The sequence below is a fragment of the Gastrolobium bilobum genome, unplaced genomic scaffold, assembly GCF_033153095.1.
Source record: "Gastrolobium bilobum isolate Gb01-03AN ecotype WA unplaced genomic scaffold, APGP_CSIRO_Gbil_v1 utg2351, whole genome shotgun sequence".
Lineage (NCBI taxonomy): Eukaryota > Viridiplantae > Streptophyta > Magnoliopsida > Fabales > Fabaceae > Gastrolobium > Gastrolobium bilobum.
The window spans coordinates 104657-176745 of NW_026897581.1; the positions used below are offsets into that span (position 1 = coordinate 104657).

Genomic DNA, 72089 nt, shown 5'->3' on the forward strand with positions numbered 1-72089 from the left:
GAAGATCATAGAAGTCACCAAATGTAAAATAGAAGAAATTATATCATTTGAAAAGGAGACTTAAGTCCCTTTTTGGGAGCTTTAAATCCCAAATTGCACATAAAGAGTAAAACGCTCGGTAGGAGCGCGCTTAAGCCCCCCTTTTAGGGAGCTTAAGCGCACAAAATGCACGGAAAGACCAAAAATCTTCAATAGGAGAGCGCTTAAGCCCCTTGTATGAAGCTTAAGCGTGCTACCATGCAAAATTCATCTGCAAAGAGAGGGCTTACGATCCAACTTAGGCCCATTTAATTGTTTCCACTTAGAGTACTAATTCTTCAAATATTTAAGGACAAATAGTATATGGATTGATAACTTTTAGAGAGCTGAAGCAGGGGAGAAGCATAGTTCATGTTCTTGAGAGTCGAAAACAAGTTAGAATCAAGTTTGCACTAGGAACCTTCAAGATTCACCACACTATCAATAGAGTTTGGGGGAGATTTCTTATTTTCTTTCGCTCTTGATTCTATTATGTTAGGCTAAGTTTTTATTTGTAGTTAGGGTTAGATGGAACCCAATTGATCTTTCATGTTTTGAAAGGATTCTTGATGTTATTCTTCCTTTTTATTTTGAATATAGTTATCTTTTCTTAATGCTTTCTATGAATTTGAATCTTGTATATTGATCTTAGGTAAGTGTATGGCAATAGGAATGTTGGTGCATGATCCATACATGATAACTTTATCATAGAGTTTTATGCAATCATATGATTCTTGAACGCAAGGCTTATTTTCTTGAGGAATATCTGGGAAACTAGGATTCTTGCAATATTATAAAAATTTAAGGTGTCAAGAAATTGAATCTTAATTAAATTAATAGAATCAGTTGGTTTTACATTAAGGACGATTAATCTTAAGGAGTGAATTCAAAACATAAAGGAGAAATTAGAGGAAGTAGAAACCCTAACTATGTTTCTTTTATGTCAAGTAATCCAAAGTTTTACGTTCTTGTTCATGTTTTAATTAGTTTTAATATTCTGACTCCAAACCAAATTAAATTCCACCATTGATTTTGATTGTCCAACTTAAACAGAAGTAGTGAAATAGTGCTTGAAATTATAATCCTCGTGAAAACGATCATGTACTCGTTACACTTTATTACTTATACGACCAGAGCACTAGCCGAATCCGCAACAATATTATATAAAATTAAAATATATTTGCTGATCACTGATTCCACTACACTTAGACCAATTAAATAGAGCCTTTATCAATTCAATGATTAGTCCGGTTTTAAAATCATTATTTAAAACAAACATCCCAAAATATATGCACCTATACACAATATTACACAAACTAAAAAAAGTAAATCTCAGTGCAAAGGCTCCCCAATAGATTATACATGACCTTACTCCGCATTTTTGCTAAGTGGTTTTCCATACTCAAGGGACAACCATCCTGCTCCAACGTTCGCCCTCTCAATATTACACAAAATCAGAACATAAACGAAACCAACAAAAGATGCCTACGTCGATGGTAAGCTTAACTTTGGAATACAATGGTCCTTAAGGCCGCACAACTATCAACTTCGATTGCCGCTTAGCCTCTCTGCAACATAGAAACCATTAGGTGAAAGGTGTGGTGCCTTGCAGAAGTGGCATTTTTTATGTACAGTTCTATACATGGTCTTCATATCCTTTTAAAAGTAAATTTTTATTCAGCTAACGAGAAAGACGATTCTCATGCAAATGAGTCGAAGCAGCGGTATGATACGGTGTCGACGAAACATTATGGAACAGCGCCTGCACCGGCACCATACTGTGAAACTGCATAGGCATGACATTATGTGACCTCAGATCAGTTGGCTCCTGTCACAAGCATATGCAGACATTAAAAATTTAAAACCATAGCACACTCGAGCTTTCACTGTACTTCATGAGTCATGACAATTTATAAAATGATCTCATCAAGAATACAAATATTGAATGTTAGCCAAAACATGAAAACAGATATTAGCACATATAAAATGGATGGGCAGATGCACGATTACAAACACCAATCAGGTCCTTCTATACAAGACATGCAGGAATTAAAATCTAGCATATTCTATTATCTAATGGGTCAAAAATCTAAACTCCTGCTCTTCTTTTTTTTCCCTTCTGAATCCAAAGTCTCAATATGCATTTGTCATTGTTTATATAAGCGTGAAACACTCAGATCTAACACCGACTTATCCTACAGGTCAAGACGGAAAGTAGGGAATTATAACACTCCAATCAACATAACATGCTAGCATAGCCAAATGCTCAATCAAACCAACTTCTACTACAGCGTTATTCACCATCAAATGTTGTATTGCATAGTTCAAAGCTCTAAAATAATCAAAACAGTGTAACAAGATGCAACAAACTTGCAGGCCTCACACTACTCTCTCCCCCATGAGTGTCATGTATTAAGTATAGCTTAGAAACAGAGCACTTTGGTTGGAGCAGAACCACACATATCTTTAAGGGGACCACCTTGCCCCTAAATTTGCTTTTGGCTGGTGTTTTACTCGGCTTCTCTCCCATGCTAAGCTAATGGTTGTTTCAAGGGGATGTTGCCAACTTATTTGATATGCAAAAGAAATGGCTCCCCTACTGCAATCCTAGCATTCTTGTTTCCTTAGTTTTTTTTTTTTTTTACTTCAATTTTTTCATTCCTTGAGGATGTCTTATCCTGTTCTGTGCATTTTCCAAAAATAAGTGTAGCCAACAGTGCAATCTCAGAAAACAAGTATTTTTATGGAATTTTGATGAATTAGCAGAATGGTATTCATGGAAAAAAAAAAAAAAATTAAAACAAATTATAACTTGAGACTTCTGATGGCAATGCAATAGTAAAAGTTAGGGCATAGCATACCATTTGTTGAAAACCATCTTTCCCAGTCACTGCTTCAAGCTGAGGTACCTATAACATAAAGAAAGCAAACTTGTAGACAGTTTGAAAGAAAATGAACACAAGGAGGGAAATCATTAATCACCAAAATAACTGACCTTTCCTTTATTTCCTTCACTATTTTCTGCACTTCCTAGACTCCTACCAGCCGCAACAGTCCTCCCAGCCTTATTACCAGTATTCATTTTTGGATCAGGGACCTTACTGTTAGATGTAATAATAGATTGATACTCTTGTTCAACATTGCAAACAACATGGGTAGCTAAGGCATCAGGCCTTGTACCATTCTCAACAGAGTTGTTCAAATTTGCACATTGCTGTAGAGCTTCACTTATGGCACCTAAAGCAATATAGTAACTTTCTTGTGACAAAGAACCTTCTTCACCCAATATTATGGCTCGTCTACATAAATCATTGAATCGCCGAATCTTGGATTGAACCTCTTCCAATTTTTCACCAATAGGATGCCTGCTCATAGCAGCATTTGTCCATCTTTGCAATATATACTTTGGTGGGATGCTGAAAACACCTGACATTTGTAAAACAACAATAGCATGTCTACAGAGATAACCTTTATATTCAAACAAGTGACATGAACAATATATATCTGAGTTTGATGTGTTCCATTCTACCATGTAGTTTTGATTATTTTCAAAGTCCTTCACACTATAAGTGGTAGTCATGCCATCATTTTCTTTCTTCAGATGGCAAGCAGCTGCACCCAAAACCTCAATCTGGAACTTTTTATAAATCTCATGTGTGTAAACTAATAACATTTGTTTTTCAAAAGGGGAAGGAGACTTCAATTCAGGTGTTTCATGCCAAGCATCAAAATTTGCTTTGGCTTCCTCTTCATGCCTATCTTCAAGAATCACTCTGTACCGTTCTATAAATTCTCTCAATGAAGTATCAACTTGGACATAGTTGTCAAACAAAGAATTTAAACTTTCTGAGCGTGAACTAGTAGACAGGCCAGCAAAAGAAATATCTCTCATAAAAATTGGCACCCAACACGTACGGTCATCATACAAGGATTGGACCCACTCAACATCTCTAAGGTTAAACCTGTCAACTAACTTCGACCATCTCTTTTCAAATTGCTCCTCTGTCCATGATTTATATATACATTTGTTAAATTTTTCCATAAAGCTATCATGCCATGTGCTTAAAAATTCAAGCTGTTTGGGAATCTTTTCCAAAACATGCCACAAACAAAAGCAATGACGTGTTCCAGGAAGAACAGCGGCAACAGCTGCTTTAATAGCCTCATTTTGGTCACTGAGAATCACTTGTGGAACTCGTTCTCCCATTGCTATTAACCATGTTTGCAGTAACCAGGCAAAAGTATATATGGTCTCATCAGCAATCAATGCACAACCAAGCAATATTGGTTGAATATGATGGTTTACCCCAATGAAAAGTACCAATGGTATTTTATACTTGCTGGTAAAATATGTTGTGTCAAAAGAAACAACATCAGAAAAGTAAGGAAAATCTTCCAAGCCTTTAGCATCAACCCAGAACACATTTCTCAGTCGATGCTCTTCATTCAAATCAACTGCATAGAAGAATTTTGGATTCTCTTCTTGCATGCGCATGAAGAGTTCAAGAAGCAATTGGGCATGCCCTGCTTCTAAAACCAAACTTCGCCCTTTATCATGTTGATGTTTCATAAAGTTCTCTAAACAATCAACATTCTGATATGCACTAAATAGTTTAGAAACTGCAGTTGAGTTCTTCCGCCTGCGCATCCTAACATCATTACTTAGTGGATCAGAACTCCTGTGGCTCCGAAAAAAATGAGCTTGAGCAGGTAAAAGCTCATGATTATGCTCCTTCACAAAGCTGTAGACATACCACTTACCATCCTGTCTTCTCTTCACATGCATGCTTGCCTTGCAACCAATTTTTGGAGAAGGGCGTGGATTAATTGCATCATCAGATTGCTGCTTATTACCATATCTTATACATGAAAATTTGGCATCAATAAATTCCTTTGATGCCCTAGACCGACGACTGCTCAACTTAGCAGTACCGAACCCTGCAGACTTGGCATATTCTTTGTAAAATGCATATGCAGCTTCATGAGATTCAAATTCCAGATCATTATGAGGCTCCAAAATCGTGCTACCCAAGACAACAGAAGAATCCATGATTGTTGTGGCAACATTCATTTCAAATCCACTTCACTTCCAAAACAATTGTTTCACATGTCCAAAGATACCACCTATTTGACAGATACAAAGGTTTGTCTCAGTAATCCTGTAAAGATGGTTCCTGAATGAAGGGACAATGCTTCATTGAGAAATTACACCAGGAGCAAAACAAATGATCTTTCAGATATAATCATACAATTTTTTGTAAAGAGATAAACGGCTCAACATTTCAAGAAAACGATCAATACAAGTTGGAAAAACTGGACCAAAAACTAAGCATTTCCATACTACCATTTAACTATATATTTATGAATAATTCTCTTTATCAGTCTACTTTAGCGGAATCTGACTAAAAAAAATATCTACTTTCCCATCCACTCTACGTTTCAAACACACTGTTCCTTATTTTAAATGAGCAGAATGGCTATCATGTAATTCACATTAAATTCATGAATAAGTAGCCTTCTGCATTGTAAAACTTAAAAATGAGAATGGAAACACTGATATTCTAAATTGGAAAAAATTAATGCGTATTGAAAAAAAAAATTATCTATCTGAACAGCACCCACAACAAAACATAGCTTAAGCAGAACTTAAAATTATAATAATTTATGGAGGATTTAACACCGGACAGTGCAAATAAGAAGAATCAAAAGCAAAATAAAACCACAAAATACAAAGATCAAGTCAAATTTAGAGGAAGCAGTGGTGACCTCACTCTTGGTTGAACCCTTTTCCTCCCCTATTTGCCTCTGATGTGAGAAACCTGTTGCCATACGCTCGAATCAAAACCCTAACCAGGTATTTGAGTAACCACCTCTTCTCATTTCTTTTCAATTTGGGCTTCGGAGAGTAAATTGGGGTTTATCTGTAGGTGAATATGCTCTGCATTTGGAATATAAATTTATAAACGCAATAGACAGTAAACTCTGCAAAAATGAGATTTTTCCTTACATATTACGCTTTTTCGTCTCTAAAATCATAATGCTCCTCTTTCTTTTATGGGTTTGTTTTTTCTAATGTTACTTTAGATAACTTTATCTAATGTTCATCAAAACGACGTCGTTTTGGGACGGATATCATGGTATTTTTGTAATTTTAATTTATTTCAGGGTTATAATAGTCTTTATCACTCTAATTTTTTAATTTTTCAACTCCAAAACAACGTCGTTTCGATGAACATTAGATAAAGTTATCTAAAGTAACATCGGAAACTTTTTTCCCTTCTTTTATACGTTACAAATAAATTTATTTTTTCTTTATATTCTTAATCAAATTTTTGTAGATAAAATTCTATAAATATTCGTTGTATATAGAATTTAAGTAATCCATATATATATATATATACATATATATATATATATATACATATATATATATATACTAATTATCTCTGTATATTAACTTGGAATATATTATCCAATAGTTATTGGTCTAGTTATAACATAGTTAAATCCCAAAATTTGACTTGTCTAAAGATAATGCATTTTAATCTTGCAAAGTAAGGAGAATGGAGAGGCATAAACTCAAAACATGACGAACAAAAAAAAAATTTAGAATATACTGTTTTAAAAATGTTTAACCTATTTGTCTAGCCTCCTTTAAGACCAGACAATTTAAATATTTTTTAACATATACTTTGTAAATTTTATCTATATTAATTATACATATTTTTCTTATCAAATAAAATACTTTTTCTCTTAAATATTTTATAAATAATATTTTCAAAATTCCATATAAACTTAAAAAATTTCGTATAATCGAACGAAATGTTAAGAGAATAATTATATTTATATTCTTAAAAAGTGTGATGTTTTAAACCACAAAAAGTGGGTACGGCCCGTTTGGGCTAGCCCTTCATTGTAACAGTGGGTGCAGTAAGCTTCGCAACAACCGGAGAAAGGCGGGTTTGATCCCTGCACCAAGCAATCCCTTGGAAGCTCAGCTGCCAACTGAGCTACCCTTGGAGGTTAACTACTGTTAATTTTAAATTAATCCAACGATAACCAATCAAGTGGTAAGAGTGGTAAGTCCAAAATGGTGGTAAATATAATCGCACCTTTAAATTAAAACTTACTTTTGTGAGTATTTAATATTTTTAGTATATTTTCATTTAAATGACCACATGTGTCTTTTTATTTTATTTAAAAAAAATTACATTTAATTTTCTTAATAATATATATATTATTATTATTTTTAATTTTTTTCTTTTAATCTATAATTGGTTATACTGAAAAGAAATTGTAATATATACACTAATTTTAAATATATTTCTATTAATTTTTCAATTTAAATTTTCTAAATTTAACTTAAATATAAAATTACTCGACTAATATATACACTTCTTATTTTATATAATATTCGTACATTTTTTTTTGGTAAGCTAATATTCGTACACTTAACCAACAAATAAATGTATTGGCAATTAAAATTTTAACCAATTTCTTACGTAAAATTATTTATAAGAATGATTAAAATATATGAAAAAGAACATCAAGACAAAATAATCGAATTGGATTAATTGAATAATCGATAAATAAATAGATAATATAAAAGAAATATTCAACACAAAACAATAACAAAATTAATGAAAGAAAAATAGCAAGAACTAAACCAGCAGTCATGGACCTGTTTGAAATCTGTTCCGGAAAATAGTTTTTGAATTTTCAGAAAAAATAAAAAAAATTGTTTGATAAGACGTGTTTTGATAAAAAATAAAAAATAAAAACTATAATTATTTTTTTATTTTTAGAATGAAATTTAAAGAACATGCATATCTGAATTATTTTTATTTTGTGTTTTAACTTTTAAATTTCAAAAAATAAAAATAAAAAACACATACTTCAAAACTATTTTACAAAATAAAAAATCACAAAAAAAAATCAAATATACTCATATTTCTAATTTATTCTCTGAAAAAGCAAAGCTATACTTGTCATTTATAAAGCACCGACACTTCAAAATTCCTGACGTGTCGTGTCTGACACTTCCCGACACTCTAATATTCGTTGCAAAGTGTAACACCTCGTATATATCCGGTAATGTTATCATACTATCGTATTAAGCAGCGCTTAATTAAAAATGCAGAATATCTTTTTCTTTTCAATTATGATGTCATTATCATTACCAACTTGCTTATTAATCAATTAATAAAACATCGCCTGTATATAGTTGCAATAAAACCACTAATTGAAATACCTCATAACATAGATAATAAGAGTGTGTCTCTAGAAATCACGGGACTACCACAAGTAGGCCGGACCAACTAGCAGGTTATACAACTCCAATCCAAAAGTACTAACATAAAGTGTCATGGACAATCCCCATGCTCACTCAAATAAGACAACAAAGCCCAACATCAGTCTCAACATAAACAACATAATCTCAAAGCGGGAAACATAAACAGCATCTAATATAGTCATTCTAGCATAAAAGTAGTGACAACATAATCAGCTAAGCTCCGGCCTTCTGCCGCCCGAGGCATCAGCCCCATACTACCTGATCCTGAAATAAGCATTCTCCAAACGTGGGGTAAGATCTCTAAACTAGAAATCTCAGTAAGACAGTGAGTCCTCAAGGATCTTCCACCCCAAGCTCACTTACATGTGCAATATAAGTTCAAAAGCAGTTTATCATCATCAGTTCTAAAATAGTGCAATGCAGCAGATAATCATGTCATGTGTGTCAATTCTATTCTACTGGCCAGAGAAATGCAGGATTTATATACGCCAAATATCCACACATAGTGCAAGACGCCACTTGCATCCACCCCGGATCACCGTCTTGTATAACGCCACATACTCAGGCTTACCGTCAAGATGGAACAACACATGCATATTAAAAGCCATCACACATAAAGCTTAACAGTATTTCAAATATCCAAAGCATGTAACACAACATGCATATAACCATACCCCCATGGGACATGGTGGAACCACAACATGGCTAAACCGAGGACACAAAAGCTTACCTTGCAAGCTAACTATCCAATGCCAAGAGTCCACACAAGTTCAAGGCCCACAAACAGCACAATCACAATCTGCCTATGCCATAATTAATCATCAATAATCATAGCTCAGATTACACTAAGTGATTAAGTCTTTCTTACTCATTTTAACTCATTACATGTTGTTTCTGCAGGAAGTATTCGAATACTCCACGAGTAGTATTCGAATACTCCCACTCTCCAGAAAGTATTCGATTACTTTCACTTAAGTATTCGAAAACTCGCCAATATCTGAATACTTAACCCCCCAGTATCCGAATACCTCAGTATCCGAATACTAAACTTTACTGTATTCGAATACTTTCCAGTATTCGAATACTTCTTCAAAGGTAACCGAATACTTTTCTTCCCAGAAAAGTGTCTCAATACTCCAGCAAGAGTATTCGACTACCTGATGAACAAGTATTCGAATACTACACGAAAAGTATTCGAATACTTCTTCAACAGAATGCAGAAATTCGAGCCAACTTCTGCATAATCTCAAATTTAAGGGTCCAAACGCGATTGGGAGTCTAATGACTCCCTAAACAGATATAACCCAACATGTTATGAACTCAGAAACACATTCTTTTACTCAAATGGTTAAAGTTCCTCTTTTTAATAGATTAAACAAGCTTTAGGCCTCAAAATGACACTTAGGTGATCATGGCTCACCTCAAGAGCTCAAAACTTCAAAAATGAAGCAGAAAGGAAGCCTCCAATGCAACTCCAAGGTTCTGACTTCACAAGGCTACGAAAATACACTTCAAGCTAGTCCTTTTGTGCCAAAAGGTGGCTTCTTGAAGCTCAAGAAGCCAAGAGCAAGCCCCACTCACACAAACTCAGACTATACAGCCCCAAACACTCTCAACCAACAGCAACCATATCCTCAGAAATGATTCACAACTCACCACCAAGGTTACCCCACACACACCCAAGTGTTTAAGTGGCAAAAACAAGGAGAAAGGTGACACCTTTGGCTCACAAGAGGAAGGGAGATGAAGGTGGAAATGGGAGGCACAAGGCTAAAGAGAAATCAGAAAACTCACGTAGGCAGCCTCCAATATGGCCTAGGGTTTAGTGTCATTAAGCATATATAGGCGGTTAAGTCACTAACACACAATATTAGCTTTAATTGCTACGCTTAGCATTTTAATCCCAAACTTTGGATTCTTAACCTACTCAATTTTACAAGAATTTTCATATTTTTATTATATTTTTCTGAGCACTTTTCCGGTACGCGCTTTTCATAGCCAGTACCAGTTTCCGGCACCAGTTCTCATCATTTGGACTCGAAACTCGTTTTACAAGTCCTACATATTATTCTAGTAATTATCATGCACTTACTGTAACTTTCCGGGATACTTTTTTGGTATGCATTTATACCGACTAGCGGAACCGGTATCTGCACTTTTCTTCCGAAAAGCGACTTTCAGCATTCTTACTCACTAATTATAATTATTAAAGCCTTATAATAATTATTAGGGTCAATTATGGAATCATTTTCTAATTTTGCATAATTAATTAATTAAATTCCTAAATTAGCGGTGCGGGTTCTTACATAAAGACTCAAAAAAGGTTCAAAGTACGTTGCGTTGCATTTTGAGTTCCAACTATTAGATTCGTTGGATTACGATTACTATTATATTGAGTTTAATATAAATATTTGAGATATCTTATCTTTCTTTGCAAAATTGATGGGTATTATAAGTTTAACTTTATTTTTTTGTTAAATTATTGAATATTAAATATACTATATACTACATAAATTAAAAATATTGTATAATATCAAAACGTGTCCTAACGTGTCAGAATTTAACATTTTTTAAAATTAACGTGTCAGAGTGTCGTGTCGTATCCCATATCCTGTATCGATGTCGGTGCAACATAGCTTGTCATTTCAATTAGCTAACCTATTTTGAGGGAATGAGCTCCAAAAAACAGTTTTTTATGGGCGGTTAAAATGGGTTTGGACGGTTGGACCCAAAACAGGAAACAAAAGAATTTGAAGGAAATGGACATAGCCATTTTCTTTTTTTTATGATTCTTAGTTTTTTTTTTCCTTTTTCTCTTTTCCTTCGACTTAATTTCCTTTACTTATATTTCACTAATTATCATAAGAAAACCAATTCAAAATTCGGCAATGGAATTTGAGATGCGAATTCACCTCTATTTAAAAAAAAAATTATGCTTACCTTCCTTTTTATTTTAAAATATATAATGTTACTTTTTTTGTTTTAAATGTATTTAAAAAAACTCATGCATTGCAAGATATACTCATTAGTACTTAATAAAAGTGAGTATACTTTGAAAGTTTGAATGGTACAATTTTTTAAAACAAAAATGAGAAAATATTAAAAAAATGTTTAAACTAAAAGATAGAATACATTTAAGATTTAAAAAAGTATATATACATAATCAGATCTAAATCACGAATAATAAAATGATTAGGCGATAAGAGAGAGAGAGAGAGTGTGAGTTCTTTAAGATTGTCGGGCGGGTCCATGAGGAGTCTGTAGCAAGGGACCACCACCAACACGCTAATGCTACACCGGCGCTAACAAGTGGGTCTGGCATCATGTTATAACCCAAAATCTTAAGACATTGGATTCATGGATTTTTTTACTTATATGCACTTCACCTAGTTTATTATTAACCAGTGTGGGACTCATCACACTTGAATAACTAAACAATCTCCCCCTCAAGTGTGGAAACCACCATTGGTGTGCTCTCCTCAACCGAGTACCCAGGCCCAGAGTATTCTACCCGCCTCTTAGCCAAACACCTAACTAGCCCGAGCCCAACTCGACTTTGATACCAGTGTCAGGTGGGTTCAGGAGAAGTCTGTGGCGGGGGATCACTATGTATGGGCTAAGCTAGATCTTATCAAGTGGGTCTGATATAACATTTTAACCTAAAACCTTAAGGCATTGAGTTTATAAGTCCATCCACTTCACTTAAGCCATTACTGTTGTGCAATTTCGCAATCAATTATATTAATCACACAAATATGCAAGTGCATGTATCAACAAGTAATAAAGTGGATGTGTGAGTCGAGATATCGTTCCCACAGAGATTAAGTAAAGTTACAGCTCTAAGTGAAGCAATTAAGGTAACAATAATGATTTGTGATTGGCTAATGACTAATTTAACAATTAATAAATAAAATAACTAACACTAATGATTAACTAAGAGAATGCAGTAACAAAATAAGTTTTCCAAGTATTCAAAGGTAGATTGGGACCAATTTCCCCATTATTGCAGTTTAACCAGAATGCAATCACAATGCTACAGCAATCATCCATTCAGTAATCAGAACATTAATGCATGCAAGGGCTCTCACCAACAATACATGTATACTAATTTCCATATCTCTATGGCCAACATAGTTATGAATCATAGTTCAGGTTCTATGTGATTTTGTGGTGTGAATGATCTTTCTACGCACAAGTAACCCATTTTACTTAGTCAAACCACAATGTTTAATAACTTTCAAGATTTACCTATATCTCTATAGCCCAAATCCTAAGTACCTTGCAACTCTCTCTCTCGATGAATCAACAAGATTAGATACAATTTAACACTTTATTAAACAACTGAAAGGAAAATCATGCAACAAAGTTTAGGCAAACTGATTACATCACAATAAGGGTACTATATCACCCAATCCTAACAATTTAGCTCATACTTTGGTGGAAAGAAACAACAAAAAGAATATAAGATTCCATAGATCTAAGATAAGAAAAATAGGGATGTTGTTGTAGCACTGCTCTCACAGCAACTGTGAGCTCCACCACCATCAACCTTGCCTCAGCCGCCGGAATAGTGCAGAAAGTCACTGGGTTCAATGATTTCTCTATTGAGCCCTAGCTTCTTCCATTGATTCGCTGGATCTCTCTCAATGAACCCTCAAATTTCCTTTAAGTGTTTCCCCCACTTTCTCTCTCTAACAGCACTCAATTCTGCCTTCAAATGCGTGTGTAAAACCTTCCCAGCCTATTTGATGTGTGTAGGCTTCCTCTTTTTATAGACTCTGATGCTTTGGGCTTCAATCGGTTCTTCATATCCGTTGCAAATCTCCTTCGAATTTGCCTTGTGATTGATTGAAGACATGGCTCTGTTTGTTGTAATGCTGAACCAAGGACAGAGTATAATATTGCTGCATATCTTTTCCAAATCTTTCCAAATATATAATTCATATTTGAATTGGATTTATGAACATTGATTTGTTGGAGGTTGGATTATGATTCCTTGAAGATTCATGAGTGCGTATTCAGATCAGGATCTCTGTATGTGCGTTCAGAAGCTTCCTCCACTAATTTGGGCTTGGATCCATAGCTTGCTGGTGATGATGTCAATCACATGCACTCTGACCTCATCTACACTACCACAACACTTATTTTCGATGCTATAGCACTGTCCTGCAATAAAATAGCAAATGCAATAAATGGTTCCAACACTCAAATTATCTTCAAATATCCACACTTAACATATTTCTCATGAAAATATACAATTCATGCATTAATCATATAAAACCAATAGAATTATGTATATTCATGGCACCAAAACATCACAAATAAGCCTAAAAATAACTCTCCATTAAAGAGTTATCACACTCAAACTCAAGATGTTGCTCGTCCTCGAGCAACAAAACACTTCGCAGGCTTAACTAACATCAAATCAGTAACTTCTGTATCAAAGACTATTAATGAGACTTGAGATTATCCATATTCCAGAAGCATTGCTACAACACAGTTGCAGTTGATTGTTGATCTTCAACCATTATCCTTACTTCAACTTTAGTATTCCTTGTTGGCTTCATCTTCTCAAGGCTTCATAGCTTTTGGACGGATCAGTGTGTGTGTGCTAGGAACTTCCTTTTCAGATTGATCCACCTTGGAGCTTCAAACTAAGAGTCCTAAGGCCTAGTTGCTTGACTCATGCTTTACCAGACTTGAATCCATACCCATGTGTACATGACTTGAAAGAACGAGTGTCCACCTTGTATTTTTAGCTTTGCCTTCCTCTTTTGTCTTGTGCTTTTGCAATTATTCTATTTTTGTTGGTTTTCACCTCTTTTATTTTTCTTTTTACTTTTCTTTTTGACTTCATTTTTCTGAGGAACAAATTTTTGTGCATTGACACTTTGTTGCTTGGCTTCTTTCACCCTTATAGCCTTCAAATCTTTCTCATGTGGTAGGATTCAAACCATCAAATTGTTGAATCCTAAGCCCTCTTCCGCAATTTACTCCTTGGTTTTTCTTGCCTCCTTATGATCCCTTGTGCTTAGATGATCCATCAGTTGGCCCTTCACCTTAATTGGTTTCTGCTTTCAAGTCCTACTTTGGTATCCATTTAGACTTTGGCCTAAGATCACTGACTTTCATTTTTACATACTACTGTAGCAACCTTGTAACAATACAGATTATAACAGAATAAGCAGGGCTACAACAATACTTCGTCAATGCTATGATAAGCCCTTTAGCATTCTCAACTCAGCATCAGTACTGAGTTTCTTTCTTAAGTCCTTTATTTTTCTCTCATGTTTTGCCTAACTTCTTTTATTAGAATAAAACTAAGACTTAACAGAATATTAAAACTTAAACTGAAAATAACTCCTAACAACATGCAATTTTCTACTAAGTTCTTTTTCATTCAACACGTGGACAGATATACAAAAGAAAAGAAAAGAAAAAGAAAAAGAAAACATAGAGCAAAACAACCTTTCACAAATCAAATTTTTAAATCAGAAGGGATCCATCAGTATCCTTCTCTTCTTCTTGCTCTCATTCTTCTTTTTCATATTCTTTTCCTTCTGCACCTTCTTCCTCTTCTTCACCTTCTTCCTTGGATGCTGCAGCTTCATCCTGGCTTTCTTTCTGCTCAGGGGGATTGAGAAAACTACATTGAGATAGGATGAAATTTTCCATATTATTCAGGTTGTCCATGATCTTTTTCCATGTCTCCAGTTGATCAGCCTCAATCTTCTTCAATCTGTCTTCAATTCTCTTCTGCCAAGGTGTGTTTTCTCCAACTGCTGTTGTGGAGGATTAGGGGTGGCAAAAACGATCGGGTTCGCTTGTAACCCGCAAAAAATGAGTCGGGTTAGGCTGGCAAAAATGAGCTGCCAACCCGATTCAGCCCGACCCGAGCCAACCCGAGCTCAAACGAGCCAGCCCGCGGGTCAAACGAGCCAGCTCGCGGGTTACCCCCTTTTTAAAATAAAATAAAATAAAATACAACAAAAAAGTAACGCTCACGCACGCGGATGAGATCACACATTCACAGTTCACACTCACTCTCACTCACAACAGTCACTATCCCCCACCCCACCCACACCGACGGCGACGAGTCGACGACATCGCGGTGCGGGTTTACCCTTGGCTAAATCAACACTAAAGGTTGGATCTGTTTCTATTTCTTTTCTTATTTCCCATTCTATCCTCGCCTGCGCTCTCCGTCTCCAATCTAATCATCGCCAAGGTTGACCGTCGTGTAAGTCTTCTCTTTCCTCTTTCTTCTCCTTTTAGGGTTTCGATTTCACCTCTTATACTCTTTTCGCTTTCTCTACATCATACCGCCATATGATTGCTAACTCCCCTAAAATTAGCCATTCTATTCTACTCCCAAGGGTTTTAGTTTCAGAATCCATAATGCACCACGACCAATTTCATTTCCTTTGATCTACAATATTTTTATATTTTTGGATATATGCATATGCGCATGTATACCTCTTCTTCTTTTGTATTCGATGTCTATATAAGTTTCATGCCGATTAAATCATTAAAATCAATAGCAGAAGAATATCTTATATATGACTTCACTTATTTGGTCATAAATTTTCTGTTTATTATGCTGTAACTTATGAATCAGAGTCACTTGTTTCGTCAATATCTAATAATTATCATTGCAGGTTTACGCTTCTTCTGACCATCTTTTCCTTATGTTTTGCAATACTGATAGCAAAATACCAAAGAGCAAGAGTATTTGTTACTGCAGGTTCAGTAGTGCTTTCTTTTCATGTTATTGAGCAATAGTCAGTGACCAATATATTTAGATGTGGAGATTAGCTGTCTGACATTTTGTCAGTGAAACTGATGTGTTTTTAATTAGTTATCAGCCAATCTCATTCATTGAAATTTTTTTAAGTAGTTATCAAATTTTTTTAAGGAAAAATAAAACTTGAATATACAATAGTTTCGGTTGCCAGGCTTCGAGGCTGCAAGCAAGTGTAACTAATAGTTGAAGAAACACTAAGCCTTTAGGATTGGTCCAGTGGTGATGGATTTGAGTTATCTACACATGAGGTCTTTGGATCAAACCTAAGTGCCACCCTTATATAAAAAAAGTAGTTGAAGAAATACTGAACTACAATGTTATATAGTCCATTAATCTCACATCAAACAAGTCTTAATCTCACATCAAACAAGAACCTTCTGATGCTTTAGTTGGAAGAAAATAAAATATATCTTATGAATCTTTGTGGTCTTATGTTTTTTTGTGATGTGCTAAGAGCATCTCTTTCGGTGATGCTTAGTAATATTTTTTGTGGTCTTATGAATCATTCATTAAATATATCAAATCCCATTCAAATCCACCGAAAATAAAATAAAATAAATGAATCTTAGTAATCCCATTGACATAGTCTTTTCTAGTTCTCAAATCCTATGATCATTTAAGAACATGCAAGTGATGCAACTCTGCCAATTAAACAATGAGGATTTTATCATGTCCTATGATCATTTCACTAATATTGGGCATTATACACTGATATCAAAGGCTTGCATTATCTTTTCCACAGCAACAGTGACCGGAAGTGCATTATTTTCATTGTATTTGATGTATCTGTTATCCATTTCAGCGTTACAAAAAATATAATCTTCTCATATTTGGCATATCTTCGACTTCAACTCTCTGAAATGGCTGATTTGAATAGGTTAATATTATTCTATTTTTTTAAAATCTATTTTAGTTTAAATTATCTTTTCCATTTGCGCTATAGTAATTTTATATTAAACTTTGATGTAGGGAAAGCTTGGCGATGCTTAAAGAGGGCAATGATGCTGATGCAAAAAGTGATGAATTGGAAGTTGAAGAAGCACCTGCTTTTAAAAAGCCTAGGAAAAGGCAAGCTCGTTGCTAAAAACATTTCACAATAATAGGAGAAAAAGGGAATGAAAAGGCAAGATGTAATGGTTGCAAGACAGAGTACAAGATTAACAGTAAGACTTGCGGTACGTCTACTTTAAACCGTCACATTGAAAAATGCACACAAATTAAACATGAAGATATTGGTCAGGTCATATTGGACATGCAAGGTAAAATGAAGGCTATAAAATAGATATCAAGGTAGAACGTGAGATGTATGTTGAAGCTGTTATTGAACATGACCAACCTTTTAACTTTGCTGAGTATAGAAAGTTCAGGCGTTTCCATAATTACTTGAATCCAGATTGGACTGGAATTTCTAGAAATACTCTTAAACAAGATGTTTTAAATGTGCACATGAGAGACAAGATGAAGCTGAAAAAGATGTTTGGTAGCATTCAAAGTAGGATATGCTTAACTTCAGTTTTGTGGACATCCTGTAATACTGAGGGTTATGTTTGCTTAACTGCCCATTTCATTGATGTAAATTGGAAGTTGAATAGTAAAATTATTGCCTGCCGTCATATGCCTCCTCCTTATACTGGATTTGAATTGACTCATAAAATACTTGGTTTGTTAAAGGAATGGGGCATAGAGAAGAAGATTTTTACCATTACTTTGGATAATGCATCTGCAAATGACTCTATGGTTGGTTCTTTGAGAAGCCAACTGAATATGAAAAAAATGTTGTTATGTGATGGGAACTGTTTTCATGTGCGTTGTTCTGCACACATATTGAATTTGATTGTTCAAGATGGAATAAAAGTTGCACATGATGCCTTGTCTTGGATTAAAGAGAGTGTTAAATATATAAAAGGCTCAGAATCGAGAATGATCAAATTTAAGGAGTGCATTGAACAAGTTGGTGGGGAGAATGCTACAACTACTTTGATAGCGGATGTACCCACTAGATGGAATTCCACTTATGAAATGCTTGATCGTGCTCTCAAGTTCAGGCGTGAGTTAGCAATTCTCCAATTGAGTGATAGAAATTACAAGTATTGTCCTTCAGCAGAAGAGTGGAATAGGTTGGAAATTCTTTGTCGGTTCTTGCAACCATTTTGTGAGATCACTAATTTGATGTCTGACACTTCTTATCCTACTTCTAACTTGTATTTTCCACAAGTTTGGAAAATTCAACGTGTTCTCATTCGTATGAGTAATGATGATGATGTGGTTATAAGTAGCATGGCTGATAAGATGATGGAGAAGTTTCAAAAATATTGGGAAGAGTATAGTGATGTGCTTTCACTAGGAGCTGTTCTTGATCCTCGCATTAAGTTTACTACGTTGTCTTTTTGTCATAAAAAGATTGATGCTTATACACATGATCAAAAGATGGAAAATATAAAGGCAAACGTGTATAAGCTCTTTGACAATTATGTAAACAATAATGCATCAACTACCACTGATCAAAGTCAAAAAAACACTCACTCTTCAAGTCAAGGGTCAATGGAAATGAGAGGTTGGACCAATGAGATCTTTGATGTAAGTTTATATTTAGCAATTTTAGTTATCTTATATCATACATTTTTTTAAGCTTTAATATTTTTTTATCTTACTTCAATTATCATGTTTTTTCACTTCTCAAATATGATAGGAATTGAGATTGCACAATCAACACCTTGCAATAAATGCTGGAAAATCTGAACTTGATGTTTATTTGGAGGAGCCTATATTGGTTATTGACAATTGGAATAGTTTAGATACATTGCAATGGTGGAAGGATAATAGTTGTCGTTTTCCGGATCTATCATTAATGGCTCGTGACTTGTTAAGCATTCCTATTACCACTGTAGCATCTGAATATGCTTTTAGCATTGGATCACATGTGCTTAACGAATATAGAAATAAGTTGTTGTCAAAGAATGTTGAAGCTTTGGTATGTACCCGCAATTGGTTGGCTGGTTATGCTGCCAATGGTTATTTATTTATTTATTTTCAATGAAATTAAATTTTCATTTGTCATTGTAACCTAAATTGACTATTTACATTTTTGGTTTGTGTTTTGTAGATGATGATGATGATGGTATTTCCCATATATTAGGTTCCTCTTCTTCACGGGGATCTAATGGTCATGAAACTTTGTAGATGGTCTAATGATGATGGTGTACTTTTGATGTTTAGTTTTTGATATTGTACTCTTTGTTGTTTAGAGAATTAGAGTTATGACTTATGATGAATTGATAATGAGTACGAACTATGAAGTGACTCATTTAGCTGGTTTGCCCATGGGAACTCATAGGACAGTTTGTATTTTGTAATGTGTTTGTTTACTGATGTGTTGGGATCTCTTAATTTGTTGGTTGTGTTTTACCATTTGTTTGTATTAGTTATTGTCTTTACCATTTGATCTACTAGGCAATAGTTTTGACAATGTTGATAATATTGTGCAGTGTTGAAGAACAGATGTGACTAGCTCCACAAGAATCCATTTTTTGAGCTAACCCGCGAGACAAAAATGAGCCAACCAGCAAGCATTTTTTCGAGCTAACCCGCGATCCAATCTTTCGAGCCAGCTCGCGAGTTTTTTTCGAGCCAACCCTAACCGGCTCGGGTCGGGTTGGGTTGGGTTTTCTGGCTCTTTTTTTTTTTCGAGCCAACCTTAACCCAACTCGATTTTTTCGGGCCAAATGCGGGTTGGGCCGGGTCGAGCCAGGTTGGCCCGTTTTGCCAACTATATGGAGGATGATGCTGCAACACTCTTTCCTCATCAGCACATCATTTAAGTTATATCATTAACACTTGTACACTGTGGTAGATTTTGGTTTGCGGGTAAGTAACCTCTACAAAAAATATAGACAAATTAAAATATGTTGTTTTTCTTTCACAAATATAATAAGGGATTTATATTTATGCCTTTAATGTAAAAATATTCTCTCTGCCACACAGAGAGAACATATCTCTCTCATTGTCTCATTTTTTTTTCTTTTTCAGAAATTTTATCTCTATAATAATGATGTGAACATATATACACATACTCAGACATAAAACTTTCATTTTATGTCCTTAAGTAGATAAACCCACGTCTCGTCGTCATTAAGGTAAGGTGGGAATTCTCTTTCTTAACCCAACAAAGAAAAAGCTTATATTCAATTAAGTTGAACCAATTTTAAGTAAAAAGCAACAAAGCAATAGCGTAGCAATTGGCAACTGAAGCACAAAAAGTTGTCTCTCATTGCCGTAGACCTTAGCTTTAGAAGAAAGTGGGGCGATATGGCATGCCCTAAAAACCAAAAGTAAAAGTATTTTACCTCGTCATATATATCACCTCAATTTTGGTTTTTGCTAGATATTCTCAATGTAATACGACTAAAGTTGTCTAAAACAAATCGAAAGAAGAATATATTGGATGAATTATATATGGATAATAACTTCTCATATCGTCTAAGAAGTTTTCCATTTCTAGCGGAGAGAATAAATTATGGGCCCTGCTATTTTAAAAAATCAATAATAATAAGGGTTCAAGTTTTGACGCCTCAGGCAAGAGAAAATTATTGCCAATAATATATATATATATATATATATATATGTAATGTAAAAAAATTTATAAAAGGATTCTTCCCCTATATATATATATAGGTAGGATCCTTTGACACCTCATCTGAGAGTCATTAGATCAAAAAAGATCAACGACTCTGATTTGTAAGCATGTGACATCATTGATCTTTTTTTATCTAACGGCTCTCGGATAAGGTGTCAAACTTCAAATTTGACACCAGTGTCAAAGGATCTTACCTCACACACACACATATATATATATATATATATGAGAAAAATATTTCTCAAGCAGTTTGAAATATATTTATCTCTGTCCACCTCAAAACTACGTCGTTTTGTTTATTTATTTCCTTATATTAATTGATTCATCTTTTAATGGTTATGATGACCTTGTTCTCTCTCGTCCTTTATCATCATTGATCCATCTTTGTACGGTTATGATTTAGTAGCTTGAGAAATAATAAGCCATATATATATAGGAAAAAATATTTCTCCGGCAACTTGAGATAAGTTTAACTTCGGCCATGTCAAAACTACGTCATTTTGTTTATTTATTTCCTTATATTAATTGATTCACCTTTGAATGATTATGATTCTGTTTTTTCTCTCTCTTCCTTTACCACCATTGATCCATCTTTGTACAGTTATGATTTAGTAGCCGGAGAATTATCTCAAACAACTTAGAAACGATAAGCCCGTATATATAATATATATATATATATATATATATATATAAGTATATTTTGATTTCAATGTAAGATTAAGAAGTCTTACTCTCTATTTCTGTCATTGATTTTCATCTATCAAACGATTGTAATTTATTAAATTGTATGTATTAATTAATTATTAATTATATATAAACTACAACAATCAGATAAACAGAAATCAACGATTGTGATGAAAAAATAAGATTTCTTAATTTTAAACTGAAGTAAAATAATTCTGCATATATATATATGAAATTATGCTTATATTTTCTTCATGCCTACTTTATCCATACCGTTAGATCACAATTTTAACCAATAATGAAAGGAGAGAAAAAATATGAAGATTGGTTAAGATTACAAGATATGTATAAAAGTAGGTAGAGTAGCTATAAAAAAATTAGACATAATATCTTTTATATATATATATATATATATATATATATATATATATAGGTAAAATTATTTCTGCAGCCGTTTTACGTACAACAACGACATGTGTATAGTTATGATTTCCCATATTTAATGCTTTCATCCTTTGTATGATTATGATTCCCCGCATTTAATACTTTCAAGTATATATATGACAAGTATTTGATTACTGCACGTACAACAGCTGTAGAAATGTAAATCTCATATATATATATATGGGTAAGTGTGTCATTTTAAATGATATAAAGTTGTGTTATTTTAAGTAAGAGAAAGAGATAAATCATAGGGGAGAGTGGAAAAAAAAAAAATATGTGAGTCTCATTTCTTTATGAGAGTGAAATGACACAAGTTGTATCATTTAAAAGGACATATATTTTTCCCATATATATAAAATCAATTCCCTTATTAATAATTTTTTATTATTATTAAAAATACAAATTTTCGTATTTCTAAACTATTAAATATGTTTACATTTTTTATTAGTTTTGTCTTCGGTATTAAATAATTGTTTAGTATAGATAAAGTTTTAAAAAGATATACCATTACCTATTGTGAAGTTCCAAAAAGTCAAGATAGATTTACACGGACCTAACCTACTAAAGCTACTAAAACCAACCAATCATTGTTAGCTTACCGCTTATATAACCATTTAAATTGTTGAAGGAGGTTTTAGGATCATTTTTCTTTAATCTGAATATTTTTCTTTTTCTAAAAAAGTCAGTTTGACAGATAATATTAGTCATTAATTTTGTCATAAAAATCAATGTCTTGAACATTGGCCAATTACTTGCATAAATTATTAATTTGATCATGCTATTAAAATACTTAGTCTCTCTTATCAAATAATTTTTGGAGACTAATTTAGTAGTGCGAGTAGCATAAATAAGACATAGATACAATATGAATTCAGACTTTTTAAAGTAACAAATGCACTTTAAAAAAATACAAAGTTGTCATCCTTAAAAAATCAATAGATTATATTTTAATAAATTCATAATATGTTATATATGTTTTGTCACAGTATTAGATGTTGATTTTTCAATTAACGATTATAACTTAATACTTTTTAAAAAAATATTTTTAATTTTTTTTAAATCAGTCAAATTTAAAAATTGTATATATTGAGATCTCAATAATTTCTATTATTAGAAGTCATTCTACAAAAAAATATTATTATAAATCTCTTAATTTTAGTGTGGAAGTCCTCTTTTTAACCTAACTGATAAGGTGGAATCTATGTAGCACCGATACGACACGCGACACGTGACACGACACGACACGACACTCCGACACGTCAATCTTAAAAAATTATGGATTTCGACACGTTGGGACACGTTTTAATATTAAATAATATTTTTAATTTATATAGTGTATATTTCATTTAATATTTAATAATTTAATAAAAAAATGAAACTAAATTAATAATACCCATCAACACGTTATAAAGATGGAAACTTTAATAAAAAAAATAAGAACTGGGATGAGAGAGAGATATAATATCAGATAGAGAGATCAAATCATATTAGAGAGAGATACAACAAGAGCGTGATGAGAATTGACAACAATGATGCTGAGATGATCTCTTATCTACTTAAGGGGAAAAAAGACAAAAAGATAAAATTAATATGATCAGGTGGAAGCTTTATTAATATATTTTAACTTTTTAGAAAAAATAGATTTTTTAAAAAAAAATTAAAAAAAAAAAATTTTAAAAAAATTACGAAAATGCCATTTGACCGTGTCGGACACGGTCAAATTCGCGTGTCGGAATAGTCAACGTGTCGGAAAAAGTCAACCGCGTGTCCGACACCGTGTCGGAGCGTGTCGGAGCGTGTCGCCGTGTCGGAGCGTGTCGGACCCGACTCTTCCTGTTTTTACAAGTGTCCGTGCTTCCTTGGGTGGAATGCTAGTGGAGCGAGATACAAGTTAATCTGAATACTACCTAATTCCAATAAATTAAAAAACACTCCTATCAATTTTTATTCAAAATTAATTACAAAAGGATATGATATATTTAGCGATTTGATTCCCCATTTCCCTCTTCGAATGTCTTTTTTATCATTTTGGTTACCGTGGTAGAGATTCCATTTATTTCTTAAGCATTCATATACGAATCATGAATTAGGCCCAAAATTTCCCATGTCGATGAGATGACTGCATTTATTTTAATAATATAATTGGATGATTAATGACGTGCTTAATATCTTATTAAATCCAACGTGAGTGAGACGAGGGACGGTTCAAAGGCATTGATTTGAGGAACGTGTTAGGTTTGGCTTTCATAAAGGGAAATGTTGACAATATTTGCTATGGGGTCGAGAGAGTAAAGTCATAAAAATTAGGATTCGTATCCTGTGAGCAACAGCTAAATGATTATTAACTCACAAAATCAAATAAAGCTAAATAATTCAACACCCTATGAATTAGGAGTTCAACTTGCCGACAAAAACTTCCTTGCCTTGGGATCTTTATTTTTAATTTTATATTGCCCTAAACAATATTTAATATTGGCAATCCGAGTGACGCCTGAAACTTTTGCATGAGAATTACAGAGGGAAATATAAAAGAATAAATTAACGCATTTGGGTTTTGTCTGTCATATCATATGTTTGTAATAATCAGTTTTTTTATCAACAAAAAAATTTAAGTATGGACTATGGTCATTGGAGAAAAAAAGGACTACGTATATATGATATTGATTAAAAACATGGTGTTGGAGAAATAAATAAATATATCAAAAACCACTACAAAAAGTGGTTAAATTTAACAAAAAAAACGTGGCTAAGTCAAATTACTACAGTTTTGCCAAATGTGACTAATCTTGGCATGACATTTATTTGGCCACATTTTTTTCTCATTTTACTACTGTTGTCATGAGTATGGTAACGTTATATTATCCGAGGTTATTTTTACATTAGCCACGTTATAAACGTGGTTAATTTGTTGGGAAAAAATAAAAAAATAATAATACATTTTTTATTTTTTTATAGTATGACTACCCAAATTCTAGTTTTTTTTTTTTTTTTTTGCTGTCAATTGCAAAAAAATAAAAAAAATTTAAGGCACTTAATACAAAGCATGGTTTAGTTTCTATCCTGAAACTATCTAGCTACAAAGTTAAATAACAAGCCATCAATTTTTTTTATTCATTTATCATCACAAGCATGCAATTTCATAAAATTTTCTTGAAGTACAAAGTCAAAGCATCTATAATATGGGAATTTGATAAAACAATAAGTTGCAGCAATTTTGGGGATTTTCATAGAACAATGTGAGTTCGTTTATTGATCTGCAGTTCAGCTGGTAGCCCTCTCTAGTGTCTCCAAAGGTGCAACCAACTACACAAATGAAAGCTAAGTTTTACCTACTCAATAAAAAAGCTTAAATTAGACGCACAGAACAGAACTGAGTAAATCACAAGATACATACACCATACAACAAAATAATAAGAAGAAAATGTTTGTTCAGGCTCTTCTGACAGAGGCTAACTGTGATATAACAAGTTAATTGTCTTATTAATTAACATCTAACTAAGATAAAAAAAGAATTAAATAAATATCATTTGTAGTATTTGAACATCAACCAAAGCTAACTGCAGGCTAACATGAGTAAAAATATAATATTCTAAGTGCAATAGACCTGATGCACTTAGAATGGAAGGCAGGGAAGCAAAGGCAAGTGTATAACAGTGAAATGGTATTTGGAGCAAGTTATACTTTTTGAATAACTTTTTGAAGCAAAGACAAAATTGAAGCAAAGGCTAGTTATAATGATTATTCATATATATTCAGACTTCCACATGAAACAAAAAATTAACATACTACATATAAAGATCAACCTAATATAAAGATCAACCTAAGAATGAATCAAGACATACCTTGGAATCGACACACATTGATCTTACCCGCCCAAAACCTGGAATCGACACCCACAAAAAAAAAACACACACACGCAGAGACACAGACCTAGACACAGACAACATATTTCACAGTAAAAAACAAAAAAAAAAACAAAAAAACCTTGGACCATGGAAAAAGCAGAGGAAGAGTTCCTCAGAGTGAGAAAACAATGTAATGAGGAAGCTTCACCAATCACCAGCTAAACGAGTTTCAGGAGTGAGACCGACACAGAGAGAAATAAGAAAAAAAAAACCATTGTAGTGAATAAAATAAAAGAATCAAAAAAGAAAAAGAAAAAAAGACCAAGATCATATCATAGCAAAAGCACAAAAGACCAATAGATGAGGTGTAAGATGCAGAAGCGAAATTTACATGAGAAAAAGTGAGATACCATGAAAGCATGAAATTTAAGAAACAATCACAGTCACAGCTCAAACCAAAATTAAAAAGAGAAAAATAAACATAAGGCTTCACCAATAAAAAAATTACCTTCACCCTAAAGGTTAGGGTTTTAGCGAGATACAAGTACCAGTAGACAAAATCGACGAAAAAGGCTGATGAAAGGGTTTTGCGAAAAGGTAAGTGGTGGGAAAAGGGAAAGTGAAAAACATGGAGGGAACAGGGAGCGGGTAAACCAAAAGTTGCACTAATACGGTGGCCTATGAGCTCACGGACTCCAATTTTAACAAGGTCAAGTGGATCAAAGTTACAAGCCGCCTGTATGCATAAAAAATAAAAATAAAAAATAGTTAAGAAAGAGGAAAAATACAAAAAAAATAGGGAGAAAATATGTGAAATAAAGGAAAAAAAATAACTGCAAAGATTGGAAAACTATTCAGAGATAATGGTTTGAGTTTTATCTTTTGTGATTTACTCATTAAAAATAATAAATAATAAATAGTAAAATGTTAAATTTGTATTTACTTTATTTTTTTTATCAAAATATAAATTTGTATTTATTTTCATTTGAAATCATTGCTTCCGTTTTTTATTTGTGGTTTTAGAGCTCTTTTATTTTATTTGTCATTTTAGAAAATTAACGAAGTATTTTTTTCTTAATTTTTTATATATATATAAATAAGAGAGGATATTAATTAAATGAAATTCTTTCTATTTTAAATGTGTCATTTTTGGAAAGGATCATACCTCATTTGATCTATCGCTTTAAGAAGAATAAAATATATTGATTAATTTTTTTTATTTATTTTTATCTTTTATTTTTGTTAAAAGAAATCAGTAAGAATATAATGAAGTTTCTGGAATGATTATTTTTTGAATATTCAATAAAATATAATTTAATTATTGTATTTAGTTTTTATAATTAAAATCATTTCATAACATTTTTAACCCTTATTATGATGCATAATACTGTAGGGTTTATTTATATTTTATTTTATTTGGGGGACTAATGTGGGTGAATTTTTTTTGAATTTCAGAAGAACCTTGATTTCGACTAATATGATCTATTTTGAATTTTAAAAGAAAGATAAGTCAACTTTTTTCTTCTAAGGGATTAAAATAGGTCCCGTAATTTTTGTTTTGCAATGCAGAAGGTACTTTACTCTAACTTTTATTAGTTTAAATTCATTTTAATTAAAATAATTTTATTAAAATTACTCTTTTATCCTTTTTAATCTATTACTTAAAATATTTTTGTAGATTTATTTTTTAAAATAAAGCATTTCAAAATTTTACAAAGGAAAGTAATCTAAAGTTTTTATATTTTTATATGAAATACAAATTATTATTAATTGAGAAAAAATAAAAAACATGGAACATCAACTAATTATAAATCCGAATATATTATATTTAAATAAAAATTAGATTTAAATTTAGTTTTATCAATTAACTTTTCATCATTCCAATTGCCCCAACCCATCATTAGATCATTTCAGTGCATTGTGTCCAAATTATAGCAAGGATATTTCAGGGGAACATTTACTCAATTAAATATTCCATTTTGGTTGAACCAATGTATTGAATACTAGAACCATCATATATCGATTAGGGTATTGGATGAGTGGCTCAGAGGTCCAATCGGGTGTGTCACTGATTGAAAGCTTGATTTAAATTTTTACAAAAGTATGTAATAAATATAACAGTAATGACTTGATTTCGCCAATTGCAACTCAAGTTATGATTTTCTGAAGCTTTTCACTCTTCCTCCCATGGCTTCAACGAAATGAGAAAGAAGATGGCTGATGGTGTTTTATGTTTTTAGTGATCTACTGTTCATGCTTTGTTCACTTAAGCTTAGTTAACAAAAGCCAACAACTCAATAAATGACTAGTTACTCATTTTTCCCAAAAGTAACTTTATGGTGTTCCCAACTCAAGAATGTTGTTCCAACCATAAGAGCATCGTTCCCACCATGGGAACCACTTATCGAACGTCGTTCCCACACCGGGAATGACTGTTATTCATCAAATCAAATCTAATTTTATTTTTCTGAACTCATTTATATTTACTTTTATCCCATAAGGAACAGTTTTAGCAATTCACAGTTGGGTTTCTGCACCTTTTTTTTGAAGTACATTGTGAATCACTAATTGTGCATTGTTCGCATGCAAATCCGTAAAACTTCTAAACTTATTACTTTTGGTCTAAACATGACTTGTTTCGCATACATTGGACTCTCATGTATTTATCACTTAATTTATTTATTTTTGGACTCTACCAGTTGCTTAAACAGTAATACAAAATACCAGACTGAAAACACTATTTACGAGATTTTTGCAAAAAGTGTCAGACTAAACAAAATCACATTCTAAACACATGTTTGGCATCTAAATCCTCGAATTAAATATCTATAATAATGTTTGGCATCTAAAAGGGTCATTAAATATTCTCAAATTTTACTGCATACTCGAAAACCATCACAAAACCCGTCACAATTTGCGATGGAAAAGGATTCCATCGAAAAAATGGAGCCATTTTTAATTTTTTTAAATGTTGAAAAACACAAAGTTTTACTGCATATCTGAAAAACATCGCAAAACCCGTCGCAATTTGCGATGGAAAAGGATTCCATCGCAAAAAATGGAGCCATTTTTAAAGTTGGAAAAACGCGAATTTTTACTGCATACCCGAAAGCCATCACAAAACCCGTCACAGTTTGTGATGGAAAAGTATTCCATCGCAAAAGAAGAGCCATTTTTAATTTTTTTTAAGGGAATAACATCTGTCATTTTAAAGGATATAACCTTATATCATTTTAGATCCTCACCATTGATTTCCGTCCAACAATAGTTATAATTTATTGGATCAAAAATATTAATTAATAATAAATTTGGCCCATTAAGTTTGACCCACTAGATTATACTCGTTGATGACGGAAATCAACGGCTAGTATCTAAAATGATATAAAGTTATATCTTTTAAAAGGATAGATATTTTTCCCTTTTTTTAATATTGAAAAAAGCAAAATTTTACTGTATACTAGAAAGTCATCTCAAAACTCGTCTCAGTTTGCGATGGAAAAGGATTCCATCACAAAAATGAAACCATTTTTAATGTTGAAAAAATGCGAAATTTGATTGCATGGCCGAAAGCCATCAAAAAAACCGTCGCAGTTTGTGATGGAATCCTATTCCATCGCATAACGGAATGTCATCGCAAAATCCGTCACAGTTGGCGATGGAAAAAGGATTCCATCGCAAAAAATGAGCCGTTTTTAAATTTTCAAAGTTGTAAAACGCTAAATTTTGCTGCATACCGGAAGTCCATCGCAAAACCTGTCGCAGTTTTGTGAGGGCTTTTGCGATGACTTTCAATTATGAAGTAAAATTTCGCGTTAATGCATATCGGAAGGCCATCGCAAAACCTGTCACAATAAGCCGTCGCAATCTATTCGTAATTGTGACGGAATAATTGACCGTCCCTATTTTCGATGGTTTTTGTGACGGACATGCGGCGATATTTGCAACTATTCTTTCAGAACGGTAATTCAGCTCTATTTCCCTCGCAATATGATTTTCGTTGTAAAGTCCGTTACAATTTGTGACGGGTAATTTACCATCCCAATTCCCGTCACCAATTGCGATGGAATATTTCCCATCACAAATTTCTGTCACTGTTTATGAATTTTCTAGTAGTGATAAAACAAAGAAGCCGTGGAAAATGACTCTAACATTTTATGATAAAAACTACTTATGAAATAAACAAGCCAAGAGAAACAGTAGAGAACTGCCAAAAATAAGTATGGATTTCTTCAACCAAACCGAATACTGGAAAAAGAAAACATCTTAGGCTTTTGAATAATAGAAAGGGGAGCGAAAATAACCAATAAAGTTTAACCAAATTCCAATTTGATTAAGACAACAAGGGGTACAGAGGATAAAAGTAAAACACAAGGATCATCAACACAAAGCAAACTCATTCACATTGTTTGGAATCGAAAATTAAAGTAAAAAATATAAAAAGACAAAAAAACCAACTTGTGAAAAGGAATTTCAATTTCAATTTGTCGTGAGATGGAAGAATGAGAAAAGCTTACCTATCCTCGGGATGGAAGCAAGGGTGAATAATACCGTTAATGTCGAGGTAGAGGTTAGGGTTCTTCTTATTCGTATCGATCAAGATTTGAACGCTGTCGATAACCAGCTATTCCTTCTCGATTACATCCACAAGGATATTTCTTCACCAACCATCTATAAAACGTTGGAACTCCCATCTTCAAGCAATCGAGATAGTGATACTATCTCTCCATGGATTCGAATTGAGAGATCAAGATCCAAAGGAAAGAGAATTGAAAATGATAGGGTTAATTGACACAATGATGTAGGCAGAAGATAATAACAAATAAAAAAGGAAGAGAAAAAAAGAGCTAAGGATATGAAGAGGGATTGAGAAAAATTAAGAATAGAAATTATTGAAATGTTACCCTAATACATACAATCAAGAGAAAAAAAGTAAAGGGTTCTATGATTAGGGAAAATATACAAAGAAAGCAAATGATTTTGCCACATTCAATTAACTTTGTAGTAGATATGAGAATATTTCAAAATTTTGTAATAATATCTTTGTGTGAGGCTAAACGTATGTGCCTAAACGGTGTTTCTCTTGTAGTGAACTGCATATGTTTTTTCTTAATTAAAAAAATTTGGTTGGAGTAGCTTTTGTATGTTAAATAACTAATGATTTTGTGAAATGCTAAAGTTTTTACATATTACTAACAAATTTAAACTCAAAAAAATAAAATAAAAAATGGATTACCGAAAAGGTATTATTTTATTACTCTTCATACTTAAAAACTATGTTCCATCATTTCACATTAGATTATATTCTTAAATTTAAACACACTTTTAAAAAAAATATTAAATTCAACCATGATAACGTTAACATTTTCACCTCCAACTACATTTGTAATCTAACGCGCATTTTCATGTCTTTTTTCGTTTAATTTGAACTGAGGATCAGAGATTTAGCAATAGTTTAATTACATGATCTGGCCTGTGCATTTGTTTAAATAAATTATATTATCTCAAAGTTAGACAAAAAGGTGCTTTAGTGTCACTCTCACTCAAATAGATTTTGTCTTTTAGCAAAAGTACAGTTTGATCTAGTAATTAATGGTATAAATCACAATCTTAGACTCTAATAGGCTGAAAACTTAACTATAATAATTTCGCTGCGTTGGCCGCAAATTTCGCCCCATCATGTCCAAATCGCAATTTTGTGAGAAGACTCGTGCACTCCATTGCCACCTTCTCAAGAGTCAAATTTTCGGTTCTATCATTTAAAACCACTCGTTTGAAGATATTTTGTAATAATTTATCTTAATTACATATATTATTATACATTGAAATTTGGTCATGTCACCTTCATTTGTACAAGTTATGTTTTTTATGTTGATATATATTAAATATTATTTTTATAATTTCATAGTTTAAAAATCAATAATCAGATCAAGAGTTTGATAACTTCAATAAAAAAGAATGAATAGGGAATCGTGAAAACTTTGAAGAATTAACGATGGAAATGAGATTTTATTTTTTTATAGGATTATTTTTATGTTATACGAAATAATTTTATCTTCTATCTATATAAAAATATGTGTATCTCATATTTTTTTTTCTCTCTTTTTTTTTATATAGGGGTCTCATACACTTTTATGTAGTGGTGTTCATCAACCGATCCAAACCGATTCAAACCGCGATAACCGAATCGAAAAATCGATAGCCGAATAAATCGAAAGATCGAGAATCAAAAAAAACTTACAAATTTTAATTGGATTGGATCGATTTTCGGATGCATTGATGAAAATCGATCCAATCCAAACCAATCCAATATATTAATTTCTCTATACCTACTTAGGTCTTTCTCCAATCATAGCCCAAAAATTTCTAAACCCAAGTCCCATTAACCCATCAACTAAACTCAAGAAAAACCTAGTCACGTCTCATCAACAAAATTTCATCTATGTAGAGCTTCATATGTCATTACCAAAAAAAGAAGCTATATTATCGTTTACTGATACTTTTGTATTTCAAAAAAAGAATTTACAAAGCGTATTATACAAAAGATGTTATTTGCACAATATTCATGAAACAAATTTTAAGATTTTCAAAAAATCAAAAATTGATCCAATCCAACTGAAAAAAATTGGATTGGATCGGATCGAATCAAATTTGAAAAAAAAATCTAAACCGAATGGATGATTACATGATCAAACCGAAGGGATTAGATCGGATGATTTTTGCTTCTAAAACCAGTCCAATCCAGACCGCTAACAACCCTACTTTATGTATTTGTAAGACATTATGAGAAACATTAATTTTTTTATACGAAAATAACTTTTTTGAAACAAATAAAGTCCTAATATCAATTTATAAAGACTTATGAATGAATTATTATTATTTATATATTTTGTAAAATATATAGCATGATCTTCTTATAATTTTATGTTGATTATTATTTGATATATTATATTCTATTAAAAAATTTAATAATACCAATTCACCATATTTTTCAACTAAAATCAATAAACTCTAAATTAGTATTTTTAACAATTCAATGAACACTGTGATTATATAAATGTTGATTTAAATCTTAACATTATTAAATGGTGTTCGTTGAGTAATTATATATGTAATTCCAATTTAAGTTGGGCATCTATAATAATTTTAATTCAGTTCATATCATGGAATAACTGTAACTTTAAAAAATAATTCAATCAAACATATATAGGTCTATTTAAAAACAATATCCCATGTTTCCAAAAAAAAAAAAAAACAATATCCCTTGTCTTTAGAATCGCCGCGTGGCCTTCAATCAATTTCTTGGTTGTCATGTATAGTTTTATTTTTCAAAACAGACAATTTGATGATGGGGTTGATCACATGTATTGTGATGCCTTTTAAATATTAATGCTCCTATTCCAAGCGGAGTGTGGAACAGCTTTTTCTTCCACTTTAATCTCATACAATATAAAACGGCATATTGATATATTTGTTATTTTTTTTCACCAATATATATGGAAAACAGATATTTTAGTTAAAATCACAATTTTTTATTCAATATTTAAATGAAAAAAAATCTCCAACTTTCTCTCACCATAATCTCTGTTTCTCTCACTATAAAATATAATAATTTTATATAATTTTATATCCTTTTAAAAAATAAACACTAATCCTTATATATATATATATATATATGCTTGTCTTTTTTTATAAAAATATATTAAGAGGAGGCCCTTTCCATTTCAAAATCAAAACATAGAATCAAACAAAAATAATCTCTCAATATTTTTTGTGTTGAACTTTCTCCTTACTATGTACTTCCAATTATGTTGGACCCTGAACCTTTAAAATGCTTTTTAATAATGATGTATTTTTATACTAATTTACTTATAAAATATTTATCATTTGTGAAATTCGTTTGTTTGATTTGTTATCTAGTATATATTGCTGACATTTATTACGAATTTTAAGACTTTATGTATTTAATTCGAAAGAATATTTAATAAGTATATTAGGATTTTTTGGACAATGGTGTTTGAGTGGGAAACAGGTTAAAAGTTACACTTGACCCTTTCTAAACTCTGATCTGTACCCAAAGTATAAAAAACTTTTGGGCTTAAAATACTTTTTGCGGTACTTTGGATGCAGAACATGATAGTTTAAAAACATTTGTATTTGCCTACTAAAAAAATTTGTATTTTACGTGGATCATTTATGCATAATCAATTCGTCTTTATGTGTATAATAAGGGTTAAAGTTTGCGGGAATATTGAGGGCGACTCATCTCAAAGGTAATTAGGTTCGTATACAAAAAAAAATGATTTTGATATATCTTTTTTAAAATATTTGTTTAATAATTTATTAAATATCAAAAATAGTAATTAAAAATATAAAAATCATATTTCATGTAACTAATAATTAAAATAATTATTAGAAAAAAATATTTTAGTATAAAATATTAGATAATTGATTAACACGACTTCCACATCTCTGGTTCTCCAAATGTCACAAAATTTATTTACCTTTTCTTTCACCAAGACCAAAATTCCCACCTATGCTCATTGTAGTTGTAGTTGCACATTCGTATCATTTTGTTTTATTTTGAACAATTATTCATCAATTCATTTATGGGTTATATGAATCTTATGTTACATAAGAGAAGCCAATTTCTTACACACACAAAAGAGGAGTGAGTCCTATATCTATTTTTTTCTCTCCTCTTACCTGTGTGTCCCTCTTGCAATTTTATTTCTACTACATGAGATACTTTTTCTCCTATAACATAAAAAAATTATTTCCTTTCATTTATTATACGCTTTTAACTTACTTCATTTTACATCCAAACAATTATAAAATAGTACAAAATTAATTTATAATCATAACTTATCAATTTTGTTTTATTTTACATTAACATCATGGATTTAAACACAAAGCAATATATTATTATTGCTATTACAATGGTGTGTTACAAAGATAAAATTCCTATACATAAAACTCAAACTCAAGAGTTATTAGTTGTAACATCTCGGTTGGGCGCTCACGAGGGCAGAGAGTGATAGTCGGTGCGCAAGGGCACATACAATGAGCGGCTCTTGGCAGACTTTCAGCGGCGGGGATACATGAATGAATCGAATCAACACCCGAAAGAAAGAAATTCCAGAGACTGTGCTAGTATGAGACGGTATAGTTGGGGATAACTTATAAAAATTAATTAGTACTACCTATACTAACAAGATACATCTACTTTTCGGTAGCCCGAAACGGAAGAACTCTATAATTAAGCGTGCTTGACTTGTAGTAATTCTGGGATGGGTGACCTCCTGGGAAGTTTTTCCAAAAAGTGTGCGAGTGAGGACAAAGCACGTGGCCTCTCTTCCAATACAGTGTGGTTCGAGAATAAACCAGGCGAAAGCTGGTGGGTATGTAACATCCCGGGCACTAACGAGAGCCGGAACGGAAGAACTCCATAGTTAAGCGTGCTTGACTAGTCATAATTCTGTGATGGGTGACCTCCTGAGAAGTTTTCCCAAGAAGTGTATGTGTGAGTGTGAACAAAGTACGCTGAAAAGTCTTGTATTAATGTGTGGGGATAGTTATTAATTTTTGAAGTACCCAGGCATTACATTAGTTGTCACTTAGATTTAGAATTTGATCAATCCAAAAAATAATGAATTTCATTCTTGAGCATTGCAACTCCTGATCAGATTTCAACCCAAAAGTGAATTAGTTAAACCGGTTAGAGTTTTTTAACATCAATTGATATATTATGGGAATTGTTTATCTCATTTAACATGAGATAAAACCATTTTCATATATATATATGAGAAAAATATTTCTCAAACTGCTTGAGATAAATTTATCTCTGACTACCCTAAAACTACGTCGTTTTATTTATTTATTTTCTTATATTAATTGATTCACCTTTGAATGGTTATGATTTCTTTTTTCTCTCTCTTCCTTTATCATTATTGATCCATCTTTGTACGGTTATGATTTAGTAGCCGAAGATAAGATTATCTCAAGCAGCTTGAGAAACGATAAGCCCTATATATATATATTTGAAATATTTCAATCGGTTCATCGCTTCATGACTAGTTCGATTTGGGATGGGTCATGGGATTAAGGCTTTAAACCTCTCATAAAGATAAAACTTGGAATGATCTAACACATGCTCTGACCTCCACATGCCTGCTCAGGTTCTTGGCACCAGTTAAACTACCATCATTTGTTTTCTTATACTTTTTTTTTTTGTAAATTGTTTTCTTATACTTAAATATATAAGAGAGAGGAGAGAGGATATAGAAGAGAGAAAAAGTATAAATGAATCTCACTATTTAATATATATGTGTAGAAAAATTATTTTATCTCATATTAAATGAGAAAATAATTTCCATATATATATATATTAGTGAATATTAAAATCATCATACTTTTACTTAATTATTTACACAAATTTGTACATTTTTTTTGGATTTAAGAACTCGGTGAACATGATGCCACCATCTCGTAGTAATAATCATAGATGATCCGTCAAGCTGAATTAGCAGTGTGTATAATTGTATCCAATTTTGATGCACGTATTCGATATGGAATTAATCTCTTATGTCACATAATCTACTGTTGCATGTCATAGATAAATTAATCATTATTTTATTTTATTTTTCATTTTTTATCCTAACAATTTCTCTCGCATTGTTAATTTATCTATTAACAATTGAAATCAACTGCATGAGATCATATGACTATATGACATCCAACAATAAATTCATTTCACCTCGTTCCTCCCCAATTTATCAAAACCTAGCCTTCTGAAAATCTGATTAAGTTTAGCGTCACTTTCCTCTCAGTTGGGTTCATCATAAAACAGAGGGCATTATAGTAAAATGAAACAGGAAACATACCAAATAAGAGAGCCAACATTGATTGCTATTTTACTTTTCATTGGCTGCAGAACCAGATAAAGAAAATTTTTCTTTTTGTTGTTTTTAATAATCCTTTGCTTTCTTTCTCTTTGACAAACTAGTAGAGGCATCTCCACCACTTCTAATCCCAACACAGAAGGACGCCAAAAAAGGGTGTTGCGCAGATAGGTGTGTGTCTTTTGCTCTTCTGTTCATACAGACCTCTGTATCATTTTTATTTCATTAAAAAAAAAAAAAATACAGTTGTTGATTTTGCAGCTAGTCTTCCCATGAGTTGAGTGCTTCACTTTCAGAAAAAGTGAACTCATTGACACTAGCTATTATGGCTTTTATTGGTAATTGAAAGAAAAATACAAGTTATATTTTTCCTACCACTCTTTTTTTTTTTTTTGTCATCTTATTCTCTTCCCTTCTCTGCTGCATATATCGATATACTCATATACACATATATATTCTCCTGATTCTGATGCACTCTAGCTGCACCACACTTCAAAGTTCAGTGTCCAACTGAATTATCCTGATTTGGGTACCTATAGATCTGAGTAAAGTGTATAAATTTTTAGGCTTTTGAAGGTTTGGACAAAGAAGAAAAATTCTCAACAGAGGGAGGCTCAAGAAGATGATTTGATCTGATAAGAGTTGAGTGGAAATCCGCAAAAGAAGAAAGTTTTGTACTTTTCCTATATCAAGCACGTGTGAATAGTGAATAGAGAGGTGAATATTGAAGCTGGCAAAATAATGGAGTCAGATCTTCAGCAACAGCCGCAGATAAATTCTTCAGGTTTGACACGGTACCGATCAGCACCAAGTTCGTATTTTACAGATATCATTGACCGAGAGTTCTACGAGCACATTTTTAATCGCCCATCGAGCCCTGAAACAGAGCGAGTTTTCTCACGCTTTATGAATAGTCTAGGTAGTGATGGTGCAGCAGCTGAAGAAGATTCACTCACTCAAAAACTCTCACCACCTGATTCTGCAGTGAAGGAAGAGATTAACCAGCAGGGTGAGGCTATGCCCTCCATCAACAGTGACCACATGATTCTTCAGCAGAACAATATCAATAATTTTTACCAAAGTTCATCGAGACCACCTTTGCCAAATCAAAGCCTTCCCGCAAATATTGAAGGAACGTATTCAATGGGAGTTAATCGGTTGCCGGAGATGAAGGTTGGTGGTGGAACTGGAAATAATTCTAATCTTATTAGGCATAGTAGTTCACCAGCAGGACTATTTTCCCAAATCAACATTGAAAATGGTATGTCCTATGTCCAATTTATTTATTTTTGTTATTTTTCTTGATTTTTTTTTTTTAAATTTTCTTTTGGTTACAAGGTACAATGGCATGCCCAATTTCAAGAAATTGTTCCTTGTCCTGCTTAAAAAAAAAAAAAGTTAATTTTCTTGGAGGGATTTTTGTGACTTCATGATTACCTATTTTAAAGAACTCTTTAGGGTAGCATAAATGTCTTAACATTTACTAGTATGTGGAGATTTGGTTTTTATATTTTGTTACTACGTGGTCACCGAATTTTAAAATTTTCTGATAATTATTTGTAGTTACATCAACTTTGTGATGAAAAAGAAAAACCTTAGTTGCTTGATTTAATCAAGGGTATTATTGGGCTTCACTTTTATATATATATCATGAATAGGTTCATAGGTTGTCATAATGACGCTATGCAAGCTTATATGGCAGGCTATGCTGGTATGAGTGGCATGGGAACTTTAGGAGCTGTTAATAACCCTATTGAAGAATCAAAATTTTCTACTGCAAAGAGGTTGAAGAACCCACCAAACTACTCATCAGGGAGAATGTCTTCAATAGCTGACATTGGGGACAAATTAGGCAATGGAGAAAATAATCAAGACAGTGAAGCTTTTGCTGAAAGCCATGGTAACGATTTTATGACAGGTTTCTCGGTTGATCCCTGGGATGATTCTCCGGTGATGTCTGACAATGTTAGCGGTCTAAAAAGATTTAGAGATAATGATGCAAAACCATTTTCTGGTTTAAATGCAGCCGAGACTCAGGTAGAATAATACTATCTGATCTAATGTGTTATTTGTCACTGAAATGTCATTTGGCTTGATTTTGTTGTCATTGATCAGAATGAAACTGGTGGACAGTCTCATGCTCCTTTGGTTCATCAGTTGAGTTTGCCAAATACTTCAGCTGAAATGGCAGCCATTGAGAAGTTTCTGCAGTTCCCAGATTCTGTTCCGTGCAAAATTCGTGCCAAGCGGGGCTGTGCCACTCACCCAAGAAGCATTGCAGAGAGGGTACAATTTATTCTAGCCAAATGTTCCCACCCCCTTTTTTTCTTTTTTGTCACTCGTATCTGCATTATTGATTCTAAAGCAGACAAAAGGATTTCCCTATATTACTTTTCTTGATTGGAAAGCATCAAATAATTGACATTGTTATTTATTGGGTTCTAAGGCATGATTACTAGTGTAAGTAGGGGTGTGTATGGGTGGAACTGAACTGAATTTTTTTAAGAGATTGAACTAAATTGGTTTAGACAGTTCGGGTCAAATCTATTTTGAAAAGATAAAATAAAAAAATTAAAGAAATAAAATAACAAAATGGTTCGGTTCAGTTTGAAACCGGTTTGGCTCGGTTCGGTTTGATTTGATTCTTGAGTTGGTTTCTAAAAACCAATTAGTTTAAATGCAGTTCAGTTCAGTTTTTTTTATCTTTTGTACACCCCTAGGTGCAAGTGGTTGATATCCACAGTGGAGGTTTTTTGTTTTTTTTTAATGGATATCTTTGTGGAAATTGCCTTAAAGGTTAGAAGAACTAAAATTAGTGAGCGTATGAGGAAACTACAAGATCTCGTCCCAAACATGGACAAGGTAAAACTTTGACCTTTAAACTTGTGTTGTACATACGCTACGGTGTGTGTGGATTGTGGAGGCATCAATGTTGTTTATCTCCCTTTGCAGCAAACAAACACAGCCGACATGTTGGACTTGGCTGTGGATTATATCAAAGACCTTCAAAAGCAAGTTCAGGTATTCCAAAAAACAGACCTATCTCAATTCTCAACAATATCAATATGCCATTTATTATTATGAATCATTACCCATTCAATTACTAATTTTTCTTCCCACATCTATCTATCTATATATACTTTTGTCTAGACGCTTTCGGATTGTCAATCTAAGTGTACGTGTTCACAAAAGCTGGAACAATAACAGAAAAGAGGGAGATACAAGAGTCTTTGTACAGATTTGTAATAGTTTGGTTACGAAGCAAGAATCTAGAATAGCTTTTCTCTGTTTCTGCACTTACAATGGTTAATTTATGGGTTATGTTTATCTTATTTTACATGAGATAAACAACTCTCCTACACAAAAAGAGTTGGGTCCCACCACTCTCTTTTTTCTCTCCTCTTAACCGCAGGTCTTTTAATTTATATGCCACTTCTTCAACGGGAGGTGCAGGAGAAAATTCCTTTATAAAAGTTGACTTTTTATGCACATGAGCAACTATTTATGTACAAAATTTCAAGGCCCCATTTTAGGGGACGAAAATATTGCGGTAATGTATGATTTTGTTTGTTATACGATGTGAGAGGTTTACTGTTTAGCTCATCCCCTTTTTCAATTTTTTCTTTCCTAAATCTAGGTGTGTTGGATAAAGCCAATTCGGTGGTTATCTTTTCCATTTTTGGGTTCATTATCTCAAGTCATTTATGAATGGCTCTGCGTTGTTGTGAAGATTGTTGTTTTGGATGCTATCCATCCCCAATATGAATTCACTAACTCTAATGAATAATAACTTCAATGACGTGGATCCGAATTGCAACAGAGAGTACACGTTAGCTTAACTTGTAGAACTAGTACTTTGAGGTGAGTCACTTTGTTTATCCCTTCAATTGCCGTCATAATAATAAATGTTGAGAAGAAAACAATTTGATTGATAAATGGGTTTTGGGCTGTTAGACTCCATGTGCTTTTAAGAGAGAAAGTTATGATAGAACACAGCTGGAGGCAATGGACAGAACGAGTCAGAATATCCATATTGGGCCAACTGTGGGGTCCAAAACCATTTAAGTGAAGGCCATGTCACAGATGATGTCAGAATGCAGCAAAAGTTACCCTAAAACGTCAAATAAATGTGGGATCGTTGTCCAAGGTAGGAGAATTTCTTCGCTACTATTATTGTATTGAATTTTCGGTGTTACTTCTATTCACAATATATATATGTTTTATTTTCATTAAATTATTAGTAAATAATTTATTTATTTTAATATCAGGAAAAATAGTGATTTGACAAAAATAAAATACATATCATATTGTAAGGAAAATATTACCGAAAACTCAGTGCAACGGTGAAGAAATTAATTCTCCAAGGTAGATGGCAGCAACGCTATTATTCATAGAAATGGTGCATTAGACGGACCCTACTGCAAGCTAGAAAGTAGAAAACAATAAAAAAAAATTAAATTTGTAGCAAGTGAGCCTCACGGAGACATGCAGGGGCTTAACCTTTTCGCAGTGGGGACCTTCCTAGCTACTAAACGTAAAGTCTTTGGCATGTACTATTGTTCACAGAATCAGTCTTTTTCAGTGCTTCGGGTTCAAATGGGGAAGGGATAAGGTGCCCTGCAACTTGCAACTTGCAACTACCTTCCTATCCAATGAAATAAATCCAACAATATTTCCCTTCCTTCTAAGCTTCCTTTATAGCGCACGGAATACGGCACAGTACCAACTCACTAAGATATTGTTATACAAGGGGAAAGGGGGATTAGAAATCCATAGAAAAAAAAAAATTCTCCTTATTTTGATAAGATGTGTTAACTGTTTCCCCAAAAACTATATATGTAAAAAATAGATATTTTCAAATAATTATATTTCATAATTAAAATTATATTTATATCTATGTCTAAATTCTATATAACTTCATAATTTAGAACTTTCTTCCTCCATGTTACATGTTTTCCCATCACTTTTAGGATATATTTGTAATTGTAGATTTTTGTAAGTCATTTTAGTCATTTTAATTTTAAATAAATGATCTATTACAATTTCATTTATTTTACATGTGGAGAATGGATAATTTACACATGATAAGATCATGTGAAATTTACATATAAAAGGATAAGATCGTATGAAATCTATATATAAGAGGATGAATTCCCCTTAATACTTCATTACCAAAAGTAAACGCAAACAAATAATTTTTCATAACTCCATAATGACAAACATTCATTCTCAAATGTCACTTAAATTCTTTTTCAAATTTAAATTTCATTTAAGTTCAATTATCTCCCTTTTTAATTATCTTCTTCTTCTTTTCCTTCCTATTTCCCTTCTCTAAGTATTCATAGGGGACTCACCATAATAACGAAAGAATTAGAATTATAAAATTATTTATTACAATAATTCTTAAATAGGAATAAATTACAATAACTCTTCCGACTATTTTACCAGAATTGTTAATAATATTCAGTATTACAAATTGCAATAACTACATATTGATTTTTGTGATTTAAAGATATTTCCATAATATTCATGTTAGCAATGTATGTGTTCAATGATATTGATAAACTCAACTTGTTAAGAATGTCATTTTTTTAGTAATTTTCAAAAATCATGTTAAAAACTCCAGGGAAGGTAGCACACAAGTTTTGTATATAGAATTTAAAAATTTAATAATAATCATTATTAGCAACATCTGTATCAATGTTAACAGGTTGATCCTCAGGCAAGAGTCAAGATTCCACAAACATCCTGTATGAAAACTCACTCAATATAGAAAACCAACAAGGAGGAAAACCAAAGAGTGAGTGAAGTTGTGCAAAACTATCATTATGTATGTTGTAAACAAACTTGAACCACCTTGCACTAATTTGTGAAGGTGCATTAAGTCAAACAGAAGGATTACACAAGTACAATGCATCATTAAATGAGATAAGAAAATGTCTTCTAAATGATACTGTACTTTCTTTCCTTGCGTAGCTACTTGCTTATTAGTTTAGACTTCTAATCAGTAAGCAGCAGTCTTGCAAATCAACAGCCACAAATTCACTAAAAACGACACATAGATAGATGTTTATTTCAAGAGTGTAGCCAAATGAAGATAGCAAAGGACACATTGTTACAGCTGAAGTATTTTCCAACAATTTTGCTTGAAAACTCCTACAAGCAACAAAAAGACAAAACAAGTTACTGGTTAGCAACTAATTAGCCATTGAATTCTTGAAAAATGTACGGTTAAGATAAGATAGTAATCCGTGACAAAGAGGTTGTACTCCGAGACAAAGCAAATAGACCAATAGGATTTGATTGTTAAAAGACTTTAACCTAAAATTTGTTGGGGGAAAAAATTAAATATTATTTTTAAATAAAAAAACTAAAATATTGCATTTTGTAACTTAAGTATAAATCTGTAGCAATCGATCGCACCCAAAATATTTCTCTTCGTTCCAACCATGCTTATGTTGTGTGCGCCACCAAAGTACGTCCCAAACGTAGGTCCAAGAAAAGCATGACTTGTAAGATCGCTTAGCTTCTGCTCACAATCGAGTCCAAATTGAGGAGACTCAGATGATGAGGAGTCAGCCATAATAATATAATAAAAATTTACAAACATAATGTTATAACTTATTTAATTAAAAAAATTTAGATATCTAATACAAGATTAAAAAATATACTAAATCACATAAAAAAAATTCATTATTTTTAAGGTAAAATCACTAAGCAAAATAAAATTTATTATGTCATAAGTCACCACACATGATTAAATTTACCAACTAAGAAAAAAATCAATAGGCATATTACAAGTATCTAAGCATAATAAAATTTATTAAAGTATGAATAAAATCACTATGCATGTATTATAAGTCATTAAAAATGTCATTAGTCACTAATCAGAACTTAAGTCACTAACTATGTTTATATACTAAAAAAAAGTCACTGACTATGTTCCAAGCCCCTAAGCATGCTATAAGTCACTAACCATGTCAATAATTAATTAATTATATCCTAGGCCACTATTCATAAAATCAGTAACTAATAATTTCCCAGGTCACTATTATAACATATCTATTATTGTAATTTAAAAATATAGAAAGAAAATATAAGACTTACTTGAACGACAGAGCTTATCAGCGCAAAAAACTTAGAGAGAAATCTAGAAAGAAGTTAGAGCAAAATCTTAGAGAGAAACTAGAGACATGGAGTGAAATGGAAAAGTGAAGGGAGTATATATAGAGGCGCTAGGTCGCGCTCAAAATGGGGCGCAAGGGTGTAAATAAGTTGGGTTGTGCTTTAACTTAAATAGGTTAAACTTATGTAAAATAATTTGGGCCTAGTCTGTTAGCCTTGTGTAGGCCTAAATTAAAAATCTGGCCTGACCTATATTTAAAAAACAAAAGCCTTTACCTAGGCCTATTTAAACCTATTAGACATTCAATAATTAAAATAATATTACTTTATTATTTAAAATCATTAAAATAATATTTTATTTTATTTTATTTTCAATAAATAATATGATATTGGCCGGTCTGTAACTTATACGCCTGACATGTAAAAGAAAGCTTATGACATACTTTCTAAATAGGTTTTTTTTTTTTTTTTTAAATGTGGGCCTTTTCTATTTGACTATATGTAATAGGCTGAGTTTAACCTAATGTAAGCTGGGCCGTAAGCATCTGTTAGGCCGTCTGACCTATTTATACCCCTAGGCACGACCAAGCCCTCTATCACGCCTATTGTTGGGTGTGACTATTTTAGGCACTATTGGTTGCTATAGATTCGTAAATAGGTTCCAAAATGCAATGTTTTCATATATTTTTTATTTAAAATGTAATATTTACATTTTTTTTACCAAATTTGTTGGGCTTGATAATTTATGATTTGGACCCAAAAGATAGGGCGAGCTATTAGTAACTTCTTAGGTAATATCTTTTTTTTTTACTTTAGCTATTAGTAAATATATAAAGGACCGAAGCAATTCATGTTGGATTTGACAGGTGAGGATTTAGTATTCTTGCATTTAATACTAGAATTTAAAGTTATTCAAATAAGTGTTGAATGTCAAATAATGTAAAAATTGAATTATTTAAGGGTCCACCTGGTTTAAATACTAATTATTATATAAGTGTTAAATGTATATATGTTAAAAGAATTAATTGCAAAATAGTAATTATTAAATATTTATATTTGCTATGATAAATGAATTATTTTATATGCTTGGGCTATTTTCACTCAACTAGAGGAGTTTTGTGTTCAACTTCTTCATGCTAAGTATGGTGGGCAGAGAATGGGAATAAAAGCAAAGATGATGATGCAAGGTTTTGGAAATACATATGTTTGGTGTGGGAAAAATTAGAAGACCATCTCATATGGAAAATTGGTGATGGGAACATCATTGGCTTTTGGAAAGACAATTGGATGCAAAGTGTGGGTAGGCTGATGGATAAAACAGTAAATCCAATTCCTTGGGAAGAAGCTGGAAAAAATTAATTGACTATTTAGATAGCCAGGGACAATGGAATGTGAACTACCTTTCAAGGTGGCTCCCAATGGACTTATTGCTCAAGATCTGAAGTATTTTACCTCCTGACCCCAATGATGGAGTCGACCATATGCATTAGAATCTCAAGGATGCATCAAAGGTTTCTGTTAAGGGCATCTATAATATTCTATCTAGAAGAACAGAAGGCAATCGGGATAACTCATCTTTTTGGAAGAAGATATAAAAGTGAAAAAGCCCTCAAGTTATCATGTTGTTCCTTTTGGAAAGTGCTTCATCATAAGTTTCCAACAAAAAAACTACTTAAGCTCTTTTAACATTGGGCCACCAACTTGCCCAATTTGTTTGGAGCATAACGAGACTTGTATCCACTTATTAAAAGATTATAGGTATATTCATGGGTGTCGACAACTTTGGTTCCAAGTAACCTGCATAGTTTATTTTTTTCTGTTAACCTATGGGTGTGGATAGATTGCAATATCTCGCAAGTAAACAATTTTAAAGACAACATTCCTTGGTGTACTATTTTTGCAACATGTTGGCTTGTTTGGAGGTGGAGAACTGAGAAGATCCATGGTGGCTCAATGAATGACCAACAATACAAAGAAAACCCTCTGGCAACAAAGGTGTGTGAAATTCAAGATGCTTTTAACATGTACAACAATCTTCATTTTGGTTTGACCCACTCAGACATTTTTGTTTGCTGGAACCCGCCAAAGGACGATTGGATTAAGGTCAATACTGATGGGGCAACAAAAGGAATTCAGGGCCTGGCAACTTGTGGTGGTGTCCTTAGAAAAGCAGTTGGTCAACGGCTAAAAGGGTTCGCATATAGAATTGGGAGATGCAATGCCTTAATTGCATAACTTTGGGGTATTCTCAAGGGGTTGGAGCTGGCTTGGGAGGCTGGAGAAGTTAATAGTTGAGAGTGATTCTACTTCAACAATTGTTTTGCTCACCAAAATTGGTGATGCAGCCCGCGGACTCATCTAGTTTCTCGAATACGGGGATGGATTAGAAATGATTAGAGAGTTCAACTGGTGCACACCTATAAAGAAGACATCTTTTGTGCGGATTGACTTGCAAATTTCCCTCTAGTGAATGTTGAACCTGAAGATATGTGTATTTTTAATTCTTCTCCCCTTGGAATTGGTCTTTTGTTTCATGGTGACTTAGCTTTTTGTTTTTAGAACTCGTCGTATTTCTGTTATCTAATTTTGTGTTATAGGTCATTTTCCCTCCTCTTATCAAAAAAATAAAAAATAAAAAATAACAACAAACATATTATCGCTTGGCATAAATATTTATATAGTTATTTAGTATAAAAATAATATATTTAGTTTATTTTTTTAGTCAGCATAATATATATTAAAAAAATCCACACAAATATTATTCTAAAAAAAATAATAATTGAAAAGCTTAGGATAAATATATAAATATATATTCGAAAGGACTGAAACAATTCATGTTGAATGAATGATCAACCTTAATTGATTATGGGAATTTTGACGGGCGAGGATTTAGTATTCTTGCATTTAATACTACAATTTAAAGTTATTCAAATAAGTGTTGAATGTGAAATAATGTAAAAATTTAAATTATTTGAGGGTCCACCTGGTTTAAATACTAAATGTATACATGTTAAAAGAAAGGGTTGGTGTTTGTCATTTTAAATGACATAAATTATGTCATTTTAGGAGAGAGAGATAGACACAGAAAATGAAAATCATGGGAGAGAGAAAGTGAGTGGTTATTTTTAATTTAAAATTTAAATAAATAATTTATTCTGTGTCTATCTCTCTTAAAATGACACAACTTTATGTCATTTAAAATGACAAACACTTTCCCGTAAGGTGGTGTTTGGTTGGGAGCTTTTCAGCGGATATCTATCTTTCTCAAGTATGGCTTTTAGAAACACCATGTTTGTTTCAACGTTTTTCACCAAAAACCTATCTATCCAATTTGTCTGGATTTATGAGAAACATAGATATCCGCACTGTTTAGAAACCCAATTTGAAGGTGGGATTTTTCGGAAATCGGTTATATGACTTTTAATGCACGGTTGATTTCATAAAGTTGCTTAATTTTCCCAGTAAAGTTTTTCCCCACCAAACAACTTTTTTTTACATTTTTCTACCTATCTCACTTTATCTATCTTTCCAATCATTTCTCTATCTATCTTATTTCCCTATTATTCCAAAAAAATTTCCTGAACCAAACGCCCCCTAAAAGAATTAAGGGTTTGTGTTTTCTAAAGTTACTTTAGATAATTTTATTTAATGTTCATCAAAACGACGTCATTTTGGGATGAAAATCATGGTATTTTTATAATTTTAATTTATTTTAGGTTATAATAGTCTTTATCATTCTAATTTTTTAATTTTTCAACCTCAAAATGACGTCATTTTGATGAACATTAGACAAAATTATCTAAAGTAATATAAGATACTTTTTCCCAAGAATTAATTGCAAAACAATAATCATTAAATATTTATATTTTGTAAGATAAATGACTTTATATAAATAAAGTATATGCAATTACTGCTTAATACTTAATAAATAAAGAGAAATGTTATTTTTACAATTAAGAAATACAAAAATAGAGGAATATATTTTTCAGAATATATAAACAAATTTGTAAATAAAAAATTTATAAATATAACTAGTTTTAAAATAAAATCGCTTTTAAACACTTTTTTAATACATTGAAGAAGACAACATTTTTGTATACTAATGTTTAATTGTATATTATAATTCAATATTTTTTTTTAAATCTTCAGAAATATCAAAATTCATGTTATAGCATAGCGTATTTTGGTTTTTTCCCCCCTCAAACCCAAGAATTTGAATGTACCGAAACATTGCGTGTCCCCTCAATCACGCTCTCACTGAGGAACCAGCATCGTACCATGGTCGATGCTAACGGAGCTCCACCATGTGTTGTATCTCTGGCTCCATTCTCTACCTCCCGGCGGCGCCTCTCCGCCACCTTCGTGGAGCGGAGCCGTCCGGTGTCGTCGGAGAGGCCAATGGCGTGGATATCCCTCCAGGGACGGCTAGTTAACGCCGAAGAAGCGAGCTCCGCGCGCTCCATTGGTGGCGGCTTAAGCGCAGAACAAGCCCTGGCTTGGGAGCTCTTCACTCCCATCCAACGGTTCCTATTAGTCGCTGTCATTGGTGTTGCCGTTGCAGAGTCCCACAAAAACCACCAGATACGGCACTTTAAGAAATCCGTTCAACTAAGGGTAGGGTTCCCCTAATGTGCTTTTCGTTCTTCTTCTTTAATTATTTTAATGCATATAATAATAATAATAATAATAACTTTATTGGGCTCAATTTTTGCTTGAACTTTCAATTTAATGAACCTCTTAAATCTCTTTAGCTGGGGTCCTCTTTGGTAGTTGTGGATAGTATTTGTTTCTCTTACATGCTTTATCGCTATTTATTAAAGGGACTCCGTTGTAGCTCGCATTCACTTTGTTTGTTAAGAAATTGGAAGACCGTTACGGTTTCGGCTTTCAACAAATGAATTAATACCCAGATCCAATATATACAATATGAATTAATGCTTAATACTATTTTTTTAATTTTTTTTTTTTTGAAATTTAAATTTGATTCTGCCACTTTAAAGTTTTTGTTAGTTGTAGTAATGGTAAACTTGTTTTATTAATTTGGGCTATTCGTGATGGGATTGAATGATATTGTAAGAAAGTTTAAAATTCTTTACTCGTTTGCCTGTCTAGTTTTTTGCACTTATGAATCAATATCGTTTTATTTCATTATTTTATCACTCTGTTCCAGGACCAGGTGCTATCAAGCATGCAGCAGAAGCTTGACAATCTATGCGAGCAGCTTAACAGTTCTAAGGAACACTCGAATGCTGCCATCAACCAGTCATCCGCCAAAGATACAGATTTGCAATTGAATGAAACTTTTGGAACCAAGAAAATTAAGTTTCTTGACTGTGGTTGTTGGCATTGTGAGCAACACTGTGGCTTCTTTAATGAATTGATGGTAAGAACTCGTGCTCAATGTATTGTTCTATTATTGCTTTCTTTCAGTGGTGGGCAATTATAAAACTGAATCTTCCCAATGTATCAATCCATTGAATAACTTGGCTTTGATCATTCATTGAATTCGTTAGCAGGGTGCCTCTGTTAGGAGAGCCTCCAGTGGAAATGAGGTGCTCCAATATAAAACGCTTTTCTCTAATGAAGAACAAGAGGAGCGAAGAATGTCTGACTTTTCAGATTGGGCTTCAAGTGTCACATCTGCTGCTGATATCCAGGTACTATTTTCTTCACAGTCATATTTGTTAGGGTCCTAAATGAGCAAAGGGACCAACATTTCATCTTACCACCTTGAGTAACATCCACATCTGGTTGCATAGGATATGTAATTTTCCAAATGTTTCACTTTTTAGCTAAGTATATGCAATTTAGGCTTCTCGTCTAGCACTATTAGTAGTAACTTCTTGGAGTTCTTTTTGACAAAATTAGTTTCTTGTTGGTCTTCTTCAATTCTTTTGAACGAATTATTGATATGTTTTTCTAAGGCTATGAGATTTTGGTAATCTGATATCTGTCACCTTGACATAAAAATCTCTAGATAACTTGATCAAATGGGGTTCTCACGAATGATGACTCATAAAACATTTTTGTTGCTTTTTGCCATTCCATGGCCTTGACTTTAATTGGAAGCAGGATAATTAATAAAAATAGCTTAATTTTATTATTCTATAGGACATGGTTAATTGCAATTGCAAAATCATAATGTTATTTTGTTCCACTTTGTGGCAGTGCTTGTTCTTGTTGGCTTTCTTGTATATTTTTTAGTTTTGCAAATCCAGTTTTTTTGGTGCCTTTGTCATTCCTTGTGTAATCCACAGCTAAACAGCTTGGCTGTAGACCAAGATATTTATAATCTTAAGAGGGACTGTGAAGAGAAGGATACCACAATAAAGGAGCTAACCATCCTTCTGAACTCTTCTGAGGTTGCAAATCACAAGGTAATAGTTAGTCATTTGCATTTTTTCCTTGGAGGTTGGAATTTTCAACATCTTTATCCCTTAGTTTAATCCATTAATCACTTCCACTACATTTTACAACAGAGGATTGCTGAATTAGAAGACATTGTGCGGAGGAAGAATACGACAATTTCAAAATTAAAGAAGGACTTGGTGGTTCTAGAACAAAAGGTAGAATATAGATATTTGATGTACTATTTAATTGACAGACTATATGTTTGTTAATTATATACACGGATGTATTGCATGATAAGAAGCAAAACCCTGGAATTTGAATTATAATGCAATAAGTACATGACTTTACTCTAAGCTCTTGGAGCTGTGGAAAACAAGAAGTGTTTCTTATTTGCTCTCTTTCACAATTGACCGCAGGTTGTGCAGCTTTCAAGACTTCGTCGACCTTCCTTTTCTGCCAGTGACTCAAATGGCGGTCAGGTCCCACAAATGAGAGAGAACCTCATTTATGATATGGAGAGCACTACTAGCCCCTCATCTTCTGATTCAGATAGTTCTCCTCTTAACAATGCACAAGATCTTCCTGCTGATGTGAACCAGGGTTCTACTTCCAGAGTCGATCAGAAACCTACGCCAGTAAAATGTTTCAGTGCTTCAGGGAGAGTCTTTGAACGCCACACAAAATCTCAATCTGTTAGTCCTCTTAAAGAAGTTACAACTAATAGGAAATCTAATGCAGCTTCTTCTTCGTGCCAAAAGCAATTGTTACCTCGTGGGGACTTGAAAAAGAGCAGAAGACGATCTCTTAATGAAGCTAAGAGTGCGACTGCACATAAGAGATGGCTACAATGATGAGAGCAAGTATTCTTGAATCATGTCACCTATATAGTTAAAATTCGCTAAATTTTATTCACTTTTGCTAAAATTTTCTATTTCTCTGTTATTATGATCCCCCACCATTACTCTGAATTCCTAATGTTCAATTATATTAAAGAGCTAAGAATCTTGCATGAAACTTTAAACATATTCTCAAAAGTAATCTACCACATGCTGTCTACATCTGGCCGTAGACATTTATTTATTTATTAATTTACTGGGGGAACGTCTTATATATGAATTTTATGGGAATTTATTTATTAGAAGCAAAGGACATAATGAGTCATAGCATTTATAGCATTTTGTGTTTGCAATTTTTCTTAAAGGCCTTGGCCTTACTAATTTTTTTTTTTTTTAATTGAAAAAGAAAGGTTTAAAACCTATGATCCCTCCGTCCAAATAAATTAATAGTATAGTTACTTCCTAATTCTTAAATCTTAAGTCAACCCAGAAAACTACGAACTTAATCACAAACTTTTGTTGCTCAACCTTATCAACTCAAATCCCACTTAGCTTGTCTTGGCATAAAAGATTTCTTTTCTGATCTGTAAAAGAGTACACTGCAAACCCTACTTGCCCATGTTTTCCCTTTGCTGAGCCTCATCTACATAACTGCATTAAATTTCATACCACGACTTTTATCCACTCCCAATCTTTGCTTATTTAGGCTGAACATAACAATTTAAAAGTTCCCTAACTATATATCTCTAATGAAGAAAGCAGGATTAGACCGCTTTGAACTTCAACCACATTGCAAATCCTTTATTAGGAACTTAAAATTGTGTCTACCTTGAGTCTGACCTGACATAAAGACAAAATAAAGTAAGCCTAAACCAACAAAAAAAAGGGTCGGCCTAAAAAAAACTTTTTAATTTTTTTTAATTAATTTTACACTTTATTCTTCAAAGGGAAACCTTTCATTTAAAAAAAAAATTAAAACAATCAAATGGTGGTAGCTCAGTTGGCGCATGAGAATTAAGTAAGTAGGTGAGAGCATGTGTTCAAATCTCTTCAGTACCATCTCTGGAAGGAGTTTAAAGTCTTAATCCTGAATTCGCACCGAATAAAATTAGTTTAGAAATAATGAATAGATTGAAATATTTCTATAAAAAAATAAAAATTTAAAACAAATAATCATGTACATAGAGGTGAGTCCCCTGATATGCTTCAAGCATACGAGAGATGATGTAGATATTTGGATCATGATTGAGCTGCGCGTAACAAGCTTCAGCCCGTGGGCTGCGCCTTGGAATCTTGATTTGTTTTTGGTCCAACCGCCAACGTGTTGAGAAGCTTCCGTCCCGTCACGTCAGAGTCAGTCCACGTATGTACACGCCTTTTCTTTGTGTGCGAATTACGAATTTACACTGTATTCATTGTGGAATGCCTGTCATTCCTTTTTCTAGAGTCAACCTCCCATTATCCCAAATCATTTCCTCAAAGAAATTCATCTGAAGAGGGAGGACTAATAATTGTTCTTTGAAAAATTATAAACTTGCATAAACTATTCAATTTTAAAAGCATACTAACGTTTTTTTGCCTTTTATATTACTGCTAACTATTTGTGATTTCTTATTTATAAAACTGAAAAAGAAGTGGAAAAGTTAAGTTTTTCAATCTTTATTTATTGATATATCTTTTATATGATCAACTTTTCTTAGTGAAATTTGTATTAATCATTCACTTCCTATGGCCATTTTCCAACATAACTGGAAAAGTTACAAACAAAAATTTTAAAATAAAAAACTGTGGTAATTTTGTTAAATTCTCATAAAGTGGAGTAGAATGTTCAACCAAGATAGGTTATCAAATTCAACAACCCAGGCTACATCCAAAAGAAAAACATAACTTTCCGTTTTTTTTATAAGAAAATAAAGTCAATCAGTGCGATACAGGGTATTTTAAAGTGGACTATCCCCTACAGCCTACCAAAAAAAAAAAGTGGACTAACAACTCAGGTAGCAAAAAGAGAAAAAGAAACATAACTTTGAAGTAGTGGAAGGACTCAAAGGAGTACAATTTTAAACAGAACTATTTGTGAAATGAGAAAGTTTTGAGTCAAGTTTTATGATAGGTTGTAGAATCGGATCGAGCTCCAACTTTGAATGAAAAAATTGGCTACAACTTTAAATCAAATTCATTTCAACTAAAAAACTAATTAATATTCACTTTACATGATTATTATATAAGGTGTTTTGTGAATAATGAATGACATTCATGGAAAATTACGCGGACATGAACCTCGATTTTGAATGCAATAATTCAAAAGACTAAGTCCCACACTCGGACCTCGTACGCGAGACAGAAGCGTATGATATATGACCATTAATAAACAAGTGCCATCAATTTTAACCAAAAAAAATCTATCAACTTGGAAGTCTAAAATCATGAATTCACAATCTAATTTTCCAGATTATGACAGCTAACTTCATATAATATACTCAACACTAGTTTGATCAGATAAGCCATTTTTCAATTTTCAATTTAATTTTTTAGACCTTATTTTTAATCTATTAATTTTAGTATCTCAAAATATGAATTGCATCCAAAGTTATGATTATAATAAACTTTAATTCATGTAATTATTTAAAACAGCAAAGTGTTGCATTAAATTCTTTTTTGTAATATAATACTATCACATCAATAATCATTTGACAAAAAGACATGCCATTATAATAAAACAATTTGATTTCACCAAAAAAATTGAATGAAAACTAATATAAAAACATAACACTGTATTCAAATTGTAAATTGATGGTTAAAGTGAACAAATTTTAAAAAATGACCTATATAATATAAATACGTAGTACAAGTATAAGGATAAAAACCTAATTGAGCTATTTTTCAATATACATATACTTTCTAGGGACAGGATCCGTTTACAATTTTTTTTTGCAATTACACTAATGTAAGACCGGTCGTACACTGTGTGATTAATGTAGGACCGGTCCTACATAGTGTAATTTGTAAGAGTTTGTAAACAAAAAAGTTTGTAAATATAACATGCCCCTACTTTCTAATAGATAATGTTAGCTTTAAGTCTATAAAAAAAATCAGCTTTGGGCCTTCACCGTTTTACCTATAACAACAATTATATAAAAATTATACTAAAAGTGTTAATTAGAATTATTTTTTAATCACTCAAATTTTTCATCTAACTTTTGTAGGCGTAAATTAAAAGTAATACTTCAAAAAAAAGTATTTCATATAGTGTAAAAAAGTTAAAAAATTTACAACTAATTATTGTAAAATAAATTTTTTTTACAAATATTTATCTTCCAAATTTAAATCAAACATGCAGCTATTTACAAATTGTTCCTTTAATTAATAAAAGTTGAATGGGTATGGAAATTCAATTTGTTTGTTAAATTAATAAAAGTGTGCAGTTATTTTAGCAAATTTTGTATAATAAATAAAATTTTAAAAACAAATTAAATAATAAGTTTTTTTTTTTACTTTATTCTATTATACATAGTATTTTTTTAGTGTCTTTGATTAGAATTTTCTCACATATTATTATAAAACTAATTCTTTAAGAATTATTATCGTGACTAAGAAGCTATTTTAACAAGAGTAAATATCCTTTTTAGTCCCTGGCAATATCCACGAAGTTTTTTTCAGTCCCTAACAATAAAAAAGGGACAAATTGATCCCCGAAATAACAAAAAAGAGGCCACGTTCATCCTTATGTTAACTCCCACCTAACGGCCCAACAAACGGTGCACAGTTGGCATGTTAGTTTCCTGACGCGGCTTGGATGTGGGACACCGAGGAAGACGAGACAACGATGTTTTGGTCCCTGTCAAAACCACGAGGGCCATTTTGGTCCCTGTCAAAATGCACGAGGACGTTTTTAGTCCCTGACAAAAAACACGGGGTCCTTATTGGTCCCTAACCAGAGAAAAATAGGCACATGACTTCATTGTTCACCTAATGCAGTCCAATTTTGTAAAACGGAAGTGCATTACATCAGAAACAAGAGTGCAATCCATTTGTTCATCACAAAGTAATTAAACTAAATTTCATCACAAAGTAAAATACTCCTTCTTGGCATTTTATTTCAATGAAGTTTGTGTTTCTAACTGAAGTTTCGACCTTATTAATGATTATTCATTTCTTTTTCAATGCTAATTAAGCTTCCCACTTTGTTAAAAGGGATTCTTGGCTCTTGCAAACAGCTTTTACGATCCCTAGAATACTGTGAACTGTTTTAATTCTTTTAGTCTGTATAAGACATAGCGTTATGCGATTTACGAACAATATCTTCAGTAGTGTAGCATTACAATTATACTATTTATTTTTCTATAAAAGATAATTACATGATCGTTGATATTTAAATACAGAGAAAAATCAGAGAAGAAGCCAGGTAAATGATTGTTGATAATTGCAATGCATGGCAGTTGACTGGACTGCAGCAGTTGGTAGTTCTCATCCACATGAAGGCAACTTGAGAAGAAGTAGCTCACCTCCATCAAATCCACAACAGGCAAATGAGTTGTTGAGTAATGAATCAATGAATGCAGCAACCAGTGGCACACGAAGCAGATTATTGGTCTTCATGAGCACACCTGGTTTTAGGCCACCAAGGCCTGCCTCAAGAAAATGACCTGCTGCTGTATATGATCTGGGAGCAGTGCATGAGCGAACTGAGAAGGGTTTATTATTATGTGACTGACTTTTTTTGAAAATTCTAGCCATTATGTATTTGGAGGCCTTATTATGTCAATGTTTTTTTTGTAAATTCTGGCCATATTGTATTAGAGGCCTTTCTTTTAATTCCTAACAGTTGGCTTTATTTTGTAATGCACTACTGTACATCCATGTCTTCAAATATAATGATACTCAAATCATGTTCCAGCTATTATATTTCACAAGGTTGATGAATGTTTAAGTTTACCATTTTTGATGTTTTTTAACTAATATACGTAGTTGTAGTTCTTGTACATCCATGTCTTCTGGTTTAACAAATTGGACTGGATACAAATCCAATTTAATGTCATGTTCCTATTTTGCAAAATTGGATTGCACTCCTGTTTCTGATGTAATGCACTTCTGTTTTGCAAAATTGGACTGCATAAGGTGAACAATGAAGTCATGTGTCTATTTTTCTCTGGTTAGGGACCGATAAGGGCCCCGTACTTTTTGTCAGGGACTAAAAACGTCCTCGTGCATTTTGACAGGGACCAAAATGGCCCTCGTGGTTTTGACAGGGACTAAAATGTCGTCGTCTCGTCTTCCACGGAGTTCCACATCCAAGTCGCGTCAGCAAACTAACGTGCCAATTGTGCACCGTTAGTTGGGCTGTTAGGTGGGAGTTAACAGAAGGGTGAACGTGGCCTCTTTTTTGTTATTTCAGGGACCAATTTGTCCTTTTTTTATTGTTAGGCACTGAAAAGGGCTTCGTGGATATTGTCAGGGACTAAAAAGGATATTTACTCTTTTAACAATTATCCTTTTCAAGATTGTAATAAAAAAATGAGTTTTATATCTCTTATGTCACACAAGAGAAGTTTTATCTCCTGCTCTCACTTCGATTTTTTGCTCTGTTTTTCTTCTTCTTCTTTTTATAAAAAAATAAAATGGGTCCCACCATTTATTATGAGAGTAGGAGAAAAAAATTATTTTATATGATATAAAAAAAATAAAACCTTAAAAATTAATAACAATGATGTTCAAAATTTTCAAAAATAAAATTTTGAACATCATTGTTATTAATTTTTTGTAACTCATTTTTTTTAATTTAAATTTTGTTCTATCTGTTAAAAGCATAGCTCTTTCACATATGCACGGAATCTTAGTTATTAACCCTGCTTTATTTATTGGTTATACATAATATACATAGAATGATAGAAGGAATCTTTTTCTTTAGGGAATAACCTACCAAATATATAAAAGATTTGAGGCAACAAGAAAGTTGGTCAAAATCCACCATCCTCCGTGGAGAAAGTATTTTTGGTATCATCATTGTTTGGGGTGTAAATAGGTTAGGTTAAATTAAACTTTAACTTGAATAGGTTAGACTTGTGTAAAACAACCTCTTAGGATTGGTTTAACCTTTTAGCCTATGTAAGTCCAGATTATAAGTCTGGTCTGACCTGTATTTAAAAAATAAAATCCTTAGTCTAGGCTTGTTAACCTATTTAAGCCTGTTAAATACTTAATAATTAAAAAATAAATAAAATAATATTATTTTATTATTTAAAATTATTATTTTATTAAATATAAATAATATAATATAGGCTGATCTATAAGCTTATAGGCCCGTACAAAAAAATAGTTTACAGCATATTTTCTAAATAGATTTTTTTTTAAAGGCTAGGCCTATTCTATTTGAGTATCTGTAAGACGTAATTGGTCAAACTTGACCTAATATAGACAAGGTCGTAGGCCAGTCTAGCCCATTTACACCCCTAACCGTTGTACTGAATATTCAGCGTAACGTTTATAATTGTATTATATATTTTGAAAAATATGTAGTATAAATATTAAATTTATTTCTTTTCTTTTTTCATGTAAGTCAATAATTTCTGAAAATAATAATAATAATTTAATATTTATATTATATATTCCTAAAAGTACAAATATCACACTGAACTCGGTGGATATTAAATTTTTCCGTTATATCATACTTTTCGACAAATCATAGATTGCTTCTGGCTGGGTAGATCTTGGATATTATTTTTATTAATATTTCAATGCAAAAATGAAAAAATCACTTAATTGTGTTCCCATTACTAACCTCAATAGACTATTTTACATTTGACTTTTACATTCTAAAATTCTTTTCTTTTTTTTTGTCTGCTTCTTAATAATAACAGACACGACACTACTAGCTCGTAGTTGCCCAATACCTCCCTCAAAATTTCTGTTTCCTTCTCTCCCTCCCCTCTCTCAAAGAAAAATCCAGAATTTCCGTTGCAAAGTAAGTTAGTTTTGATTTTGTTAGCGCGCAGGTAATAAAAGCCGTGGCTAATCATAATCACACGTAACAGAACACAGCCATAGTGTGTGTCAAGTTAACATGATAATGGACAGGTCATCACAAAGCAGCTCCGATTCACCGACCCGAGATCCGAAAGTGCTATCCATCGAATGCTTGAAAGGAAGTTCCAAAGCAGACGAATGGACAGGAGACATGCTCCAAACCGGAGACATCGTCGAGGAGCTACGAATCGGGAGCTCCGCGAAATCGCTGATCCGGTTCAAATCGCCATTTAAGGGTGGGAAGAGTGGGGTGCAGAAGATCCTTCAGGACGCGTATAAGAAGAAGGAGACGTCCATAGTTGTCCGGGTCCGCCGAGGACCCGACGAGTTGGCCGAGTTGCACATGTGTATTGTGCCCAACGAATCCACCGCCAAGAAGCAATTCGTCCTCCGATCCATTAGTGACCCGAATTACATAGTCGGGTTTTTGGATCGAACCGAAGCTGAATGCTTCGACCTTCAAGGTACTTTACTCTTTACTTTACACCAACCTCAACCTCAACCTACTCCATTGTTTTTACACTTTCCTTTTGAATTTTGATCAAAAGATTCAAAACTTTCAACTATGTGTTTTTTATTTATTTATTTATTTAAAAATAAATAAATTTGTTTGAGTGCATTTAGAACAGTTCTTCCCCGCCATTTCCAATTTCCATTCCCCCGTTACCACTTAACTTCCTTTCACACGTGTGCCATTCAGTTTCTGTACCAGCTACCTTAACCGGATATATATATATATATAGCATCTTTGATACCAGTGTCAAATTTGACAACTCATCTGACAGCCATCAGATTAAAAAAGATCAACGGTGTCACATGCTTATAATTCAGAGGTCGTTGATATTTTTTGATCTAATGACTCTTAGATGAGGTGTCAAAGGATCCTACCAATATATATATATATATATATATATATATATATAAGGTAAGATCATTTGACACTAGTGTCAAATTTAAAATTTGACACCTCATCTAAGAGTCATTAAATCAAAAAAGATCAATGAGTCATTAAATCAAAAAAGATCAATGGTGTCACATGTTTAGAAATCAGAGTTGTTGGTTTTTTTTGATCTAATGGCTCTCAGATGAGTTGTTAAATTTCAAATTTGACACCGGTGTCGAAGGATCCTAATCCATATATATATATGTGTGTGTGTGGACCGGGTTTTTTAACATCAAATTTCAATGTTAATTTTGTGAATTTATTTATTATTATTTATTGGATCATATTTATTAATTAATTATTAATTTTTAATAAATTATAACCATAAAAATTAATATAATATTATTTTTTTGATTTGCTTAATTAGGTGAGACATTATATGCTTGAAGCTGGTTTTCTTTCTGCAGTATTTAATGACAATGAATTGATGGGTCCATTCCTTCGTGCAATGCAATTGTTAATTACTAAATATTAGTAGCAATATACCACTTTATTGACTTTATAACTCCTAAGTAGTGTTTGGTTCAGGAGAAATTTTTTTTTATTAGGGAAATGTAATTGATAGGGAAATAGTTGGAAAGTGAGTTTGGTAGGAAAATGTAAAAAAAGTTGTTTGGTTGACCCAAATATTACCAGGGAAATTATTTAAATATGCAAAATCTATGTTCGGGTGAAACTTTGCACATGTTTTTTCACTTCTCCAGTTATCTCAAAATACCACATCTCAAGTGGTATTCTGTAACAGTGAATTTCATCCAAAAATCAACACAAAAGTCATTTTCCTATCTATCCTATTTGCCTGGTATTTTTTGAAAAAACATGAACCAAACGTGGTATTTTCCAATATCCACTTACACTTTTCCATCAATCCCAAAATAAACCTTCAACCAAACACTACCTAAGGGTTTTGTGGCTGGACTCCTGTAAGGTTCACACCTATAAGCTATAACCTCACATTAGATCAATATTTATGGCTTATAACTCCTGATATTTGGATGTGAATAATATAAACCACAGTATTTTATTTGATACTAGATTTTTTTTGAAAGAAATTTATCATAACTAATAACAATTATTTTTTTTAATACATTCATACCATTTAGCTTTGTTCTTTTATTAAACCCCGACACATACGTGAGGAGCAGTGTAGCATCTCTTTCTATTATTTTTAGTTTACTTTATGATGAACATTGAACTGATTGTTGACCAAGGGACACCTCCTTTTATTGGACTAAATTCTACTTGTATGATATTTTGAGACATGAACCTCTCATCCGAAAACTGCAAACTTTGTTAGATTCAAGCACCCTGGTGCGTGAAGCTCGTGTCTTCCTTGTAAAGAACCATTTCAACCCAAAATTTTAAGGTGTTGAGTGAGGGTCTTTTTAATGATTTATATTATTCTCTAACATGCGCGTGGATTATTGCATAGGCCCAATTTTTGGTTTACCTTATGCTTAATTGATTCTACAAGCAGAGAGCAGTCAGGATCGAATTTGTGACCTTGTAGTCACTTAAACTCTGATACCATGTAAAGAACTACTTCAACCCAAAATCTTAAGGTGTTGGGTGAGGGCCTTTTTAATAGTTTATATTATTCTCTAACATTCATTTTGAAGAGTCACCTTCGTCCTTGATGCTCGTGAATGATGAGGAACAGAAAATATTTAGATTTTGCTAACAACAAGATTCAAATTTGAGTTCCCTTGTTTGAGGATCAAAAGGCTTATCACTTGTTAGAGTATAATATAAACATTAAAGAAGTCCTCATTTAATACCTTAAGTCTTGGGTTGAAGTGGTTCTTTATATGGTATCAGAGCATCGGTATCCCAAGTTCGATCCTCGCCGGGTCGCCGCCTCTCATTTTCTTTGTGGAGTTTCTTAGTACGGGTAGGCTGGACCTGATGCATCATCCACATTTCAAGCCCAATGAGCTCTCTTGTGAGAGGGGTGTTAGAGTATAATATAAACCATTAAAAAGGCCTTCACCTAACAGTTTAATTTTTTGGGTTAAATTAGTTCTTTACATCACTAAACCACTTTTATTTGTTGGACATAATATTCATAATTTAATATTTATTATATATTATTTTGAAATCCGGTTGAACCACTGACCCAGTACTTCGACCGAGTCGATGACCGGTTTGATGTTACTCTATAGTGCAACGTATAATTGTATATTAAACCGAAATGGACCTTGATAATTTTTGGTCTGTTGCCGTTCTAATGCAAAAATGCCAGTCCTAACATATGACAAAGCAATTGATTAATAACTGTTTTTATTATTACTTCGAAATAAATTGCCACCAAGTATTCAAAAAAATTTCCAATGTCTTGTCTTGTAAGGTTGTATGAACTTAAGGACCCTCAATCTCAGAACAACAATAAAATCAATGCATCTTGCATTCACCTTAATTTATTCTGGGAAGTTGCAGTTTTCTTTATTCTTCTACTTTTTCATACCGTATCTAATCTGTAAACAATAACTGAAATTTGCAGCTTCAAGGAGCACTAGGATGGTAAATGCACTAACCAGGACCAAGCTACAGGATGGATATGTTTCGTATCCGTGGGAGAGGAGGATGCAGGAGATGCTATCAGTTCCAAATTCTAGCAACTTTCTTTCCATATTACTTCTTCCCAAAGCTTCAGATCGAGTAGCTTCTCGCTACAATGATTTGGAGGACACCCTAGCCCGTGCAAATGCATGGCTTAATGCAGGTCAAGCTTCAGGGGTCCCTATTGTCTTTATGAATATCCAAACTGAGTCCCTACTTACTAAGGTAAATGGTCACTCCCTATGCACAATAAGGCACAATTAGTTGTGGCATTCATAAGCTTTTAACTTAACACCTCAAACTTTGGGGAAAATTGGTTCATAACATGATATAAAAGCTTCTCTGTCTCAGGACAAGATAGTTGGGCTTATGTATTGTCTAGGCTTCAATTGGTTCTTAACATTCCTTGATGTTTGTTTCTCAATGATCTAAGTTCCCATTTCAAAGGAAGGAATACTATTATAAAGGTTCATAAATGATTTATTTAGGTGTTGGTTATAATTTTTGTTATCTTCTCACAATATATCTTAAGAAATTGGAAAACACAACTTAGGATTTGTTCACTGTCTTGTATACTTGTAAACAACGAAACTTCGACTATCTTCATTTTTTCCTTCAGAGAATTGTTCTATTTTTTGCTGGTTTTTATTATACAGTGTAACGTGTGGAAATTCTCTCTTATTTGTGTGACAGATATCTGGAGAGACAGCTTCTTCGACTGTGAATGCAGGATCATTATCTGACTTATCTAACCTGGCAAATGTAAGCCTTTACGGTTTTGAAGATTACCATGGAATAGACATTGGTGTTGTACGTGCAGTTCGCTTATGGTATGCTCCTGTTGGAGGAGAGTTCTCTATTGAGATTAAACTAAAAGAGGATGATGAAAAGCTTGGGTTTGCCATTAGTCGTACAGAAGAGGTCTCTCTCTTGATCATGCATCAGCTTATGTGTATATATATATATATATATATATATATATATATATAGGGGCAAGATATTCTTACACCGGTGTAAGAGTTACAAGTCTTACACTCAATCTTGACCATTGATCCACTTATATCCAATGGCTCACGTTACTAAAAAATTTGAGCCCTTAGATATAAGTGAGATCAGTGGACAAGATTGAGAGTGTAACTTACACTGGTGTAAAATGATCCTAACCCATATATATATATAGAAAAAATATTTGTCCTTTTAAAAGATATAACTTTGTGTCATTTTAGATCATAACCGTTGATTCCTGTCAATCAATTGTTATAATTTATTGGGTCAAACATATTAATTAATTAGAAATTCGCAATAAATTATAACTATTGATTGACAAAAATTAACGGTTAGTATTTAAAATGACACAAAGTTATATCTTTGCAAAGGACAAATGTTTTTCCATATATATATATATATGGTTAAAGAGGTTATTTTGTTTAAAATTTTAGCTAATAATTTTCTGTGATCTACAGGGATTTATTTTCATCTCATCAGTTATTAATCAAGAAAATGTACCAGCTACACGGTCAGGCCTCAGCAATCTGTATAAACTAGCAACAGATACTTCTAGGTTGTTGGTAGTTTCAAGAGTCTCAAATCAAAAAGTCCTTCCATGGATGGTCTCTTCCACAGGGGCCATTCGGTGTTATGACACTGTCTCACTCAGCCAGAAGCTCTCATTGCACCGACACACCAGAGTTCCCATTCTCCTGCATGTCTTCCTTTGGGACCAAACATTGGCTTCTTCAAGTGGAGGAAGCTCTAGATTTAGGCCTTTGTCTCCTCCTGTGTTGCCATTACCATCTGATGTTCAACTGGCACGCCATTCGAACAAAAGTTATGTACTGCCATTGCCCAATGAAGCTTCTGATCAAAGTGATATCACCAGTGAACTTCCACAGTCCAAGCTTGAGAGAGACACAGCTGGAGAACTCTCATTCAGATTCCATGACTTCTCCTTGTCCAGCAACTGGGTATGATATATATAAGTAGTTGTATATCAAATGAAGAGTTATAAAATTAAGGGTGTGTTATTGTTTTTTGTTGCTGTACATAATATACATTGCTGCAGACTTCATGCATTTAGGGAGGTACAAGATTGTTTTGCTTCATTAGCTTGTCCACAGGAAAGCATAATAATAATGCATATAGAATTAATTACTTGGAAGTTTTGAGAAATATGAATTTTGTTTGTCTTTCTTGTAGTTTTGGGTCTGGACAATGTACGTTAAGAAAATAATTAGCAAGAAATTTTCTGCTCAGTAGTTAACTGGCTTTGAACAAGATAGAAATTACTTACTATCTTCTTTTTAAAGAAAAAAAGATGATTGTTCTATGTGATTCTACAATACAATAATATAATTAGAACGGTTTTTCTTTGCCCGAATGACAGAGAAACTCGTTAATATTGACTACAAAGCTTAATATAGCCAATTAGAAAAATTGAATCTACGAGAAATCTACTTGTTGCTTCTTATTGTGTTTGCAGCCTAGGAATACTAAACGAATTTTTCCAGAGATTAATGACGTAACAGAACTTAATCATGGAAGAACTAATCATTAAAAAGATGAAAACAATTAGTTCCAAGAGTGGGGTTTAGAAATTTTGGCTAATCAAATCAAATGCTATACTTCAGCTGGAAGGCCTTAACAACTACATATCGATTACCAGGATTTCATCGACTTTTGTAGATTATATGTATAGAGTCCAACTTAATGCAACCTCAAACCTAGACAAGGAGGGTTCAATTCTGACCCCAACTATCAGTCCCCAAGCACGATGCACGACTAATTGACACCTCTCCCTTAATAAATAGTAAATGGGCATCTTCATTATACCTTATAGTGGTTGATTGAGGTCAGTGCGATCATTAGAGCTTAGTTTGCTATACAGGAACTTCCAAGCAATAGATTCACTATTTTCAATCAAACTAGTCTCTTGCAATGAATAGATCCAGTTAGTTTGCTTTTTAGTTCTCATCTTAAAGTAATGGGGATTGGGGGGAAGTTTAGTGCTTCAGAACTCCGATTTACAAGCTAGTGATTCTTGCTAGGACAAAATTATTTAACTACCCTAATCCAACTTCATTTTGGTCCATTCACACCAACCCAATTCGGGCCGCTTTATAAAATGGATTGGTTTCTACGAAGCTTAAGCTTCAACAGTGTTATGCACTCGTGGATCCATTAAGTGGTAAGCTCAACAAAAGGCAATCTAAGATACTGATTGATATTAACAAAGGATAGATATCCATCAAGGATACTAATCCTAATACAACAGCATAGCAAACAGGTCTGGGCCCTCACCAGAGGCACCAAAGGCCCATTCACACTACCCACAGGTAACTTCTATAAATACAAGGTAAACCCTAAAAGTACGTTACGCTCTCTCTCTCTTACTGTGCGCACACACACACCCCATTGGCTAACGCCATTATAGTATTCCGTGCACAGTGATCTGTTTGACTCAAGGGTATCTCATTCATAGAGACCTTGGAAAGGGCACTAGATCCAAAATAAATGCACTAGCCTATTGGGCTGAACATCTCTGTCTCAAGGACAGAACAAATAGTATCTCCTAATCAAAAAGCTTAAGCTTCAATAGTATCTCCTAATCAACAAATTAATCATACTTTCCAGTCTAAACACCCCAAAAAAAAAATGTATATAGCATATTGATGATCACTATTATCATATACTAAGGCCATTCAATCGCCTAATTATTCACAAATATACTAATGACCCAGTATTCATATGGCTTCCGGTGCGATATCTTCAGTGATGATGTTTGGACACCATTCAATATTTTTCTCATCATAAACATACACAAAACTATGTTAATACTAAATCCTTAATGGTTATTAATACTACAATAGAATTATAGAAGTAAAAAAAGGAAGATATTATTTAAAAGTATTTCAAAATTTCCTGTTCACAATCCGGTATTATTATATATTCATCTCAAAGCCAAATCAAATTCTCCCTTCAGTAATCAAATTTGAAGGTCGAAAAGCAAGATAATCCAAAAATCAAACAATGAAGGATCAAGCCACTAGGAATTTTTTACTATATCTTCTGTTGGAGATAAAAGAGAAACAGCCCCTCTGTCTAGACTTAAGAATTTCTGGTACACTGCTTGGAGTTTACTATCTGCAGCTCTTGCGTGTAAGCTAACTAACAGCATGGCACAATCTCTGATTACAAAACAACAAAAAAAGAGAGAGCAATTTAATCAGTATATATATACATAATTTAGACCCCCCAAAAACCTAATTTCACATTGAACACTAGAAACAGAGTTAACAAACTGAAAATACATTATCTGTTCCGTGCAGTAGCCGGCTAGGTTCTTTAGAATTTCACTCCAGAAGGGACACCTTTTGAGTGTACAACGAGCAGCATACACGGCTGCCGCAGCAATCAATGAAGGGCAGTACAAAATAATGGCTTGATAATGCACAAGACCAAGTTCAGCAAGGAAAAACACCATGTTCTCCATCTACACAAAGTCCATAATAAAGTCTAAAGAAATGAAAGTAAATAAAGGCTGTGTGCTACAATCAATAATTTAAAATGTTACTTGAAACCCTATAGTTAACAATATAACTATATATATTACCTCCTGATCTGGCGGAACAGAAGCTCTGATGAGTCTAACTAAAAACACATAGGGCGTGGGAACAGTTAAATACCATTCTAACTTCTCTAGAATTTCTGTCTCCATTGAAATTATCTGATTCTTGGTGTAAGCATTATCTGATATGCTAATAAAGTCATTAACCTGCGATTCCAACAACCAAGAAGGAATTTAGAAATAATAGCAGAAAAGTTCACAATATGTGTTACCCCATGAAAGTAGTGCTACCCGAGGAGTGCATATCTTTTCATATTTGCAAGCTATGAGCATTGAGCTTATGCCCACTAACTGTAATTGATTTTTTGGTACAACTGTCAATGAGAGGTATCGATCAATTATATTTATGGTAAGATAGAGTGTCTCAGGCATTAATTCAAATCTCATATGGACTTCAACCAGCCAGTCCACAATAATAGACCTCATCTTCTCAGTAATTTCATGCTGTGATTTCATGTAATCTGATAGTCGAATCTCATCCTACATCACAAATTCCATTAGTGAAAGAAAAAAGAGAGAGCAATGTAAGGCATAAGATATGAGGCTAATTGGTATACTTCTGTTAGCTTATAGAATTTGTATATATCGTCAATGTATTCAACTACTGCAAGTTCATCATTAGCAACATCTGCATCAACATCAACAGGCTGCTGATCCTCAGCCACAATCAAAATTCCACAAGCAGCCTGTATGAAAAAAACTCCCTCAAATATAGAAAATCAACAATCAGGAAAACCAGGCTGGGGATGAAGTTGTGTAAAACTATGTATGACATAAACAAACTTGAACCACCTTGCTTTGGGTAATAATTTGTGAAGTCAGACTCTTGACCTTCTTAGAAGATCTTTCCCTGGACTTTCTTTCAAGAACAAAATCAATTTTTTCTCCAGCTTCAGAACTAACCACATCTACGGGCTCAGGATTTGGCTTGTGAGTCAAATCTTCTACACCCTCGTAAGCAATTGCTTTATTGTCTAGTACAGGTACAATAACCTTCTGAAAATAAACATTAGACATTAGGCGGTTGAAGGTGCATTAAGTCAAACAGAAGGATTACACAAATACAATGCATCATTAAATAAGATAAGAAAATGTACGATACTGTACTTTCTTTCCTTGTGCAGGTGCTTGCTCGTTAGTTTGAACTTCTAATCCCAGTACCCAATCCTGCAAATCAACAGCCACACATTCACTAAAAACCTGACACATAGGTAGATGTTTAATCCAAGTGCATAGCCAAATAAAGATAGCAACGGACAGCCGGAGTTTTGTGTCCTTCTGCCAACAATTTTGCATGGAAACTCCTACAAGCAATAAACAAGCATGGTTAATAAAAAGCAAGCAGAAGAGACAAAGCAATCTACTTGTTAGCAACAAAAATAAAAATAGAGAACCTTGTGATGGGCCGTGAAATCTGCTTCCCATCAGCGATTCTAAGCACCTCCACATTACCAATGTCTCCAAGAACTTGACGGTTGCCTTGCCATGTCCCCTCCTTCACTTTGCCTTTCCCTATGAGCAACATGAAAGTGAACACAAATTATGTGCATTTAAGATCTATAAAGTCTAAACCCGCATGAAAAGATTAATCAAACGGGAGAGGTAGCCCAAAAAATCAAGTATAATCAGTCAAAAAAAGCAAGGTTAACCATCGGCAAAATCAAAATTTTAAGAGAACTAATACAAAAATAAATAAATAAATTTAAGAGATCTTTGAGAAAAAGGAAAGTAACTTACGTGAGTTTAATTTTCTTGAAATATTTTCCAAAACAAAACATCTTGTTTTTTATTTTGATTTATCGATCGGACTCAATCTGAGAGCTTTTTACACTCTGAGTATTTTAATAGATTTTTTTCAGTATGCTCAATTTTCAGCATTTTGATTCTTTGTTCTCGCTAAAAGATTATTATAGTCCTTGGAGAGAAAAAAAAATAATCATCTTCCCTCCGGCAAATAATCTTTCAAATCATTCCATCGCCATTTTCGCAATTTACATAAAGCAATTTTTTTAATATAATTCAAACAAAACTAATTATTTTGTGAGAAGTGATTAGCTTATGACGCAAAGGACTTTCTTTTGTTTGTTTTAAGCAATTTCCTTCCTTATCTACCCATAAACAAGAAACAAAAGAATATAAAACAAAACTCACTCTCATCATCCAATTTTTTACATGAATTTTTTCAAAGCAATACAAATACATGCTTGATAATCATCGACTTATACATACAATAAAGAAATTGTAGAAACAAGATCAAAGAAAAATCCATCGGCAAAAAATTCAAGGAAAACAAATAACATTGGAAACGAGAAAAGAAGAATTAAAAGCCTTCAGAAACCTCTTGCTCTGTTCTCCATTGCCGACTCACTGCTTAATATCTTCAAATGTACGATTATACAAACAGATGAAGGCGTTTACCAGCTCGGCCGCTCTCTGTGTACGATCCTACTTATCAATCACTCCATTTTACAACCCTATCTATAATCACCAACTACAATTTTTTATTTTTTTTATTTTTTTTACTTTTAAATTTCGTTCTCTGTCTACTTAATGAAATATTTGATTCATTTGAAATTGAAATCTTAAAATTTTGTTCATAAAGTTATCCGTTAGGCACAATGAATTCAATGCCACGCGATTCATAAGTTAGCATATCAATTTCATGCTTTAATTCCCTATACAATCAAAATCCCACATAAATAGAAACCGAAGGTAACATTCAACACCAATATACGAAATTTTATAACAAGAAAAATTCAATAAAATAAAATTGAGCATAACAATAAGAATAGGAGATCAAAATAAAAAACGGATACGATACGATAAGATACGATTGTTAGCTACTGAATTTATAACTCATTCAAAAAAAAAATTAAGAGCACATATATATATATAGCAAAGTGAAAATGGAAAAGAATTACAACTAGTATCACATCATAGTGGTGAAGAACATTTGAAGATTCAAGCTCTCTCGCCACGAATTCTACGAGCGAGTTGAATATCCTTCGGCATAATGGTGACTCGCTTTGCGTGAATAGCACAGAGGTTTGTGTCCTCGAATAGACCAACCAAATAAGCCTCTGCTGCTTCCTGCAATGCAGATACGGCACTGCTCTGAAACCTTAGATCCGTCTTGAAATCCTGCGCTATCTCTCTCACCAGACGCTGAAATGGAAGCTTTCGTATCAACAGCTCCGTGCTCTTCTGGTACTTCCTTATCTCCCTCAGAGCCACCGTCCCTGGCCTGAACCGATGTGGCTTTTTCACACCTCCGGTCGCCGGAGCTGATTTTCTTGCAGCTTTGGTCGCTAACTGCTTCCTCGGCGCTTTCCCTCCGGTGGACTTGCGTGCAGTTTGCTTGGTACGTGCCATTATTATAGTCAACAAATGTTCACCAAATTATGATTTGGGACGTGTGGCTTTCAAATTTCTCTAAGCTTGGGATTTATTCAGTGTTGGGAAGAAGCGGGAAGTGAAAATTTGTGTTCCCAGTAAAATTTATATAATCTTGAAAAATTGTTGCCCCTGTGGAATAAATATAAACCATTGATTTCTTAAAAGATACACGGCTGAGATAGTAATCCGTGGCAAGATGAATAGACCAATAAAATTTGTTGGGCTTGATAATATACTATTTGGGCCCGAAAGACAGATAAGGCTATCAGCAACTTCTTACGAGATATCGAGGCTAGTCCTTTTTCCACTTTAGGCCATTCAGCCTTTCAAGTATTCAAAGTCTAAAAGACTAAAATTAGAAATGGAAATATGGATTGAATCTTATATGTCAATCCGCCAATTCATTAAAATGCGATGGGCTAGGTTACACGTCTTGACCCATTTCATTTGGTTGCGGGCTAAAATGAGTTGGCGACGGATCGGTGCAGGTTGACATGTTGGGTCATTTTTTTTTATTGAGTAATATTTTATTTGTCACTAAACTTTTGTTATATCCAAAAAAAGTTTCTTAGTACTCCCAAAAAAAATTAAAAAATAGAAATATTTACGACAAAGGTTATCTATATATAGAAACAAAAATATGTTTCTAAAGAATGACTGAGTGAATATTAACATATATTTAGGCTTGAGATTGAAAAAAAAACTAAGAAGAGTGTGAAATAAAAATAAGTAATACTATAAAATTTATAAAATATAATTTATTTTTTATTATTTAGCTAGTTGACCTGCCAACCCACGTTCAAGAGGCAGGGTGAGCCAATCCATTTTGTCACTTCTAACTAAAACCATATATTTTACGGAACAAGTTGTAAGGGACACGTATTTGCAATGTTATAAAAACAGGATCGACCCGGTCGCGTTGATCTGGAAATTGATGAACCAGTTATATAACTGATCCAATTTTCATATTAGAAGTTCCACATTGCCTATATTATAATCTGGAATATGCTTTATAAACCCCAGACGAACAACTTTGGTCATCAAATATTGTTGTGCTTGCTTACTTTGATTGTTGTTGACCGGACTGCTACTAGCTCGCGGGTTAATGGGTTTTTTATTAACTCGGCCGACATAACAGATCTGATTACAGGCTTCAGCACTAGTTTTCAATTTTATATTTTTGATTGATCTTTTGTTAGAAAATAATGTGTAATTTATTATTTTTCATATTAAAATATTTGATTATTTGAGTATATTTATAGTTTCTTAATATAAATTTTAGATTTACGTATACTTATCGGATCATGTAATTGAATCAGTGATTCATTGGTTGAACTAGTAACCCAGTACATCAACCGGGTAAATAACTGAGTCGGGCTTCAACAAGTTAAGTAGTTCAAATTAATTTATAAAAGATACTACATCATTTTTTAATAAATAATAATATAAGTTTTTGTGTCATATGATTTTCTTAATATATTTATAATGAACCAAAAGAATTTAAACTGAACACATTTAAAATCAATTATATAAAGTAGAAAAGAAGTGGGGAAAAAATTGTTTTCCCATTGAATAAATTTTAATAATTTTCATAAAAAAATTATGATTAAGTGAATAGACCAATGGAATTAGATTGTTGCACTTAGCAATATTTGATTTGGGCCAAAAGATAGGTCTAGATATTAACAACTCCTCAAGAGATATCCTTTTTTAACATGAGTTAGACAAATGAACCTTCAAGTCTTCAAAGTTCAAACTTCTAAAATCAATTAGAGGTTTTACAAATTAAGTTGCACGGGATAAATATTTGTATACACTTAATTAGTTAATTTACACAAGTTAATTAGATTAAATTAATTAATAATAGACACAATTAATAACATCAGGTTTTGAGTCATATATATGGTAACATATTTATTATTAATTACTTTAGCCTATCAAACTTATAAAAATAAGTATTTTTCACTGCACAGACATATTACTTTAATGTAAAGTTTGTACAAGGCCAAATCAATCGGAAATTAATTCAGTGGCCGTCCTTTACTTTTTCTCCTTTCTCTTCATATTTTCTCTGTCCCTCTCTTCTCCCAAATCATGTGTGCTAGAAATTAGGGGTGTAAATGGGCTAGATCAATTTTAGGGACCTCCGGCCTAGCCTATATTAAGTCAGACTTAGTCTGTTATAAATAGTAAAATAGAACAGACATAAACTTTTAAAAAAACATATTTATAAAACAGGTCATCAGTTTTTTTGTACATGTTGGGCCTATTAGCCTATAAGTCGACCTATATCATATTATTTATTTAAAATATAATAAATAAAATTATTATTTTAATAATTTTGAATAATAAAATAATATTATTTTAGTTATTCTTTTAATTGTTTAATGTTTAATATGTTTAAACAGGCTAACAGGCCTAGGACAAGGCTTTTATTTTTTAAATATAGGTCAGGTCAGACTTGTAATTGGGGTCTACACAGGCTAATAGACCAGGCCACACCTAATATTTTTACACAGATCTGACCTATTTAAGGCAAAGCCTAGCCTAACTTATTTACACCCTACTGAAAACAGATCAAATTTGCTCAAATCAACCTGTAGAGAAAGGATT

General features: G+C 32.8%; 6 protein-coding genes across 11 annotated transcripts; 3 read left to right on the top strand and 3 right to left on the bottom strand.

The window, feature by feature from the left end:
- Positions 1-1247: 1247 nt before the first annotated feature.
- On the bottom strand, positions 1248-5912 carry LOC133308257 (protein FAR1-RELATED SEQUENCE 4). 3 transcript variants are annotated; one of them, XM_061508866.1, is made up of 4 exons: positions 5785-5912; positions 3014-5142; positions 2880-2927; positions 1248-1846 (listed from the first exon to the last, which is right to left on the bottom strand). In XM_061508866.1, exons 2-4 carry the CDS (start codon positions 5087-5089, stop codon positions 1700-1702), a joined length of 2271 nt encoding a protein of 756 aa, XP_061364850.1. In that variant the 5' UTR covers positions 5090-5142; positions 5785-5912; the 3' UTR covers positions 1248-1699. The 3 variants fall into 3 exon arrangements, with proteins under 3 accessions (XP_061364850.1, XP_061364851.1, XP_061364849.1); XM_061508867.1 differs by having other exon boundaries at positions 1248-1804; positions 3014-5192; positions 5785-5895; XM_061508865.1 differs by having other exon boundaries at positions 3014-5192; positions 5785-5895.
- Positions 5913-36656: 30744 nt separating this feature from the next.
- On the top strand, positions 36657-40803 carry LOC133308249 (transcription factor bHLH130-like). 4 transcript variants are annotated; one of them, XR_009751139.1, is made up of 9 exons: positions 36657-36790; positions 37186-37880; positions 38322-38656; positions 38735-38905; positions 39416-39481; positions 39572-39640; positions 39770-40169; positions 40257-40480; positions 40574-40803. XR_009751139.1 is itself a non-coding variant. In XM_061508857.1 (7 exons), the coding sequence occupies exons 2-7, from the start codon at positions 37361-37363 to the stop codon at positions 39821-39823; spliced, it is 1215 nt and encodes a 404-aa protein (XP_061364841.1). In that variant the 5' UTR covers positions 36657-36790; positions 37186-37360; the 3' UTR covers positions 39824-40234. The 4 variants fall into 4 exon arrangements, 3 of the variants coding, with proteins under 3 accessions (XP_061364841.1, XP_061364840.1, XP_061364842.1); XM_061508857.1 differs by lacking the exons at positions 40257-40480; positions 40574-40803 and having other exon boundaries at positions 39770-40234; XM_061508856.1 differs by lacking the exons at positions 39770-40169; positions 40257-40480; positions 40574-40803 and having other exon boundaries at positions 39572-39763.
- Positions 40804-48022: 7219 nt separating this feature from the next.
- Positions 48023-50946, top strand: LOC133308240 (uncharacterized). Its single transcript, XM_061508848.1, has 6 exons — positions 48023-48358; positions 48915-49127; positions 49261-49401; positions 50002-50121; positions 50224-50310; positions 50512-50946. Exons 1-6 carry the CDS (start codon positions 48023-48025, stop codon positions 50944-50946), a joined length of 1332 nt encoding a protein of 443 aa, XP_061364832.1.
- Positions 50947-57835: 6889 nt separating this feature from the next.
- On the top strand, positions 57836-63591 carry LOC133308254 (uncharacterized). The gene is made up of 4 exons (XM_061508863.1): positions 57836-58418; positions 61398-61681; positions 62150-62377; positions 62920-63591. Exons 1-4 carry the CDS (start codon positions 57992-57994, stop codon positions 63424-63426), a joined length of 1446 nt encoding a protein of 481 aa, XP_061364847.1. The 5' UTR covers positions 57836-57991; the 3' UTR covers positions 63427-63591.
- A 1907-nt stretch (positions 63592-65498) lies between these two features.
- LOC133308241 (G2/mitotic-specific cyclin S13-7-like) lies at positions 65499-68437 on the bottom strand. The gene is made up of 10 exons (XM_061508849.1): positions 68419-68437; positions 67475-67592; positions 67339-67384; positions 67188-67247; positions 66873-67076; positions 66638-66766; positions 66312-66560; positions 66066-66227; positions 65764-65945; positions 65499-65640 (listed from the first exon to the last, which is right to left on the bottom strand). The coding sequence occupies exons 1-10, from the start codon at positions 68435-68437 to the stop codon at positions 65499-65501; spliced, it is 1311 nt and encodes a 436-aa protein (XP_061364833.1).
- Positions 67340-69458, bottom strand: LOC133308255 (histone H3.2). Its single transcript, XM_061508864.1, has 3 exons — positions 69002-69458; positions 67475-67592; positions 67340-67384 (listed from the first exon to the last, which is right to left on the bottom strand). Exon 1 carries the CDS (start codon positions 69450-69452, stop codon positions 69042-69044), a length of 411 nt encoding a protein of 136 aa, XP_061364848.1. The 5' UTR covers positions 69453-69458; the 3' UTR covers positions 67340-67384; positions 67475-67592; positions 69002-69041.
- Between the last annotated feature and the right edge of the window lie 2631 nt (positions 69459-72089).

What these genes read in the sequence shown, in the direction of transcription:
- LOC133308255 (XM_061508864.1), bottom strand. Translation starts at nt 69,452, where the DNA reads ATGGCACGTACCAAGCAAACTGCACGCAAGTCCACCGGAGGGAAAGCG.
- LOC133308240 (XM_061508848.1), top strand. Translation starts at nt 48,023, where the DNA reads ATGGTCGATGCTAACGGAGCTCCACCATGTGTTGTATCTCTGGCTCCA. An exon ending in CATCTGCTGCTGATATCCAG is followed by an intron (nt 49,402 to 50,001) that starts GTACTATTTTCT and finishes TGTAATCCACAG; the next exon opens with CTAAACAGCTTGGCTGTAGA. An exon ending in TGGTGGTTCTAGAACAAAAG is followed by an intron (nt 50,311 to 50,511) that starts GTAGAATATAGA and finishes AATTGACCGCAG; the next exon opens with GTTGTGCAGCTTTCAAGACT.
- LOC133308241 (XM_061508849.1), bottom strand. An exon ending in CACCTGCACAAGGAAAGAAA is followed by an intron (nt 67,077 to 67,187) that starts GTACAGTATCGT and finishes GTTTATTTTCAG; the next exon opens with AAGGTTATTGTACCTGTACT. An exon ending in AATTCTATAAGCTAACAGAA is followed by an intron (nt 66,561 to 66,637) that starts GTATACCAATTA and finishes TTTGTGATGTAG; the next exon opens with GATGAGATTCGACTATCAGA.
- LOC133308249 (XM_061508856.1), top strand. Translation starts at nt 37,361, where the DNA reads ATGGAGTCAGATCTTCAGCAACAGCCGCAGATAAATTCTTCAGGTTTG. An exon ending in TAAATGCAGCCGAGACTCAG is followed by an intron (nt 38,657 to 38,734) that starts GTAGAATAATAC and finishes GTCATTGATCAG; the next exon opens with AATGAAACTGGTGGACAGTC. An exon ending in CAAGAAGCATTGCAGAGAGG is followed by an intron (nt 38,906 to 39,415) that starts GTACAATTTATT and finishes ATTGCCTTAAAG; the next exon opens with GTTAGAAGAACTAAAATTAG.
- LOC133308257 (XM_061508866.1), bottom strand. Translation starts at nt 5,089, where the DNA reads ATGAATGTTGCCACAACAATCATGGATTCTTCTGTTGTCTTGGGTAGC. An exon ending in GTGAAGGAAATAAAGGAAAG is followed by an intron (nt 2,928 to 3,013) that starts GTCAGTTATTTT and finishes TTTATGTTATAG; the next exon opens with GTACCTCAGCTTGAAGCAGT. An exon ending in AAGATGGTTTTCAACAAATG is followed by an intron (nt 1,847 to 2,879) that starts GTATGCTATGCC and finishes TGCTTGTGACAG; the next exon opens with GAGCCAACTGATCTGAGGTC.
- LOC133308254 (XM_061508863.1), top strand. Translation starts at nt 57,992, where the DNA reads ATGATAATGGACAGGTCATCACAAAGCAGCTCCGATTCACCGACCCGA. An exon ending in TGAATGCTTCGACCTTCAAG is followed by an intron (nt 58,419 to 61,397) that starts GTACTTTACTCT and finishes TGAAATTTGCAG; the next exon opens with CTTCAAGGAGCACTAGGATG. An exon ending in CCATTAGTCGTACAGAAGAG is followed by an intron (nt 62,378 to 62,919) that starts GTCTCTCTCTTG and finishes TGTGATCTACAG; the next exon opens with GGATTTATTTTCATCTCATC.